The sequence below is a fragment of the Gorilla gorilla genome, chromosome 13 (assembly GCF_029281585.2).
Source record: "Gorilla gorilla gorilla isolate KB3781 chromosome 13, NHGRI_mGorGor1-v2.1_pri, whole genome shotgun sequence".
In the NCBI taxonomy this organism is placed as follows: domain Eukaryota; kingdom Metazoa; phylum Chordata; class Mammalia; order Primates; family Hominidae; genus Gorilla; species Gorilla gorilla.
Window position 1 is genome coordinate 76200009 of NC_073237.2, and position 72089 is coordinate 76272097.

At 36.3% G+C, this 72089-nt stretch overlaps 1 long non-coding RNA gene across 1 annotated transcript; it reads left to right on the top strand.

Moving 5' to 3' along the window:
• The first annotated feature begins 2229 nt into the window (after positions 1-2229).
• On the top strand, positions 2230-50853 carry LOC129524679 (uncharacterized). The gene is made up of 3 exons (XR_008668539.2): positions 2230-2322; positions 46972-47157; positions 50713-50853. It is a non-coding gene; the product is annotated as an uncharacterized lncRNA (long non-coding RNA).
• Positions 50854-72089: the final 21236 nt, after the last annotated feature.

Genomic DNA, 72089 nt, shown 5'->3' on the forward strand with positions numbered 1-72089 from the left:
TCTTTATTCTTTTGGGTTGTTTTATTTGAGCCTCTTTTTATCTGCTTATCAGATAGACATGGATAGACACCTGTAAATCAGTTAGCTTCATCTATATTAGACTTTTTTTGCATGTAAATGATCACATTAAGGTGAATGCAAATGTATCTCACCACACCTTTTCAGAAGCATAAATTTAATTTTTAAAAATTTTATGTACATGTGGGTTTAGGAATACCTCTGCTCTTCTTCTTGTTTTTGCCTGTCAGAAGATCAATGATGTATCAAAAGTCACAACAAGTGTTTATAAAGAAAACAGATAGGATCCATTAGGTTTTATGCCACTGCTTTTTAAAAGTATAGTTTCTAAATATCAATTTAAATTGGACTTTGATTTAATAACTCATTGAGGGTTGGATACAATTTCAATTGAGTAATGCTAATATGGATAGAAGTTGGAGCCAGGCCAACATAATTTGAGTGCCAAGGGACCACACCTAATTATTGTTACCCAGCCTGAGATGTGACGCCTTGTCTTCTGAAACCAGCTGAAGTGAGGGGAAGCATGCCAGGGAGAGGACATGCCAGTTTGCCCTTACATGCCCTAAATTTGCTGCCTAGGTTGATTAGCGGAAAGAACATGGGCTTTGTCTACAAACCTCAGATTGAATTCTGGCTGTTGCACTTGTAACCTTGAGGCCTTGAGCATATTACTTAACCTTTCTGAGTCTCAGTTTCCTTTCCCATAAAACAAGGATTATACCTCCCCTGCAGTGCTGTTTGTAAAGATGAAATGAAATACAATAACTCATGTCTGATCACTAGGCCAGCACACAGTGGCTGCTCCTATTCGTTCCTTTGCTTCTTTTTCTTTCTGAGTAGATCGGATTAATGCAGAGCGTTGTTTTTGGCAAGTTGTTGAAAACAGCTACTTCTATATAATGGTGCTGAGATTCACTAGGTCTTTAATACTGTGAACAGGGATACTCATGAAAGTTATAGAGAGGCTATATGAATTAGAGCAGGATTGTTTCTTAAAATATTCTTCTCATTTTTCTTCCTCTTAGACAAGAAAAGGAAAATGACCCAATAGAATAAAAATGTATTCTGATTTCCCTACCTCTCCTTTAATTTTATTTATTTGTTCATTTCTTTCATGTCAGATTATGTATTTATTTATTTTCGGCAGACTAGAGAACTTGAATCAGAGCTTTAGAGAACACAGCAAATTGCTGTCTTCATTCTCCATCCTGGGCCAGTCTGATAGTTTCCTCGAGGCAGATCTCCTTTGTGATGGTCTCCTGTAAATCAAGCACAGGGATGCAGTTGCATGGGTCAGCATGTAAAATAACATGCTGTCCGCATAGAACGCGATGTGCAAAGTACCAGTGTAACTTGACATCCATGCCCCTTTAACACCTGTTTCCATAGCTACACTGTAATCCAGACATTTGAGAGGCAGGCTTGCCTCTGCCAGGCCTGTCATTTCAGGGAAATAAATTAAGAAAGCTGATGACAAGGCCTGGATTATACAATTTCTTTAAAGTACAAAGCAGACCTGAAATCTAACCAGGAAGGAACAGAGTTCAGATAAAATGGATAAAATCCATTTCCGGTAACCTTTGTAAGAAAATTTGAATGCAGCCTCCTTTATACATTTTGTTCCCCGACTCTCAGAAGCAGCATCATATGTTACACCTGGCAGCCGTATTTGTGGCACCATATTTTTCTTATTTTTAAGCGGTGCTACCATATTTTTTAAAACGAAAGTTTGGAAAAAATAAACAGATGGGAAGATACTGGTGGAGGGGGGACATGGTGCAAAGAGAAAAAGAGAGAAAGATGGAGTTAGGCAAGTGCTAAAGGGCAGAGCGTCAGTATCAGACACTGAGATATTTGCATATTCACAATATGTTTCTGGCCCAGAGCACGTTTTTCTGGCGTTCTGTATGTATTTCTAGGTCTCTATATTTATCCATGTCTCTGGCTACATATGTAAGACTAACTTTAGAGGTGGTGTGTTTGCTGGATGCTTTGCAGTGGTACTTGAAGAATTTCATGTTAAATATGCACTGGCAGCAGGAATGAGCTGCTCTCACATAGGAAGAGAAATAGGAGGGAGGTGGGGACCCCAGCCATGGTTCTGCAGCGTGCTGGCCAGCTGAAGACAGGGCCTTTCAACACTATTTTCATCAAGTGGTTCTGAGCCAGTTCATTTATTTTTGGATTCTCCTTAATTCCAAATCAAAGCAGGTGATACTAAAATCAGACTATGCTGCATGAGAACAACTACCCTCCTCCAAAAGACCCTCACCACGCTATTTTTCACCTCGTGGAATCCAGGTAATGCTTGCTTGCTTGAGTGCATTTATCTCCTTATTTAGTATGCAGGGGAGAAGGCTGTTTTGGAAGCAAAGAAGGTAAAGAGAGACTGAGTTTGAAGAAGGGGTTATTACAAGGATATGTGCTCTCCCAGGGACATGGCACTCGCCATTACGGGAATGTTCTCATCACTAGTTGCTTTATTTTAATGTCCTTTTCTTCATGCTCATGGCCATCCCAGGTAAAACTGATGACTCAGCCTGATTATTATTTTTGGATCGTCGGTAAAATTTACTTTTGACTCAATATATTAAAAACTTGTCGGATCACGTACAATATTAAACAGAGCCTTTTAGTGATGTTCTAAATTTAGTATTTTATTTAAAATTGCTTTACAAGAGAAAATTTGCCAGTGGGTTTGCTCTGATTAGGTGAATCTCTTTTCTATATTGAAAAACAGAAGATAAAATTTATGAAGTAAAATTATTAGGCTGGTGCAAAAGCAATTGTGTGTTTTTGACATTAAAAGTAATGGCAAAACCTCAATTAGTTCTGCAAACTAACACGTGAAAACTGAAGAAAACCATATATTATTAACTTGAGGTGATGTGTGTGTGTATGCATATACATATATGTACATATATACATATATATACATATATGTACATATATACATATATACACATATATGTACATATATACATATATACACATATATGTACATATATACATATATATACATATATGTACATATATACATATATATACATATATGTACATATATACATATATATACATATATGTACATATATACATATATATACATATATGTACATATATACATATATATACATATATGTACATATATATACATATATGTACATATATATACATATATGTACATATATATACATATATGTACATATATATACACACATACATATATAGTATATGCACACACATTTAGTTTTTTTGTTCATACTAAAGTTTTATTTACCTTAATATGAACAAAAGCAATGAACTTTAAGTTAATATAATGGAGGTAATATTTTGAAACGTTTTATTGTGCCTTAGTCCTTTACTTTTGCAGTTGTAAGCTCTCTTAATTCATTCCACCCAAAGCATCCGTCTGCACAGGGACTGTGGATAGAACATGACGGATGATATTCAATGTGCAACCTACGACTATGCAGTGAGAAAAAAACCTGTAAGACAGGCTATTGACCTGAAAGAAGACTTTCTATTCCAGTCTAGAGAAGCTACTTCTTTAGCCCCTGATGTCATTGACAGGCTTACCTGCCTTAGGGAGTAAATTTTGATATAGTGGCAGTGTAAATCATGTGATCCCCCTTCCAGACTCAGGCAATGGTAGGAAGGAGAAGAAAGAAGTGAAGATAAGTGAGTACTGAGTTTCATCTTTTCTGGCTTTCCTCCAATCTTATCTTGTAGGCTCTACCATACATTCTGAATCTGAGATGCCACCATATCAAAGTCTCATGGTGGCAGAGAATGTGCTGAGGGTCCCCAAGACCACTTCCAGGTTCAGGGATTTGCTAGGAGGACTCACAGGGCTCAGCTTGTGGTTGTACTCACGGTTATGGTTTATTACAGTGAAAGGATACAAAGTAAAATCAGCAAAGAAAAAAAGGGCCTGGAACAAAGTTTGGTGGAACCAGATCCAAGCTTCCAAGAATCTCTCTTGGTGGACTCTCATTGGATGTACTTGATTCTCATGGCAACGAGGTGTGACAACACGTGTAAAATGTTGTTTACCAGGAAGCTCATTAGAAACCCAGTGCCCAGAGTTTTTACTGGGAGCTGATCATGAAGGTATCCTCTTCCTGGCAGTTGCCAAATTCCAGGCTCCCAGAAGGAAAACAGGTCTTCAGCAAAAACCACATCGTTTGCACAATAGTTGAGAGACAGTGATCCATTCTTATTAGTTAATATGGTGGAAATCCTCCCAAAATCCAAGTCCTAGACACTAGCCATGGGATAACCTTGTAAGCTGGCCTAAGGCTAGCAGTCTCAGGCTTGCTGTGACTCTTTTCTGCATAGACGGTAATCAGGCAGAGAGGCTCTGGGATAGGCTTTCCTGGCAGCCTTCAGTTGTCAAGTGGTATAAGTGCTGTATTAAATGATCATGGGATTGCTGTGGAGTCTGCTGTGCAATGAGATTGATTGTGCAAGACAGGCTGGGATGGGTGGGGATCACTGGTCCAGGTGGACAACACAGCAGTTAGGATCTGTAGCCAGCAGGAGTAAGGGGGGGACCAAGTTGTCCAGGGAATACCATCTAGAACCTTTCCCAAGGAAAGGCTGAACATTACCTAGCAGACAGTTTAGGTTACAGATCATTGCTTTAAGCCAAAATGCATACTCAATATATTTTTTCTCCTACTCACCAGTGTATAGTCATTTGGGGCAACAAATCCAGGTTAGAGACTGAATAAAGAAATCACATTTCCCCCCACATCTGCATTGTAATGTGACTTAAATTCTGTGCCTTTACTGTACTAGTAATTTTTATTTAATTTGTGAGAAAGGGTACTAAAGATATTTTCCATTTCACTATCGTAAAGCCCTCTTCCCCTTTTAGATATCTGCCAAAACTAAGGACATTTTGCCACTAGGTGATGGTACTTTCCAATGTGCTTTAAATTCAAAGTCCAAGATACATCCAAATACAAAGCTCTTTTAAAGCCACTACGTGATAGTCTTCAAAAATGGCTGCCCACAATCCTATACCTCCCTTACCCCCACTAAGGTAAGGAGTCCTGATTCATCTAGTTCTCCTTCTGTGAAAACTGGGTAGGCCCTTGTGATTTGCTTTGATCGATACAATGCAGCAGGAATCCATAGTGTAACAGTCCTGAGCTGTCTGTTAGAAGCCTGACAGCTTCCTCTTTTTCTCTTGGGAATTCTGCTGCCGTGTAAGAAATCCAACCATCCCTGAGACCACCGGGCTGTGACTATGTCCAGTTATATATTTGGCAAGGCCATGGGGAGGAGTACTTAAAGCCCTGCCAACAGGAAGAAGCAACGCCCCAGACCTGTGACCCCAGCGGAGCTGTCCACCAGGTTCCCAGCCATCTGCGTCATCCCAGCTAAGACTCCAGCTTTCGTGGAGCAGAGACACTCTTGCTATGCAAATTCCTGCTCTACGGATTCACAAGCAAATGAAATGGCTGTTATTTTAAATCATTAAGTTTGGGGGTAGTTTGTTATGCAGCAATAGATAACTGAAACACAGAAATTTGCATTTTATTTGCCGATAAAACTAAAAAGGTAATCTTCTAAAAAAACACAAATGTTCTTTATCACCTATATGAAAAAGCTTTAACTTATGCTTTTGGAGCCAAATTATCCTTTAAGTAGCCTAAGTTTACCAAATCTTTAAGTCCTTTTCACATTAAAACGTCTTAGGGCTTTTGACAGTACAGAGCAAGGAATGTTAAAATTTAGTGTCTGTTTTTGGAAGTAGGCAGTAGAAAATTTAGCATTAATTCTGTTACTCAGAAATCATTAACTATGTTAACTGCTTTGGTTAATTGGTTACTGACTTTTGCCTAAGAAAACATTTTTTACTTTTCATTATACAATTTTTCAAAAATATACAAGATAGGAAATTAGTATAAGGAACCCCCCCGCCACGAACCCTTCAGTCGACATCAATGATCAACATTCTGTCATTCTTCTGAGAAATCAATCTTATGATCATCCTTTTCATGTAGATTTCCTCCTAGGCACTTTTGTCTGAACCACGTGGCACAAATTGGCAGAGAACAAGGAAAAGAAGAACAGAGGAAGGAGAAAAGGAGAAAAGTCATTCTGCTGAAAACTTAAGAATCTCTTTCTTCATTCTCTTTAATCAGATGACTTATTTCTCCGCTTAGCACTCTAGTTAGTGAATCAAGGAATATTGACTCCAAAACTGAAATAAAGTGATTAGCCTCACTAAATCCCTAGCAATAACTGCAGTTCAGACTTTAATAAGTGCCTCTGATATAAACCCTTCCAGAAATTATTTCTCAAAGGGCATCCTCTTGCAGAAAGGTTTAAACAAAATTTAAACAAGATTTTGAACATAGATTTACAATAGTTTCATGACAAAAGCTATGGTTTAAAATGTTTTAGAGTTGCTGTGGGTTTTCGACTGAGGACATAGTGTGTTATACATTAGCTGTTTAATGTGTTCAGTTGTTGAATCCAAAATTGCTTGGAAGGTTTAAACATTGGCAGCCTTGAAAACAAACACTAGTCCGTGTTCCCAGCGACTAAATGAAATCAAAGCAAACCTAATCATTTTCTTTCATATGACTAATAAAGATGTGAAAAAACAAGCTTCAGTTTTACATTTGAGCAGTAATCTTCTTAATTACATCTGGGTTACAAAATGCAAGGCTATGGTTCTTCTCCATAGTTGTAAAATGAAAGCTGAACGTTTATGTATTCCTTCTTCTGCATCATGTGACCAGGGTGGGCCTCATAAGAAGAAGGCAATGGGCCAACAGGAAATTTAATAGAGACCCTGTTTCTCTTTCTTTATTTGTTGAGGGTGGGCGGGGGGAGGTGGAAATCTTTGTCAGAGTTGTATTTATCTTGGGGTCAGAGTGTTCTCTCTCAGTTTATGAATATGTGGTGGGACAAAATGAAAATGTAGATTAGATAAATATAAGTAGGTAAAAATAGGAATTTGCTGATAGAAGGCTGCTGAGCATTTTGGCAGGCCTAATGGTTTTGGAAAGCTTTTTGTAAGGCCGAGCTGATTTTGTTTGCTTCTAAAACAATGATAGGCCCTGAGTGTTGAGCTGTAAGATACCTGCTTTTATAGGTATTTCCCATTGAGGTAAATTAATTGTATATTTCTTTTTGAAGATTCTTAAAAAATTAAATTCTTTTGGACACACAGAGAGCACCATGAAATATCAGCACACTTAGATGTCATAAGTTTCTTAATTATGGTTTGCAAAGAACGTCACACTAAAAGAGGAATATCTGAATGAAAGTTTTGATTAACTTTTCTCTAGTGAGTCTTGTTGCTATATTGCTACATATGCTTAGATTTTTTATGCAATGGTCAATGTCTTAGTTGTTTTATATGTGAAATAGAGCTAATAAAACCTGTACTATCTACCTGATATTGTTCAAAAAAATTAAATGACATTAACCAGTGGCTTGAAAACAGGTTGAAAAAGTTCAAGTAGAGGATGAAAACCTGATTGTGAACATTGGTGTTACTTATAGAGTGCTATGTCATGCAGAATAGAGGTTAGGAAGGGGAGTTTCAAAGAAACATGGCAGATGTTACTATTAATATAAACAAGATTGTAATTCTTAAGTAAGTAATTTGTTTCCAAGACTAGGAAAATAGATAAAAATGAAATAAATACATGGATTTTATCATTATTCTTTCCTTGCTATTAACATTCATTGGCAGATCAGTAGGTATTTGGTCTTTATTCAAAGAATATATATGCATTGTGTGCAAACTTACACATACACATTGATTTTCTAGCAACTGGTAGAGTCTGATAACACCAAGTACAACAATCTAAATGGACATCATTGATGTAAAAAGTTAGAAAAAGAGTTCTATAAAGGACTGAGCTCTACTAGGGGAAATATATCACTACAAGAACTTGCTTAACCTTCTGTTTCTGTTTTCTATTGCTGCATAATGAACCACCCCAAAATTTAGTAGCCTAAAACAATAACTATTTTATTGCTATAATTCTGAGTGAGGAATCATGGCTGGGAGCAGTGGGGGCTGGCTCATTTCTGCCTCACATGGTGTGAACCAAAGCAGCTCAGCCGGGCTTGAGGATCCAAGGTGGCCTCACTCACATGTCTGGGATTCAGTGCTGGCTGCTGGCTGGGGCTCTTCAGTCCTTCTCTGCCTGGCTTCTCTCTCATCCTCCAGGGGACTCTCTTCACATGGCCTCTCCTCCAGCAGGTCTTTACATGATGGCCAGGGTCCAAAGGGCAAAATGGAAGCTGCAAGATCTCTGCAGACCTGGATCCAGAACTGAGAACAGCAAGTACCTATCTCTTGGCCTCCTGTGATGTGAAAAAAACAAACTCCTAAATATTCAAACTATTCTGGCGGGGTATTCTGTTAGGTGGAGTTATGTTATCATTCCTGTCTGCTCCAACACCAAAGGCTGGCTTGTCTGGAGACTGAGCCTTTCTTCCTCTGCCCTCTGTGTTGTTTATTGTCAAACACCAAGGCTTTCCTCAGGTAGCCAGTACTATCACTGTGTGGATTATTGTTTTAAATAAGAATGGTGAGCATTTCACCATTTTATTTGCTTTGTTTTGGGTTAAACCCTTGTTAATAAGAACATTTAATTAAACAGAACATTTATGTTGCCCTGAGAAATACAGTTTTTCTAGGTGAATTTGGTGAGAGGCGACTGCCTTGTGAATTTCAAAAAGGATGCTGCAGAGAAGGAAATGGTACAGGAAGAAGAATTAAGTGGTAACAACAAGCATTAATATTCATGACAGCCCGCCAAAGAACCTTAAAGAAAAGGGAGACAGCCAAAGCTAATGGATTATTTTCATAAACCTTTACCTCAATAAATAGTTGTAGAGAATTAATCCAGCATCAGTATGATCATAAGATTCCAATCATACACTCTTCCTCAAATGTCATAGCTGAGAACAGAAGTAAACCATACCTTATGCTTGAATACTTGTTAGTTAAATCACATCTTAGCTGGACTGCATGAAATCTGATAGATTGCAAAGTAGCAGATGTGTGGACTGAAAATCAGAAGACAGAAATTAGCTACTTCACTATAGCCTGCCCTTTCCAAGGCTTCTGAACTTTGAAAGGGATGCTAATTAGTTATTAGAAAATTGATTCAAGGACACGAGAACTTAAAAACGCAACAACAGATCACATGAAAATGGCTATTATCTTTGTGACAGAAAGGGTCCTTTCCATGGCTTACTGTGTCTGAAGGTAATCTGCAGAAGGGAAGCTACAGAGTAAGGCATAGGAGGGGAAAAGCCAGATGTCATTAAAAAGGTCAGTCCAGCGAGGCCTTCTAACCTTGAGCTTCATCCTTTCTCCCTTTCTTTCTCTCCCTTCTCCTCCCCTTCATGGGGATCGGACACTCTTGGTGTTTTTCCTCAAGTGAACATAAAAATGGGTCCAAATCATCTAGTCTTGTTAGACTGGTCCATAGATTTCTAGCCATGAGGGCCTCTTTATTCCAGAGCTGTGTAATAAGCTGAAATCCTAGATCATTTACTCCACAGAGGACCTAGGGGACTGCATTCAAAAGACAAAAACTCATGTTGTGAACACCGCTGAAGAGAAACACCCTCTCTGTTGACTGGTCACACTTTCCATTCGTGATCACGGATGGGCACACAGTGCTATTTTTTTCTTAGCCTTCGGTGTTGGTTTCTCCTCACCTTCCTGACTGCTCAAATGTTTTGGTGCTCTAGGACTTCGGAGGAGCCCTCTTGCCTTCGCGCTTTCCTTGGGTGAATACTTATAGATCTGTAACTTTAAATATCTGTCTATATGATAATAACTTCCAAATTCGTATCTCCAAACCAGATTTCTCTCATAAATTCTGGGCTCCTAGATCTACATGCTACTTGACATCTTCTTTTAAATGTTGATAGGCATCTTAAACTCAACATATTTTTAAAAGTCTTGATAAATGGCCCATCTCCATCAACACACAAACACACGCGCGCACGCACGCGCGCGCACACACACACACACACATCCCTTCCTTTTCTAGGACTTCCTGTATCAGTAAAGGTGCCCTCCCACCTGCACTTACTCAATTGTTCAAGCCAAATAGCTAGAAGCACGTTTCTTATTTTTCTCTTTTACTTTCCCCAAAATTGATTCTATCAGCATGTCAAGGCAATTCAATCTCTAAAACGTATCTGGAATCTATCTTATTCTCCCGCAATTTTACTATTAACACCTTAGTCTAAGTCTGTAAGCCACCACTGCAAATGGATTAAGCCACTCTCTTGCTAACTGTTTTCCTTCCTTCTTTTTCTGACTACTATTCATTCCCCAAACAGGAGCGGAAGCAGTCTTCTTAAGAATGTAAATCTGATCATGCCACTCCTCTGCATAAAACCATCCAATACCTTCTCAGACACATAGAATAAAATCTCATTGCTTAAAGCCCTGCATGATCTGGTCCTGCCTGTCTCACCCCCTGATCCTATAGCCCCTCTTGCCTCCTGAGCGTGTTTCCAACCCATAGCCCTTTATCTCTCCCTCAAGCACATCAAGTTCGCTCCTGCCTTAGATCTTTTGCATCTGCCATCCTTTTTTGCCTGCAATATCTTTCCTTCAGAAGCTTTTATGGATGGATTTTTCTTGTCATCTAGTTGTCATTTCAGATGCTGTCTCTTCAGACTGTCCCTTTCCAACCACCAATTGCATCACTCTTTTTTATTTTCTTCATGGCACTTCCATTGTGTGATATTGTTTATGGAATATCTCTCCTGGTAAATTGTGAGCTTCTGAAACAGGGACTATACTTGTTTACTTCTCTACTGAATCTCCCATACCTAGAATAATGTTTGGCACATACTGCTTTTTCAGTAAATATCTCTTCAATGTAAGATTTCAGACTGGGCACCTAGATGTTCAAAGCCTAATCCTCAGGTGAGTGAACATACGAGTGATGCATGACATTTGATGATACCGCTCCTAGAAAGGACTCTTCTCCTCCATACCCCAAATCCACCCCACTCAATTTGGATGAGTTTGTCTGTCTTGGGATTTTATATGCCAAAATATATATCTATTTGGGCCTAGTAAGATTCCAAAGCAAGGAAGGGGTATTTTCTTTTTTTTTTTTTTCTAAATCAAATATTTGTCCAAACATATTTCAATAGGTATTGGTTTTTTACTTTATTGGAGAGAATTATTTTTAGGACAGAAAATGTTCTTTCTACATTTATTTCAGGCATAGGATTCTATAAGTCTATTTTTCTTACATTGTATTTTCTTTACTTAAATATGGAGGAGTTACCAACATTGTTCACATAAACTGTCTTCTATACTTAGTGGAGTCAAAGGCTAAGCGGGTGTCTTGACTTGACTTGTCTTCCAGATTTCTGCAGACATACAAGAGCAGAAGTCATTTTTATGGTCAAATTTGTTTCCATTTCTTTTGAACTATGCGACATGTTTTTCCTATTTGTTAATGGTGACCTTTAAGCATTTTGCCATTGCAAAAACAATGCGTAGTTTTATTTATTTATTTAATTCCTGGTGATAAGCCATCATAACTCCATTTAAAAAAACATTCCTATTTGGAAAATTTAATGCAAATTCGAATTTAGACTAGCAAGATACATCAAATCACATATCACTGTTGAACTGAAAAGTTGACTAGTCTGATATTTTGTCTCCAAAGAATAATTTTAAAAATGTAAATTAATTGATTTATTCTGCACAGCACAATAAAAATGATAAATCTGTGTGAGATTAGAGTCTACCACAGATTCTGATTTGCTTATATAATGGAAACTATTTTAATTGACATATTTATTTAAAAATCAAGAATTCGTATCTATTTAAAAACTAAAAATGGGGCAGTTTATAAACACCATGTGTAAGTACATATATATACACACATATAAAATATTACTCAGACTTATTTTTATGTTTTTTCCCAATGTTATAAATAATTTGCCAGAAATCTTTAAGACTTTTTAATTGAGTAGCAATTTTTGCTTTTTCAGGTAACAGTACTGGCACTAGGAATGGGTCAAAATTTTTAAAATACTGTCTAAATATGATTGTTGTTACCAAGTAATTTTTGTTCTTGGGTGTTGTCCTTGTATCTAAAGTAGCATAAAATATGGGAAAGCAGTACAGATTGGTGTCAGAATACGTGATGTCATGGAAAGAGAAAGAAAGAGAGGTTCTAAGTGTTCTAGGTTCTGGTTCTAGGACTCACTAATCATCTGTATTTATAGATAAGCTATACTCTTTTGGGTCTCAGAATTTCCAAACATGTTTTTCAGTAAACTCGTCTGAAGGATATTCATATGCATTTCACTAAGAAATATTTCAATAATCAAAACATTGCGGGGTGTAGTCTTGAAAATTCATTAGGCCTATTATCATATTAAAGCATTAAAAATACAAGAAAAACAAGTCTGATGTTAAAAACTTGGCATTTCCCGAATATTGTTACTCACAGAACTTTCATTTCTTTTTTTTTCTTCTCAAATCTTTAAAAATTTTTCTCAGAACACCTATCAAATCTTGCAAATCAAGTGTGCTGTAGTAACCCAGCTTAGGTGAGGTCATACTACAAGATTCTTAAGGTTCTTTCAAACCCCAACCGTCTATGTTTTTATATATCAAAATGATAAAACTAATAGCAAGAGACCAAACTTTCAGAATTACCCTGTATTTATTCTCATAATGTAATATAATCAGTCAATAAAATGTAGAACTTTCTCTTATCACCCATGTCAACCAAAAATCTAAAGGCCTAGAATTTACATCTACTTAAGGCTTGTTTAAAAAATCTGATTACATAAAACATGCAGAAAGACCTAAGTAAGTGATAAGCCTGAGAATATTTACTATGTTTCCTGCTTGTTAGATTTGATGTCCTCCTTTGGTGCCTCAAATAATGTTTTTGCTATCACGATGCTTTGGAGAGGAAAGAGAAGAAGAATGATCACTTAAAATCAAACCTTGGGGACAGTTTCATTGGAAAAAAAGGGCCATGAGAAAGAAGCACCAGCTTTCTGCTTGTATTATAGTAGAATTGCCATGGATCCATTTGAATTGACAATGCCCAAGCGATGCAATCATTTGTGGTGCCATAGTGTTTACCTTCTCGGCTTAGTTCCCTTGAAGAAATTAATGAGCCATCTTTATGTTTCAGGCCCTAGGCCAGGCACTGGAAATATGCATGAGTAAAACATCGTCCCAACACCCCATGATAAATGTTCTGATGGGTAAATGTGCAGGATATTAGAAAAATCCAAATGCAGTGTGAGTATGCATAATCTAGGAAGAGAAAATACAAGAGAAATACAGTACAACAAGAACACCAAAGTAAATGAAGGAAAACCTCTAAGGTGGAAGCTGAGAAAAATTATTGGTCCTAGAAGGAAATGGGGCCAGAAGACATGGGACATGGTTGCTGCTATGGTTTGGATATTTATCCCCCCAAAACCTCATGTTGAAATTTGATCCCCAGTGTTAGAGGTGGAGCCTAATGGGAGGTGTTTGGGCCACAAGGACAGATCCTTCATGAATTGCTTGGTGCTGTCCTGCTGTCCTGGTGGTAAAGAGTTCTTGCTCTATTAGTTTCTGTGAGAGCTGATTATGAAAAAGAGCCTGGCACCTCTCCCATCTCTCGTTCTCTCTCTGGCCATGTGATCTCTGCACATGCTGGCTTTCCCTTCACCATCTGCCATGAGTGGAAGCAGCCTGAGGCTTTCACCAGATGGCCAATCATCCAGCAAGCAGAATTATGAGCCAAATAAATCTTTTTTCTTTGTAAAAACCAGTCTCAGGTATTTCTTTATAGCAATACACATGGACTAAGATAGTTGCCACAGAAAAAAGAGCCAGGAAGAGCAAGTCTCAGTAGTTAATGGATCTCATTTCAAAGAAATTTATCAGAGGATTCTAGACTTTAAGAGAAAGGGGGTCCTTGAAGCTTATTAACTTGCTCATAGCACAAATGAGTACACAAAATCCAAGATCACAAAGCAGGTTTGTGGCAGAAACAAGACTGGAAGCTAGAAAGTCTGACCTTAAGCTCATGTTTCACTGTTTTATTATTTAAATTATTTAGGGATCCTGTGATTTTTTTTTTAACGATCACACATAGTTTGAAGTAAGTAGACCATTGTTTATGTGATGTAAGATAGATTTTAATGATGTTTATTTTAATGAGACTTAAGCCATGAACCATTAAACAATTTTAGGAAAGCTATGAACCTTTAAACAATTTTAAGAAAGTCCATATTAGAGGAACAGAAGTTCAGCTTGTACACAGAGAAAATGGCAAATAGAAGATTCAAGGCACATGAGGAAGAAAGAATTGACCTGGTCTCCGATGATATATGGAGGTGGATAGAAAGGAAGGAAGATGTCAAAACTAATTCATATTTCATTTTCAAGTGACTGGAAGAATGTTGATACCATTGCCAGCTGGAAGTAGCCTGTAGGGTAGGAAAGCAATGTTGATGTCTCCAAAGGGGAGAACACAGAGGCTGGGATGAGAAATTGTCTGTAGAGTAGAGAGGGAGAACTGGAAAAGACAAAGTCTCTGCAGGGTGAATCAATGGCACCTGACTATGGACTGTACATAATGAATGAGGCCAAACGAATTTAAAAATCATGGTGATGGAAGGGCATGCAGCCTGAGGCCTGCTATAGGGTTGGAGTCAGGAAAGACCTCTGGAACAAACATTAATATTTTCTGTACATGAAAAACTGCTATAAATAATCATAAAATTTTAGGTCTAGGAAAACTATAGCAGGTAATCGAGTTTTTTTCTGCCTCTAAAAAATTACTCCTTAGGCTTTAACAATGGGTAATGCAGAGTTTGTGGTTTGTCCTATTTTTAATAACTTCCCTTGATAAAATATTTGAATACCTATCAGTCATTTTATTACTAAATCATTCCACATGTATAACTGTGGGCCCTCATTTCTATTTGGTCCATTTCCTTGAATTTAAATCAAGAATAGATAAATCACTAAGGCATTACCTCCATTCCGCTCCCTAAAGGTATTTGAGAGACAACCTTCGTAGTCTTCTATTCTTAGAACTACATTTTCTAGTTTTGTGAAGTTTTCCTCATGGACATTGTACATCAGCTTCAGTGATATGGTTCTATTTGTCCAGCTTCAATTTGCCTATAAATTATTATAGTTGAAGAGACAAGAAGCAGAAACAGTTGTCTTGTAAACAAAACAAAACAAAAACAAAACAAAGCAACATTCAGATAATGGATGAACATATTGTATTTCCTGCAAGTTCTAGTTTTATTTATGTAGCCAGAAAGAACCCTTTTGAACTTCTTAAAATAGTGCTATGTATTTTATATGAGATAGGTTTGATATGTAACATATAAAGCCTCCCATTAATCCCTCCAGAATACATAAAAATAATTTTGCCCTCCTTTGCCAGACATTGGCAATTGCTTTGGAAAATATGTAAATAACTTGTTGAAATACTTTCCCAAGCTCCTTCTCCAGCATTCTTGTTTTCTTTTCAATTGAAAGACTTAACTCCAGTACCACAATTTAATACAACAAAGGAACATATTTTCCCAGGTAGTGCAGAAATAATAAATGGAAAAGATTCCCACAGCTTCCAGAGCCTGCTACTTAACATTACTTTTTTGAATCTACAGAAAATAAATTGATCCATTGATAATTTTAATAGATGTCTGAGAAAATAAAAACAGTGTATCAATTCTTGTCGGTGGCAATATTCATCTCTTTCCTTCTGTGTAGCAGCAACTCTTTGGGATCGCTCATCATAGAGACATTATAGATATTTGCAGAGGGAAATGAGAGGGCATAAGTTATTTTATTTATAGGCAATTCAAATTCTTCCTGCAAAGAATTTATAGCAACACATAAAAAAGCTAAAATACTGGCATTCTCACTTCCAATCCTGCCCATCCTTTTAAGTCACTGTCCCTAAAATCCTCATTTCCTCTCCCAAATTTTCCAAAGTGTTTCCTTCACGTTTTCAAATATATCCTTGTAAGCTCAGCTCTTTTCTGTTTGTATAAAAGTAAGGTAACTATACTGGTCTCTCTAACTGTCGATAACTTGCATTTTTCACTTTGACCTTATTTAAAGTGTGCAAATATTTAGCCCTTGAATAATATCAATTATGTAAATATGTATTTGCACATTCTATTTTCTTGAAAAGATACCATGTGATAAGCATATTCACTATTTTTTTTCTAAAATGGTACCAAAATGTTATAAATATTGGTATAAAAAAGGAGACAACTAATGGATTGGTGAAAATTTGTGGGAGCTAGATTAAGTTGATAACTAGTCATGGGGTTGACAAATTTTATTGCGTTGCTGGTGCCATGTAGAAAAGGGTCTTTTTAGACAAGGCCATTGATTTGATGTATTTATAGCAGAATTTTCTAAAGTGTTGTCAGACGGCCACCTTTACAGAATCAACTCGCCTTTTAAAAACTGCAGATATTTGTGTCCCATCTGTGTCTGACTGAATGAAAGTTTCTAAATGGAGAGGGCCTTAGAATCCACATTTTAAGCAAGCAATTCAGGTTATTCTCCTCACGTCAAAACACCTGGGCATCATTTGTTGATAACATGTTACTAAAACAACATTTGTGTTTTAACCCAGATCTCCGTCTTGAAATTCAGAATCTGTTTCTAGAAGGAGCTATTAGTTTACTTTCTTGAGTGCTCTGTGGGTATCTCATATTCACTGCATGCTTCATCCCAGTAAACCTGCCCTTCCTTTTTTACTTGTCTTGCCAATCAAACGCCTAAGAGTCACCCTAGACTCTGTCCATACCTTCATCCTCAGTACCCAAATCACCAATAAGAGCGTTCGTGTCTAGCTTTTACGATTCTTGTGTCTTATCACCTCCTCTCAAACCTCACCTTTTCTAACATGCCAACTTATAAAGATTTTCATCTCTAAAGTGATGAGGCCCAGCAGAGCAGCACATCACTGGCTTTTATGAGCCTCCACAATTGGCACAACAAGGAGGAACAGTGGGAGTGATCTGTCACCTGTGCAGGCTAGAAGTCTTGTTTTTGTTAGTTTGTGAAAAATTTTTAAAAATAATAAAACTGTTGGCTTGCTTTAATCACCACCATTAAGTATTGTTAGTAATAAAATACTCCTTGCCACCAAACTGTTCCCACCCCTTCCCTTGACACATGGTTGGCCCACACTATATACTTTCTACATATTTCTATTATCTTCCTACATGCCATTTTATGTTATAATGAGCTGTTTACATGTTTGTCCATCTCCCTACACTGTGAGTTCTTTTTTTCTGAGTTCTTTCTATATTTTATATTTCCTACTAACCAGCAAAAAACTCTCTATGCATTATACACACTTAATAAATATGAGTCTTGCATATTGGAATAAATTTATTATTATAACATTATATACAAGAAATGGATTAAACTGTAAGACTAGGTACATGTATCTGCATACTCATTTTCAAAAACATCTCTAGAAATTGTGAAGCAGGGGTATTTTAGAATTACAATAACATGTGGGTATGGGAAACAGAGAAGTGTCATCAGTGGATTAGGTAATTTAAAGAATAATGAAGTGACAAAGTCAAGTAGGTATGACTATTTGAATAAATCACTCCCCTAACACTGGCTGAAGAATACATTAAAACACAAAGATACACACACACACACACACACACACACCTATCAACAGGTGAACATGCAATATCAGGTTGAAAATTAGCAAAGACCCCCATGTGCACACACACATTCACACCACTCATATTTAAGGAAAATGAATACCATAAAATAGAAAGTAGTATAGTAAACTTAAAATAAATATAACTCATATACATAGATAAAAATAAAGCATATTTCATCAGGAGGAAAGAATAGTTTTTCATGAAAAAGGAAAAACTAGAATGTAAAAAATATAATTATGGGTATAAACAGAAACTCAATTCTCAGTAGCAGAATGGAGGCAGCAGAAGAGTAAATTGTTGAACAGAAATATTGAGTCAGAGAATTGTCCAACATTTATCACCAAAGAGCCAAAGAGCAAAAGAATAAGTACTTTGAAAACATAGTTAAGAGGTAGGAATCATAGATATAGAATTTAAAATATTCTTTTCATAAGAATTACAAAAGGAGAGAACAGTAACTGGAAGACAGGAAATAAACACATAATATTGAAAAAACTTGATAAAGTAAAACATGGAACTTTGGGATAAAAGTGCTTCCCAAGTGCCTACCAAAATCAATGAAAACAAAGAAAAAAAATCTGCATCTAGGTATACCTTGTGGTAAAATTTCAGACTTTCAAAGATAAAGACACTATGCTAACAGCTTCTGAAGACAAACCATGACACAAACAAGTTGCCTGTAAAACATAATGAATAAATAAAAAGATCACGGCTTATTATTTTTCTTCTGCCTTGCTTGTCAGCATCCTTCATGATTGAGCAGACTTTGGAACTGTCAGTCTCCAAGGTTGACTTTGTTTACCAGTATTTTCTATAGTTTATTCATCTTTAAAACTGTTTAAAAACAGCTTTCCATTCTATTGATCAACTCCTATGGGTAAACCAAGGAATGTGATTGCTGAGTCATATGGTAAAAGTATGTTCAGTTTTGTAGGAGACTGCCAAACTAGCTTTCAAAGCAGCTTACCACTTTGCATTCCCGCCAGCAATTAATGACAGTTCCCATTGTTCCATATCCTTGCTAGCATTTGGTGTTGTCAGTGTTTTAAGTTTTGGCCATCGTAATAAGTGTGTAGTAGTATCTTATTGTTGTTTTAATTTGAAGTTCCCTAATGACATAACACTGAGCATCTTTTCATATGCTTATTTGCTATCTGTTTATCATCTTCAATGAGTTGTGCAGGTCTTTTGCCCATTTTAAAATTGGGGTGATTATTTTCTTATTGCTGAGTTATAAGAGTTCATTGTATATTTTGGATAACAGTCCTTTATTAGATATGTCTTTTGCAAATATTTTTTCCCAGCCTTCTTGTTTTCTTGATACAGTTTTTTTTTCTAATTCCAGCATTTTGAAAACATTGTTTCACAATATTCTGGCTTCCATTGCTTCTAATGAGAAATTAGCAGTTCTTCATTTTGTTCTATGTACAGAATGTGTTTTTTTCCTATGGCTGCTTTCAAGATTTGTTTTCTTTGATTTTTTTTTTTTTTTTTTTTTTTTTTTTTGTTGAGATGGAGTCTCCCTGTTGCCCAGGCTGGAGTGCAGTGGTGCGATCTCGGCTCACTGCAAGCTCCGCCTCCTGAGTTCACGCCATTCTCCTGGCTCAGCCTCCCAAGTAGCTGGGACTATAGGTGCCCGCTACCTCACCCGGCTAATTTTTTGTATTTTTAGTAGAGACGGGGTTTCACCATGTTAGCCAGGATGGTCTTGATCTCGTGACCTCGTGATCTGCCCACCTTGGCCTCCCAAAGTGCTGGGATTACAGGTGTGAGCCACCGTGCCTGGCCGATTTTTTTTTTTTTTTTTTTTAAACAGAGTCTCACCCTGTCACCCAGGCTGGAGTGCAATGGCGTGATCTTGGCTCACTGCAACCTCCACCTCCCAGGCTCAAGCGATTCTCCTGTTTCAGCCTCCCAAGTAGCTGGGATTACAGGCGTGCACCACCATGCCTGGCTCTGGCTAATTTTTTGTATCTTTAGTAGAGACGGGGTTTCAGCATGTTTGCCAGGCTGGTCTTGAACTCCTGACCTCGTGATCCACCCACCTCATCCTCCCAAAGTGGTGGGATTACAGGCGTGAGCCACTACGCCAGGACTTTTCTTGGATTTTTATCGGTTTGACTTTGCTGTGCTTGGTTATGATTTTCTTTGTTTTATCCTACTTTGGGATGTCTGAGATTGTTAAATCTTTTTGTTTGTATTTTTGGAACAAAATTTGACATTTTTAAAGCAATGTTTTCTTCCAATTTTTTTTCTTGTTTTCTCTCTTCTCTCCTTTTGGGACTTCAATTACACATGTATTATACTACTTAATACTAGCTCATAAGTCATTAAACTATGTTTATTTTATTTAATTCATCTTTCTTCTTTCCTTTGGCTAGGATAATTTTTACTGTTTTGCCTTTAAGTTCACTGACCCATTCTTCTGTTTTGAATGTGCTTTGCTTATCCAATAAGTTTTTCATTTTAAGATTACACTTTTTAGTTCCAGATTGCATTTAGTTGTTTTTAACAGTATTTAATTCTCTGCTGATATCTTCCATCTTTTCATTTGTTAAGATCACTTTTCCAGTTCTTAAACATACTTATAACTTTTAAATGTTCTTTGTCTATTATTCAATATTAGGAGTCACCTTCATGTTGTAAAAACAGTTGAAAGCATTACTATTTTCAGATAATCTATATTTGTCTAGAGAATTGACCTTAAAACTATTAAAACTAGTAAGAAAAAATTAGCGAGCTGTGTATATAATGCACTATACAATAATCAATATGCTTCATGTATAAATAAACTCAAAATATGTATGACTTGTTTTAAAATATAATTTTTATTGACACAAATTAAGATGGAAAATTGTTTTGAATAAGATGCCTCAATATTGTAAAGATGAATGTTCTTCCCAAATGGATCAAATTTATGATCATTCTAATTGAAGTATGGATATGATTTTTTTTCTGTGTTTGAAATTGCTTGGTGAACTCCTAAGTTCATCCGAAAGAAAAAAGCATCAACAGAAATCTAGAAAGAATTTAAAGTAAGAATAGAGAGCAGATATTATAATGTACTAAAAAAGCTGCAGTCATTAAAGTATATAAATATTGGTTTTGGCACTTTCAGTGCAAGCACTTTATTCCAAACTACCATCATATTTTCCCTCTATTAGTCATTACTTTTTAAACTGGTATTTCTGCTTCCACTATTTCCTCTGTCATTTATTCTCAGCCCAGCTGCTAGAATAATCCTGTTAAAATATAAATCAGATGATGTCACTTCTATACACAGACTGCCAATGGCTTCCCATCTCACTCAAAATAAAAGCTGAAATTCATACTATAACTACAAAGTCATACAAGATCTGGCTCTTATTTGTTTCTTTTGTCATCTCTTATTGTCCCCCTTTACTGCTTGTCCTTCATGTTCAGCAAGCACACTGGGTATGCCCGTGCCTTGGGAAGAAGCAACTGGATGGGGTGGAAAGGAGACTGAGTTTCCTACAGCAGGTAGCAGGGCCTCTGCAGTGAAGCTACTCAGTGACTAGAAGAGCAGCCACACTCTCTGGATCCTGAATTAGAGGCTTGGCAAGTCAGCACTGTTCACAATTGTGGAGCTGGTCTCTGGAGGTCATGTGCACGTGTCATGTCTGGAGTTGACTAGTCACTGTCATAGGTAGCTTCTTCTAGCAGATGTAGAACATTCAGGTTGCAGCAATGATCAGGAAGAAGGCCATTGGGATCATGTTTCTCAACACACGCAATTTACTTAGTGGCTTCATTTTGACGTTCTCATTCCTTTCCACTGGACATTTGTTCAGCTTTGACAATCCTACCCTATCTCCTTCACTCTACATCCTAGAGAGAAGAGAGATTTGCTGAATATAACTGTCTTCTGTCCTGGAAGCACCACTGAGTTCCTTCAACATCTTTTTCCCTTCCTCAGATGTCATCATTTCACAATGCATGCTTTTGTTTGCTAATTCAAACTAATGTTGCTCCTCTCCAGGCCAGGGGCTGTTCTGCTCACCTGTGTCAAATGGTGCTACTTATGATATGCATTAAGGCAGCATTCTATTTCTGTCTACACAAAGAGCTGCTGGAAGATGTTTTCACTGTGGGGAAAAAAGGCTGTACGATGGGGCATCTGACTCCAAAAGCGTAAATGTGCTCTTTCTGAGGTATAAATGCCTAATTTCAGATCATTTTCAAGAGCACATGGAGACAGAGAAGAGGAAAGAATACTGGCTATTTGGAGTAAAAGCTATCATGTTACAGGAAAGGAGTAGTGTGGAGAAGAAGTTTGCTTTGCCCATTTAACACATTTTATTTGATACTTATTTTAAATATTAGCAAGTAGAATGTCAGATGTGAGGCAGAAGCCTTTTATAATATGGCAATGTTCCACCTGAAGAGAAAGGATCACACTCAGCATTTTGAAGTTTGTTTTATTTTACCTGAACAAATTTCAGCACCTTTTTCTTTCTTTAATACTCATTTTAACTAGGAAGCACTATTGATTGCAAAGTGTAAAACTTTTCTGATCAACTTTGCAGTGCTGTGGCCAAGGCTTTTTAAGGAAACATTTAACCTTAGAATCCATAGTTTAAGTCTCCTTCTGCATCAACCAATTTTCATTTTGTCTCTGGCTAGTCAATAATCTCCATAATTTCTTTAACTTGTTCTTCCAAGCTGGTGATGCATTTAGTTGCTGTCACTGACAAGCACAGACTAAATAATAACACAAATAAACAAAGTGATTTAGGTGACAGCTTGTTGGCTTTGTCACAATAGACAGAAGACCTAGTTAGTAGAGAGTTGCTAGCAGGGTGATTTTAGATAAATGGTGAGAATAAATTTTATGTTTTATTGTTAAGGTAATTTTCAAAGTTAATTGTAACTTGTAATATGTAAAGCTCTGTAAAGAGGAATAAAAGTCACTGAAATTAAAGCTGTATGACTTGGGGATGAATCTTGAGCCAATACCTTTGTGAGTTTCTGTTTTCTCATTGGCATAAAGCATCCAGACTGATTTCTTCACAGAACTGGGATAAAAATGTAAATGATAGTATGTGAATATAACTAGCACAGTGCCTGGCAAATTACAGTACTTTTCAATTGGGATTTGAAGATATTTTGGGGAAACATCAGCAACTTTATATTGGATTCTTACTCATAATTTTTAAGCCACCAAATTAAAAAAATATATCTATTGAAGAATAACCTATGTGTAGAAAGATGCATAACTCTTAAATGTATGGATTGATGAATATAACTTTATAAAGTGAGTATAACTTTATAAATATGACTCAGATTAAAAATATTATCAGCACCCCAGCAGCCCCCTCTTGCACCATCCCAGCCACTATACCTGCAAAGGTAACCACAGTCCTAATGTCTATCTACATCAGTGTTTCCTGTTTATGAACTTTATGTAATCAAATTCTCTATTCCAATTTTTGTGTCTGGCTTCTTACTGTCTCTATTATGTTCATAAAAAATATTCATGTTATGTTCTTTAGCACGAATTCATCCATTCCCATTGCCATAAAATATTTCATTATAACAATTTATTTATTCATTCTATCGGTGAATGTCAGGGACTTTTACATTTTTGACTATTAAAATATTACTACTATGAATATTGTACATGCATTTTTTGGTGTACATGTATATGGAGTTTTAAAATTTTTCCTCAATCTTTTATTTGGGAAAGAATAAAAGTTAAAAAATATGTTGAGAAATAGTACTATGCCCTGTGTGTAGTGTATAGCCCTATGCCATTCATCTACTTTTACCAATTATTAACATTTTATCACATTTTCTCTTTGTTTCTATTTCTTTCACCTCTGAGTACTTTATTGAGTTATCTCTTAAAAACAAGGCCATTTTTTTCTATGTAAGTACAATTAGCACACTCAGGAAATGTAACTTTGATAGAATACTATTATTTAATAAGATACCATCAATATTGAGACTTCTCTGTTTATACTAATAATGTGTTTTATGGCTGCCATTTTAAAAACAATGGTTATTATTTTAAAATCTAGAATTAAGAATCTTGCATTCAGGTGCCAGGTTATTTTAATCTCCTCTAATCAAAAGAAATTCCTTAACCTTTTCTTGTCTTTTTTGACTTTAATATTTTTGAAGAGTTCCGGGTATTTACTTAGCATAGTGTTCCTCACTTTGGACTGGTCTGATTATTTTATATGTATACATTTCTGTTCACAATACCTCTAAGTAGTGGAATTTTTGCATCAGAAGTCTGCACAGATTCAGCTCTATTAGCTATTGCCAAAGGGTTTTCCAAAGAAAAATGTTCAATTTATAATCCCTCCAGCATTATATCAGTGTTCTAGTTATCATGAAGTAATCATAGGACTTGGCCAGAATTTTGACTTGACAGTGTTTTTAACATTTTAACTATTATGATGGGTATGTAGTAATATCTTGCATTTCTCTAGTTATTTTGAGAAATTTATCATAGTTAGTATCCATTTGCCTATTCCCTTTTACGAAGTGAATTTTTAGACCTTTTTGTGAAGATGATCTTAAATCATTTAACTTATTTTTCATATATGCATATAAAGCTATTACAGCTTTAATAGAATCTCACAAGTTTTTAAAAACAGCTTTATTGAGATACAATTCACATACCATACAAATCCCCCATTTATATTATATACAACTCAGGGGCTTTTAGTGAATTGACACATCTTTGCATCCATCATCACTATAAATGTTAGAGTTATTTTTTTATTACCATGGAAAGAAGCCCCACAAAACTTTAGATGTCACTTCCAAATCTTCTCATAGTCTCCAGCCCTAGAAAACCAGAAATCTACTCTCTGTATAGATTTGTCTCTTCTAGATGTTTCATATTAAAGGAGTCATACAATAAGTGGTCCTATGTGGCTGGCTCTTTCACTTAGCATAATGTTTTTAAGATTCACCCATGTTGTAGCAAGTATCAGTACTTCACTTCTTATGGCCCTCCTAGTGCTGTGAAGTGGTATCTCTTTGTGACTTTGATTTGCATTCCCTAAAGACTAATAATGTTCAGAGTATTTCTATCTCCATTTTGCCCATTCGTATATCTTCTTTGGTGAGGTGTCTGTGCAGGTCTTTTGCCCATTTTTAAATTAGGTTATTTTCTTATTGTTGAGTTGTGAGAGTTCTTTAAATATTCTGACTACTAGTCTTATTGGACATATAATTTGCAATTTCTTTTTCCATTCTGTTCATTGTCTTATCACACTTTTGATAGTGCCCTTTGATGCAAACATTTGGTAGAGTTCACCAGTGAAGCCATCTGAACCTCAGATTTTTTTTGTGGGAAGTTTTTTGATTACTAACTAAATATCTTTATTTGTTATAGGCCTATGCATTAGTAAGGGTTTTCTGCAGTAGCAGAAACACGATGGATATATATATATACATATCCATCGTATGTGTGTGTGTGTGTGTGTGTGTGTGTGTGTGTGTGATTTATTATAAGAAATTGGCTCACATGATTATGGAGGCTGGCAGGTCCAAAATCTGCAGAGCAGACGTCCCAGTTCATGTCCAAAGGCTGGAAGCTGCTGTAGAACCAGGAAAAGCTGATATACTACCTTAAAGGCCATCAGGCAGGAGAATTCTTTCTTACTCAGGAGAGGGTTAGTATTTTGTTCTCTTCAGGCCTTCAACTTATTGGATGAGGGCCATTTACATTAGGAAGGGTAGTCTGCTTTACTCAGTCTACAATTTAATTATTAATCTCATCCAAGGCTATCCTCACAGAAACACTCGGAATAATGTTTGACCAAATATCTAGGTACCCCGTGGCCCAGTCGAGTTGACACATAAAACTAAATATCACTGTCTATTCAGATTTTCTGTCCTTTTGAATCAGCTTCAATAATTTGTTTTCTATGAGTTTGTCTGTTTCCTCTAGGTTATCTAATTTGTTGGCATATCATTGTTCACAGTATTTCTCTATAACCCTTTGAAATATGTTCTGTAAGCTTGATAGTATTGCCTCCTCTTTCATTTCTGATTTTAGTAATTTTAATTTCCTCTCTTCCCCATACCCTTTTTGGTTGGTCTAGCTAAAATTTTGTCAATTTTTTCTATGTTTTCAATAACCAACTTTGGTTATATTTGTTTTTTTTCTGTTGTCTTTGTATTCTCTACTTCATTTATTTCCCTCAAATCTTTATTTTCATCCTTCTGCTTGTTTTGAGTTTAATTTACTCTTCTTTTTCTAGTTTATTAAGATGGATGTATACATACATATTGATTTAAAATTATTCTCCTTTTTAATGTAGGTGTTCATAGACATACATTTCTCTCTTTGCACTCTTAACACTGCATCCTATAAATTTGGTATGTTGTACTTTCGCTTCCATTCATCTCAAAGTTTTCTCTAATTTTCTTTATAATAGCTTCTTTCACTCATTGGCTGTTTAGGAGTGTGTCATTGAAAATACATGTATTTATGTATTTCCTAAATTTCCTTCTGTTATTACTTTCTAATTTCACTCCATTGTGGTTATGAAATATATTTTAGGAAATATATTTTGTATCATTTCAATTAAAAATATTGATATTGTTTTAATATATATTGGGACCATATAACATATGATCTATTCTAGAGAATGTTCCATGTGCACTTAAAAGGAATGCATATTCTGCTCTTATTGGGTAGAATGTTCTATAGACGTTTGTTAGTCCAAATTAGTTTATGATGTTGTTCAAGTCCTATGTTTCCTTACTGATCATCTGTGTGGTTGTTCTATCCATTATTGAAAATGAAGTATTGAAGTCTTCATCTATCTCTCTCTTCAGTTCTGTCATGTTTTGCTACATGTATTTTGGAACTCTGTTGTTAATCCCAAATGGCAAGTAAGTCCCATACATACTTATACTTGTTATAGCTTCTTGACGGAATGACTCTTTTATCATTGTAATATATCCATCCTCGTCCCTAGTAACATCTTTTTCCTTATAGTCTATTTTGTTTTATATTACTATAGCCATTTCAACTCTGTTTTTGCTACTGTTTGCATGGCATACCCTTTTCCATCCTTTAATTTCAGTCTATTTGTGCTTTTGAAATTAAGGTGTATCTCCTGTAGACAGCATATAAAGGTATCATGTCATTCTTTTATCTTTTTTTCTAATATCTTCCTTGTTCTTGAAGTATTCACTTCATTTATATTTAAAGTAAATATTGATAAGTAGAATTTACATCTGCCATTTTGCTATTTGTTTTCCACATTCTTTATACTTACTTTGGTTCTCAATCTCTCCATTATTGCCATCTATTTTGTCAATAGATACTTTGTAGTGTATAATTTTGATTTTCTTGGGTTTTCTACTGCATTTTTGAAATATATTTTTAATAGTCACACTGTGGTTTCCAATTATCAACTTACACAAATCTAGTGTGAAATATTATCAACTTAATTCCAATATTATTTAGTTTTTGTTCCTCTATAGGTAGCTCCCTTGTTTCTCATTTTCTTTATGGTGTTATAATACTAACTAAATTTTTGTATATGCCCATTCACACAGATTTATTACTATTTTTCTTTATGTAGTTGTCTTTTAAATCAAAGGGGACCAAAATATTGACAAATAAAAAAAAGATGTATTCTGTCTTTTACATTGACCAATACAGTTACCTTTACGAGTCCTCTTAATTCTTCATGTGTATTTGAGTTTTTCTCCAGTATTTTCTCATTTCAGCCTCAAATTCTCTCTTTAGCATTTCTTGTAGGATGGGCATCCCAATGAAGAATACCTCAGTTTTTGTTTATGCAAGACTCTCTTAATGTCTCTGTCATTTTTAAAAAGTATTTTTCTGGATGTAGAGTTCTTGATTAAGAGCTGACTTATTTCAGCACTTTGAATTTGCCTTGCTGTTGACTGCTGATCTTCATGGTTTCTCATGAAAAATCAGCTGTAAATCATTATGAAGTTACCTGTACATGATGTGTCACTTCTCTTTTGCTGCTCAAGATTCTCTATTTGTCTTTTTCTTTTGACAGCTCGAATGATATGTCCAGGGGTGAATGTCTTTGAATTTATCCTACTTGAAATTTGTTGAATTTCTTAGATATGATGATTTGTGTCTTATAAGAAATTTGAGAAGTTTTTGGATACTGTTTCTTCAAACACTTTTCTGCCCCCTTTCTCTCTGCCCACTTATTGGGACTCCCATTTTGTGTATGTTGATATCCTTAGTGATATCCCACAGGTCCCTGAGGCTCTGTTCATTTTCCTTTTTTCCTTTTCTTTTTGTTCTTCGAACTGGATAATTTCAATTGGTTTGTTTTTGTGTATGCTCATTCTTTCTTCTGCCAGCTCAAATTTGCTATTGAGCCCATCTAGTAAAATTTTTATTTTGGTTATTATTCTTTTTAACTCCAGAATTTCTATTCTGTTCTATTTTTGTAATTTCTCCTTATTTACTAATATTCTCTTTGGTGAGAAATTATTTTAATACTCTTCTTTAGTCCATAAAATGGTCTTATTTAATTCTTTTAACATGTTTAAAGTAGCTGAATTAAAGTATTTGCCTAGTAAGTCTAATGTTTGCTCTTCCTCAGGGACAGTTTCTATTGATTAAATTTTCCTTCTCTGTATAAGCCATACTTTCTTACTTTCTTGCTTTTGTATCTCTCTTAATTTTGTCAAAAATTGCTCATTCTAATTACTATAATTCTATTAATATATTCATATTAACATAAGTTAATATAACTCTGAAAATAAAATTTTTCCTCCATCTCTGGAGTTCATTACTATTGTTTATTTTTGTTTCTGCTGCTTTTTTCTTCAGTAATTTTCCTAAACTAATTCTGTTAAGTCTGTATCGTCAGTCATGTGTGGCCACTGATATCTCTGTTGAGTTAGCTTAATAATCAGCTAATGACTGGACAGAAATATCCTTAAATGCCTGAAACCAAAATGTCTCCCAGTCTTCGCTGATGGGCTCTATATCTACGTTGGGGCATAACTTCACACTCAACTAGGCAATTTACAATTCTTCCTTAGCCTTCACTTCCTGTTTGTGTAGAACCTCAAGATTAGCTACACATGAGAACTTAGGGTCTTCACTGGCATTTCCTGTACACATGCATAGCTCTGTGTATACACACAGCCCTAAGTATGTACATAGCCTTCTCAATTACCAGGAATATGTCAGATCTTTTTAAAGTTCTCTATGGACATATTTACCCCAGATTTTTCTTTTCTTTTTTTTTAAGGTTTTTTTTTTGCTTGTTGTTTGCCCAATTGTTACAGCTACAGGCAGCTGCCACTGATTGTTTTTAACAAGTGTTTAGGTTGTGGGTACAGAGGGTGTGGGGGTGTGTTTACACTAAGTAAGCTCTTAATTAGGTTAAAGACAAGCCTTGCAAGTAAAGTTTTCCATAGGATTGCCATACATGCCAAATAATGACAATTCCCTGAGAACAGGGCAGTGAAAGAGCTTCTACCCCATTCCAACCCCTCCATTGGCTGCTAGAATGTTGGTTTTCACAGTAATTGCCAGCTGTTGATTTTCAAGGCTATCACAGAAGTGGACAGTTGAGAATAGGTCAAATTAAATACCAAAAAGTAGTTATTCTTACTAACATTCAGCTTTGTTTTTTGAGTAAATGTTCCTCAATTTTTGTAAGTCTGAAGTTAATTTCTAGAGTTCTGAAAAAGTTGATTTTGACTTTTTTTTTTTTTTTTTTTTTTTGCCAGTGTTCTTGTTGGTTTTATGGCGGAAAGCATTTTTGGAGGTCCTTTACTTACTTCACATGCCAAATGTCCTTCTGGTCTGTACTTTTGAATGACATTTCACTAGATGGATGTGAAATTTGGGGTTGGTAGTTATTTTCATTTAGCACATTAAAGATATCATTCCTTTTTCTTCTGAGTTCTACTGTTTGAATAGAAAATTTAGCTCCTTTTTTGCTATTGTTGTTGTTGTTGTACTTTTGCTCCTTTGATGGTGATATATTTTTTTTTCTTCTGGGTGCCTTTGAGATTTTTGTATGTGTCCAGTTTTCAGGAGCTTCAGTATGCCCAGGTGTGATTTTCTTGGTGATTAATATTTTATAGAACTTTTAGAATCTGGGGTTTGATGTTTTCTGCCTGTTTGGAAATTTTCAGCCACCACCACTTGAGCTACTTCTAATTTGTTGTCTTTCTCTTTCCCTTCTGGATCTCCAAGTTCCTTCATATTCACCCTTTGCATAAGGTTCTGTACATCTCTAATGCTATTTTCTGTACTTTCCATATATTTTGTTTGCATGCTTCAGTCTAGATATTTTCTACTGACTTTCTTCAGCTCACTAAGTCTCTCTTTAACTCTGATCAATTTCCTTTTATAACCATGTACAGTCATCCCTAAGTATCCACAGGAAATTGCTTACAGGACCTCCTGTGGATACCAAAATCCACAGATGTTTAAGTCCCTTATGTAAAATGGCACAGTATTTGCACATAAACTATGCACATCCTCTTGCATACTTTAAATTATCCCTCAATTACTTATAATACCTAATAAAATGTAAATGCCATGTAAATAGTTGATATGCTGCATATTTTATTTGGATTATGTTTGTTGTTGTATTGTTATTTTTTTTTTGTTTTCAAATATTTTTGATCTGTGGTTGGTTGAATTCATGATGCAGAATCCATGGATAGGGTGGGCCAACCGTATTGAGTTCCTATTTGCTTTTACCATATTTTTCATTTCTTTAACATCCATTAAACTCTTTTTCTTATATTTAAGTTCTTTTCTGAGGTATTTCACATTCTCTATTTTCTGAAATGTGTAACTTACTTATTTAAAAAATACGTTTCTGATTATATCAATATCTAGGTCTCTTTGGATTTGTTTGTGTTGTTTCTATTTTCTCTTCTTATTTCTTGGTATGCTGGTAATTCTGACTAAATATTGAACATTACGATGAAAAATTGTAGAGGCTTTGAATAATGTCATCTTCCTCCAGAGTGGATTCATTCTTTATTCTGGCAGACAGCAGAAAGTCAGATCAACTCAATCTAAGTTTCAGACTGTCCTGACTCAAAGCTGGTTTGCAGTCTTTGTAAGGATCATTCTACTTCTCGTTTTCTTCCACTCATCCACCTTCAGTGGATTCAACTCACAGCCTGGAGCTTCCTAAGCCCTTTCCAACTTTGCATGTCATGAACTTTAATTTTTCCTCCCTAGCAAAAAGGGATAATGTTTTCTTATGCTTTTCAGCCATCTTAATCTTAACATTTTAGCCTTTTGTCTTTCTTAGATTAAGCAAGTGACTCAAGAAGAAAATGAGTTCCAAATATTAGTATATTAGTCTTAGGTCTCTGTACCTCAATTCTATCCTTTTTTTTTTTTTTTTTTTTTTTTTTTGAGACAGAGTCTTGCTCTGTTACCCAGGCTGGAGTGCAGTGGTGCTATCTTGGCTTACTGCAACCTCTGTCTCACAGGTTCAAGCAATTTTCGTGCCTCAGCCTCCCATGCAGCTGGGATTATAGGCTTGTGCCACCACACCTGGCTAATTTTTGTATTTTTAGCAGAGACAGGGATTTGCCGTGTTGCCCAGGCTGGGCTCAAACTCCTGGTCTTGAGTGATCTGCCCACCTCGGACTACCAAAGTGCTGGGATTACAGGCATGAGCCTCCATGCTCAGCCTCTCTGTCCTACGTTTCAGATCCTTAATATCTGGCTGCTTTGGCAGCCTTGAACTTCAAGTTTTGTCTTCCCATGCTCATGAGACTGCCTAAAGCACTACCATGTCTTAGCAACTAAATTTTGCCTTCCTTCCTAGGCCATCATCCCATGCCAGGGCTCAACAAGTGCTGTAGGATATATCAGCAGGCAGAATTTGAGCTCATTTCAATGAGCTTTCCTTTGGTGTATAATCTGGGTCCTTCAGTCCTTTTTGTCACAGTGGCATGCTGATGTCTACAAACAGATGTTTTGTATTTTGAGGGCTTTAAAAGTTTTTCTCAGTGGGAAAACTGGTATGCTATGAGCTACAGCATCAAGAAGCAGCAGAATTCTCCTTGTCAACCTTTTAACATACAATTCTTATCAAAGGTTGCTTTCTTTCAAATATGATTATGACTAAAGTGTACCCATTTAAGTTGTTTCAAAAAAGAAAACTTGTACTTTCAAACATGTCATAACTTCATAATTTTAGAATTTGTTTTTCCTGGAGGAAATTCTCCATTTTAAATTTTGGGCTAAGGGAGATATTTTAGAACACAAAATTTATGTCAATTTAGCCTGCTGTTTTTTATATATTCCATGGTTTGTAAATATGATGAATGTGTATGTATGCACACATATATAGAGAAAGCTGAGATATCAATACAGAATAAAACTTTTCAAATAAAAATAACGCAGAAGCAGCTGCTGTTCTCTAAATAAAAGAAACAATAAGCTTGATTTTAATTTTTAATTTATTTTCATGTAATTTTATGGCTTTCAACACTTCCTTATTCTGTCGTTAAATTCTCAGTTTTTATAGTTTAATGGTATATTCTCTGTAGTGCAGGCATTATATAGCTCTTTTTCTGTAGCTATTCATCTATATTCATAATACTTATAATTAGGAAATTGTTAGAAGACGTTTTCAGTATGAAGGGAATCAAGTTGAAAATTATGTAGGAATAAGAAGGGAGAGACCAAAAATTGGATGAAATGAGTCACTTATCAAGAAGAGTAAAACAGTGTTTCCAAACTATAATGTGATCAGAAAGAACCATAATCTTTGGAAACTATGAAATTAATATTGTTAAAGAAATTTTTGATCCTCCAAATTTTAACATGTCCAGGAAAACAGATACTGTGATGAAAAACATAATAAGGTCATTAAGTTTGGGTTAATTGGTGTCTTAGCTACTGACATGATTAATTCAAGGGATTCTGAAAGTCATACAAAATTATACAATATAGAAGAAAGCAATTTATTTTACAGAGAATCTTTTTATTCAATAGTTTTTAATTCTCCACTGAAATTCTCTTTACTTTGCTATTCTTGAACATATTAAGCACAGCTATTTTAAAGTTTGTGTCTGTTTTCTCTATCTGATTAGAATCCTTGTAGGTCTGCTCCTCTGGGATCTTTTTCTCTGGATTTTCAATCACACTGTCTTGTCTTCTCATACACTGAGTAGTTTTGATTGAATGCTGGACATTGTATATAAAAAATTGAAGAGATAAATTGACTTTCGTTAAAGCCATCTTCCTTTTGAAAAGAATTACATTTGCATCTGGAAATAAAAAAATATATATACTGTTTGACAGAGGAACTAGCCATCCCAGGTCACATTAGTCCAACCAAAAACTGAGATGATGCCAAGATAAGTTTTAGACTTTGCTAGGATTGTTTTATTTCTGGCTTACCTTGCCTCTAGGGAGTATGTGGCCCTTCAGAATCCTAACTGAAAACTTGGAGAGTTTTCCAGGGACCCATTACCTACATTGCCAAGGCCCAAATTCTAATTTTTATCTCTGTAGACCTGTGAGAGTTTGGTTATGCAGGTCAACAAGTTGGCTTCTTAACTATCTTATTAGAAACTGGAAGAAACCCAGAAGAAAAGCAACCCGAAATGCTGGGTTCAACTTTCTAGATTTTCTTCTTTTCTTGGATTGTGGCATTGTAATTCTTCATGGAAAGGTTACTTCTCCATTGCCTTCAAAGAGATTTTTAATCTTGTTCATACTTTCAATGGGAGATTTGGTATAAAATGCCTAGGGTATCATTACTGCCATAGAACACCCTAGAATTATTTAAGTGGGAATATCAGTTATTATTTCCTGCCACCTGAGAATGTGAAATTAGTTTACCCATGTCAATCATTGTAGAGAACAACCTGGATTCTATTCTACTCATTTTATTACATTGGATTTTTAAAATTAGATAAGAAAAATATATATCTACTCTACTATACTAAGTAATATAAATATATTAATAAAAGCAATAATTTCTCTCCTCATTTCCTCACATCCTTGACTAACCTCTGCTCCTTAAAATAGCAAATCTTCAGTATGTATAACTCTGTATTTACCTTTACATATACATACACAAGCTTATATACATATATGTATTTTTTATAAAAGGATTATAGCATAACCATTGTGCTAATTTATTTTAATAACTTTCTATGTAAATTATTCAATCTGCATTTAAAAATTGGATACAGAGTTTCATCAATTTTTGGTAGACACAGTAATTCCATAAAATAAGAACAAAATTAGATTTGTTTTCATTTTAGGGGAAAAATGCATTTTGTGTTCATTCATCTTTCATTGTTTTCTTTTATTGGTTCTAAGGGGATAAAGTTTTTATAAGACCCTGATTTGAGTGGCTTCTAGGCTCTTTGTACATCCCATTTCAGAGACAGATGCATCTGTGAATGAGTAGGTATGCAGTCCTCTTTAAAGACTGCATCATCTTAGGCAAAATATGTTTGGTGGTTTAAGGCCAGCAGAGGAAACTACACATACAAACACTCACCATATATATATGTATATGTATTATGTATAGACACATATATGTATATACATTTAAATCTAATATAAAATATGCATTATATAAGAAATCATATGATATACATTTATAATCAATTTTAATTCTACATTATTCTTATATATACACATAGATACACATAAACACACACTATATGAAGACAAACGTTATCTTTATATGTAAAATAAGTACATTGTATTGTGTGAGTCTGCTATATTTTTAGAATACAGAAATAACTCTTCATCTACTTGGGAAAAGTTTTCATAACTGAAAAGAGGATTTTAGCAGCACAACATATAAGTAGCTACTAGTACTATGTTAAATGGTTTTTTAAATTGTTAATGATAGCATTTCTTCAATATCATATATATGCCATGTATTTTCTTATGCAACTTGAGTGTAGTATTTTATTTAATACTTAAAATATCTTTATAGATTAGGTAATTTTTTTCATTTGCTATTTAACAGAAGAGGAAAGCAAGACAGAGAAGGTAATTTATTTGTCCAAAATCACAGCCAGGATATTTGATACTCAAACTGTCCTTCAATTCTGAGCTCACTCCTGTCTACTCAATTATACTGTACTTCAGTTTGTTCAATTGCATTGTGTTCACATTTTCTTTTTGATCTTGCAACTTCTCAGAATTTTGTTACTTGTTTCATTTTGTACTTTTGTACAAAGTTCCATTCTGCATTGTGTTGTAAAAAGGCAGGGTGAAGCAACTTCTGTTTTTTCCTTTAAGTGGAACAAATTCACTTGAGTGACATAAATTGTCTTATATCTCAAGGGTTTCTTGAATTTCTATCATTTTAGGCTGATAGTTTAAAAGGGTACATGATTATTCTGTAGCAGTCCTCTTATTGAAAATGATTTCCCTAAGTGTTTGGCCAGTTAAGCAGAAATTTCAATTAAAGCAGGGAATCATACAATATGATTCATACAGTAATACATACACATATATACACAATATCATGCAATGTATTCCTATATCTTACACATTTTATTTTAATGTGAACTATATACTTGTAGAGTTTTTTCCAATCAATCAATACACTTTGAGTTCTTATGTGGCATCAGTCAAACCTCTTTTATTGCACTGATTGGAATTTGGCATCATCAGTTAGGATATTATATTTGTTGTGTAGATAAAGCCCATAAGCCATTACATACATTTTCCAGATTTGGCTTATTTAAAGATTAATGACAATTTAAACACACTTGCAGAACAATTTAAAACAGGATACCTTATAATTTTCTTCCTCAAACTTAATGTTACAGCATTTTTAGTACTCATTTTTACTGAGATTTTACTAAGTATTCAACTTAGTTTTCAGAGAAATGACGATTTTTCTGAAATTCTTTTATTTTCCTCATATTTCATCCCCTTAAAAGTAGCTTTAATAGGTTTAGGAAAAAACACTACCCCTCTTGTTAAGCATGTAGCTGCATAGGTGGTAGGAGACATGAGGAGTAGATGTGTCAGAGCTAGCCTCTGGTCTCTAGCAACCAGTATATCCTACAGTGCATGTTACTCAAGGAGTAGAGTTTCCTTGTAAATGAATGGAGAGTCAGTTAAATGGAGTTTCATTTTACTACATTGCCTACCTTCTTTCCATCCATTACATTTCCAAAAGTAGGACTGCGAGAGATATCCAGGGTTATAAAAATGCATTCTCCTGTTGGCCCTATGTGATGGAATGCTATTTTAATCAAGGAATGCTACAAAATATTTTCTGGATCTTACCTAAATAATTTTTATAAATATTTTCATTTAGTTTACTTCTCTAGTAATTGCTGAAATTGTTGATGCTGTTCCTGGAGATTGCTATCTATTTTACATTTTCTGTTTCAAAACTGTGTCTGCATTGTAGGCAATTCTCTGGCTAGCCAAGAAATTTAATATTTTATTATATCACAATTTTTTTATTAGATATTTTGTATTTCAAAGGTCAGGTCTAACAAAATGATCTTTCTGACCGAACTGGCTAGCTAAATTTAGCAACGAATTGATGGCTTTTCTTTTTTACAATGTCTTGTCTGATAATTGAAGTTTCTGAGTCAACCAGTTGTTTTGCCCTCACCTAGACATTGCCTAAGCAGGTTTATTTCACAGTCTGGTTACAAGGGTGCCTCGCTCACATAAACACATCTGGAGTTCACTTCAAATTCTTAAACTAAATACTAAAGTATGCATTTGATCAGTGAAGTCTTATCAACCCATAAATCTCCCCCTTTACTGTAATCAGCGCTAGAGTTCTTTAAAACCATTGTCATACAAGCGTGAACCTGAATCCTTTCTCCTGGCCCATTTTGTATCTGTAGGAAAAAATATAAATACATTAAAACACATTTCCCCAAACTTTTCTTGCTTCTTTAGGTTCCAGAAGTATCAAAAGAGTGGGGTGTAATTGAAATGAGCCCCGAGTGATTTGTTGCTAATGTCTTTTTAAGAAACCCATGGAAATCACAGTGACTTAAAATGAAACTCATGAATCTATTTTAAAGTTCACATAAATCTGAGATTTGAAGTTGAAGGTCACACAAAACATAAGAACTGGAAACCCTGGTGTTTCTTAGTGTGGTAGCTATTCTGATTCTGTCATTTCTGTGTGATCAGGCTGACTTCTTTTGGAGCATTGCATTATGAAAGGACACCTAGTCTGTCAGTCAACTTCTGCATACTTTAGTAACATCTTAAAAATTCTTTAAGAAGTGATGGGTGAACATTTTGTGGCTTTTCATCCCTGATATACAACTTTTTCTTTTTTGATTTCTAAATACTGACTATTATGCATTCAGGGTTTGAAAGCATATTTTCATTAAGCAGAGACTTCTTCACTCTGGCACAGGATATTGCCTTGTTCTACCATGAACATTACCTTTCCTAGCACTCCAGTCTTCCATCAGGTCCTTCTGCTGGGCACCCTCTTGGTATCATGCTCTCTTGTGGAGCATCCTGGCTCCTGGGAACCTGCCAGGGAACTACGGGCTGCACTAAATGTGATCACAAATACTCTTCCACTAGGAGCCTCCAAACTGATTCCTTGGAGTCCTGGTGATGATAAACCTACATGGCCACCCATGGCAAAGTGAAATAAAACATTTCTCCCCTGTTGGTTACAGTGTTTGGAAAATATCACATAGTATGGCTGCAGCCAGATATATGCTAGGGTTTCAAAAGAAATTATTATTTCAGTTTTCATCCCTCTCACTACTCCGCTTGTTGGGTCAGGAGACACTGTGAATGGCAGACATCATTCAGAAGTCTAAGTGTTGTGAGTGGGCCAACTCATAACCCTTTGTTCTGTTGCTGCTTAAGGTCACTTTCCCCCTAGGAGCCTCTTATTAATGATTGATGCTACAAATAGATTTTTGTGGCTCACATCTCATTCATTTATTCCATAAATGGAGGTTTTGTTCTATTATATTTATTTATTTTTGTTGCTCTTGTACTGTTTTCATTGGTTCCAATTTCACTTAACATGAGTCTTTTATTCCCAATAAATAATCTTGGCCTTTTATTTATTTATTTATTTTTTGAGATAGTCTCACTCTGTTGCCTAGGCAGGAGTACAGTGGCATGATCACTGCAGCCTCAACCCCTTCCCGGTTCAAGCAATCCTCCCACCTCAGCCTCCTGAGTAGCACACCACCACACTCAGCTAATTTGTGTGTGTGTGTGTGTATTTTTTTTGTAAAGACAGAGTTTTGCCCTGTTGCCCAGGCTGGTCTCAAACTTCTGGGCTCAAGTGATCTGCTCGCTTCAGCCTCTCAAAGTGCTGAGATTACAGGTGTGTGTCACTGTGCCCAGCCTATTCTTGGCTTTGATTGTACAAAACTCAATAGCTTACAAGACATGTCCATGTATATCAGTTCAGTGGTGAACTGAGCTTGGGTTCTCTCATGGACAACTCCTCAGCCTCTACTTCAATGTGTTTATGGAAGTCTGGGCCAACTATCTGCTAGAAATGATGAGTTATATACAAATCCCACTAAGACACAAATCTGGACACTTCCCCACTTTGCCACATTAATACTAGGTGTAAAGGTTATGAATTATTACCTGATTTTTACACTTGAGTACACTTGGCCTTAAAGAGTTTACAGAAGTTGCTCAGGGCCTCACATCCAGTGAGAGGTAGTACAGATTCCAAAGCCAGACCATATCTACTGCATCTTGTTATTCCATTAAATCTGTGATATGGCATAAAAATCTAGCATTTCCTGGAGAAAACTCTTCTAGAAAGAGGTAGGAGAAATGATCTCCATCTTCTTTGTTTACTCTCTCATTCATCAGGAAGTGATTATGTGATATTTTATAGGTTTTTGTTCATGGTTCCTGGCTTATGACTCCTACAGCCCTGGTTATAACGCTGTGGTCCTTTAGCCTTCAGAAGCAGGTCTCAGGAAACAGCATCTCTTTCTCTGACCTTCTTCTGCCCTCCTTTCACCTGCCCAAGGCAAGGCAGGACTCTATCTGACTGTCATCATTACATCTGAATCTATCATTCCAAAGAGAATCCTGCCCCATACCCCAGAGAAAGGCATGCTGCACAGAGAGGCCAAGAAGAATCTGAACACACAGGCCTCACTGGGTTTAGATCACACCCTTTTAGTCCAATCACATTTCTACATGGTTGTCAATTATGGAAAACAAATAAAATCTTCATGAAAGGCCTAAAGGACAGGGTTCAGAGAGCTTCTGGAGAGCTGAGTACATGGAGGTTCCTAGACGGTGGCACACCCAGATATGGTTTGCCTGTGTCCCCGCCCAAATCTCATGTTGAACTGTAGCTCCCATAATCCCCACATGTCATGGGAGGGACCAGCTGGAAGGTAATTGAATGACGGGGGTGGGTTTTTCACATGTTGTTCTCATGATAGTAAGTAAGTCTCACGAGATCTGATGGCTTTATAAAGGGCAGTTCACCTACATACACTTTCTTGCCTGCCACCATGTAAGACACGACTTTGCTCCTCCTTTGCCTTCCATTATGATTGTGAGGCCTCCCCAGCCACATGAAACTGTGAGTCCATTAAAACTCTTTTTCTTTAAACAAATTACATAGTCTCAGGTATGTCTTTATTAGCAGTGTGAGAACAGGCCCAGGAAGGACATAAAAGCTCTGTACCCCTTCCTCAATACCTTACCTTATGCATTTCTTCATCTGGATCCTTTGTGATAGCCTTTATAATAAAGCAATAAACATAAAGCAAGTGTTACCTTGAGTTTTGTGAGTTGCTCTAGCAAATTAGTTGAACCCAAAGAAGGGTCACAGGAACCCCAACTTATAGCGAGTGAGAAGTTCTGGAGGCCCAAACTTGTGACTGAAGTGTCTGAAGGCAGGAGGCAGTTTTGGGGACTGAGCCCTCAACCTGTGGGATCTGACACTCTCTCTAGGCAGGTAGGGTCAGAACTGAATTGGAAGAAACCCAGCTGGTATCTACTGCAGAACTGATTGCTTTCTTGCTGATAGGGAGAAATCACGACATGTTTTGTGGTCACAGATGTCTGTGTTGATGGTTGTTGTTCTTTTGGTAAGAGAGCAGAGGAAAATTGGTTTGGGAGTTTTTTCCAACAGAGTCACATTCAAATTCTCCGGATTGAAGAATCACTGGGGAACTAGACTTCTTTGCTTTTCTTCCAGATTCTCACAGAGAAGTTTGTTTCTTTGTTTTACTGTTAAGAAAATAGCTGTTTTCACATTACTTTTTAGTTTGTTTGAAACCTGTTGGCACCTCATTTTAAAGTGCCATCTAACATTGTTCAGTCATAATGACAGAGAAACTTTTCTTAGACTTATAGAATGTGGAGTCTAAGAAACACATACTCTACTTCCACATTTGATGCTTCCATCTCACCAACCAGGAGACTGGCATGCTTTCCTATAGACACAACAGACCACTCTCCATAGCCTAAACACAAGCTACTCTATCTTCACAGCATTTCCTATTGTGCCAAACTTGTTCTCTTGTTGAGCACAAAGCTTCTGATCCTACCCATGCCTTCCAAGAGGATATGAAAATGTCTCCTGTTTCTTCCACATAGAGAGCTTTCAGAAATCCTCACGACTCTTCCAATACAATAAAAATAACCCTTATTTCTTTCTTATTTTTAATTTTATGGACCACTTAAAAATCTTGTTTGAAATGCCCTCTGATGTAAGGGAAATTAATTGTTTACAGGCAAGGAAAATGAGGTTCAGCTAAAATAAAGGAGTCAAAACCAAGATTCTTCTGGCCCATTTGTTGGGACTCTTTTCTCCAAGCCTCCCTCCGTTTCTAAGTGAACTGTTCCCATTTTTTGCCAGTTGTTCCTCCTATAAGCCTGTGCCAATGTCCACTCAGCATCTCAGGCCCTGTCCCAGCTTATGATAATGTTCACAGTGCTCGGGACTGAAATTAGGGACCACAGCTATTTTTGATCAGTACAGATGGATTATGCTCTCCAAGAAAGATTGTGCTGATAAACTTATGATTGCTCAAGTAAGATCAGTGCAGAAACCATGTAAGGTGAAAAAAAAACCTCAGCAGAACACTGTAGGGGGCTACATTAAAGGAATTTTCTAAGGATGAAATTGTTACATAATAAAAAATAATTATTTCAACTGTTTTCTTTTGCATGCATTATTTTCCATCTTACCTTACAAAGGTATTCACCCCCATTATATTTCCATTTCCAAAAGTTCCCAAACCGTTCAGAAGATAGAATTGTAGGAGTCTCTCCTGTGCATCCCCATCTCCATTGCCATCACCCTAACTGGGTCCTTGATGCTTATCCTGGCTGTTTGAAATATCCTCCTTATTGTTCATAATCACTCTCATTACTCCCTCTTGCAGATTCATAATCCACATTGCTTCCAGGGTTATCCTTTCTAAACCTAAAGGGACTATGTTAGTCAGGGTTCTCCAGAGGGACAGAATGAATAGGAAAAATGTATATATAAAGGGGAGTTTATTAGGGAGTTTTAACTCACATGATCACAAGGTCCTGCAATAGGCTGTCTGCAAGCTAAGGAGCAAGGAAGGCAGTCAGAGTCCAAAGCTGAAAACTTGGAATCCAGTGTTTAAGGGTAGGAAGCATCCAGCATGGGAGAAAGATGTAGGCTGGGAGGCTAAGTCAATCTGGTTATTTCACATCCTTCGGCCTGCTTTATTCTGGCCACACTGGCAGCTGATTAGATTGTTCCCACCCAGGTTGAAGTGAGTCTGCCTTTTCCAGTCCAGTGACTTAAATGTTAATCTCCTTTGGCAACCTCTTCACAGACACACCCAAGAACAATACTTTGCATCATTCAATCCAATCAAGTTGACACTCAGTATTAACCATCACAGGAACTAAGTTTATTTCCTACTCAAAACTTTCCAATAGTCTCCCCTTATGTGAAAAATAACATACAGCTTCTCAGGCTTCTAACCCAACTTTTACAATTTTCCCCAAACTCCCCAAAGACCTTCACTAAAACATTCTTAATTCTAAGAGACTAGAAATTGTATTTGCAGTTCTCCAACGGCAGCTTGTATATTTCCTGCTTCTGTGTCCTAAAGCACACTGGTCTTCCCTTCTTTCTAGGATTCTAATTGCTTCTTAGCTACCTTCCAGAATCTTCCAATTTTTCAAAGGCTCATTAAAATCTAACCTCCTCTGAAAAGCCTTCCTGTGGTCTTCATTTTTCTCAACTTCTTTTCAACTCTATTATGTATTTATCAGAGTCTGCTACTATTAATTATTTATGTATTTGGCTTGCCTGAAACACTGCAATTCCTGGAGAAGAACATTCACTGCACATCATAGGCACTTAAAAGGTTTTATGGATTGAATTGAATTCCAACTGATGTTAGCATATTCACATATTTATTTATTCATCATGCATTTCCTTAGCATATGTTTATTGAATGACTACTACATGCCAACTGAGAGAATGCCAAGCCTAGTAGGCAAGATCGGCACAAACACTTCAAGTAGAATTCAATGTAGAAGAATGACACAATCGAGATACAGCAAAGAGTTGGTGATCTGCCATACCTTAGTTTTATGTTGTGCTTCCTCAGTGCCCTTTTTATTCTTTCTGCTTCTATTTCTCTTGATCGTGAGGCTTTCGTCTCTTGTAGGCTCTATCTGAACTGTTATTGGAAAGCCATGTAAAACATGATGTCATCCAGTACTGTTTCGTTCTTGTCATAGTATTCTAGTCCTAGTTTTCTTTTCCTTTTTTTCTATAATAACAATTATGAATTCCTTCAGCATTTTCTGCCTTTTTTTGCTTGCTTCAGAGTTAAAGAAAGTCTGGTAGTTTTCTTCCTCCTAAAGATCAACAAACAAAGCATTCAAATTTTAAGTTTTTTTTCTGTTATTAATAATAAGTGAGGTCAGAGAGAAAAAGTGTTAATACAAGAAGAAAACACAAAGATCCAGTGACTCTTACAAATGTCAGTAAATCTTAGCCTTTTACTCATAGTTCAAGGATTTCTTCTGGGAGAATATTTAATTGCATAATTATGCTTTTGCTCTAATGGATATTTATTTTTATTATGGTAAAATACACAGAACTTTTCAGTGCATGGCTTTGTGGCATTAAGTACATTTACATTGTTGTGAACCCTCACCACCATCCCTTTCTAGAATTTTATCTTTCCCAAATGAAGTTCTGTACCCACTAAACACTAACTCCGCATTCCTCCCTTCCCATCCACACTTTCCAACACCTAGAAACCACCATTCTACTTTCTGTCTCTGAATTTGACTAGTCTAGTTATTTTGTACAAGTAGAATCATGCAGTATTTGTCTTTTTGTGTGACTGGCTTATTTCCCATAAAATAATGTCCTTAAGATTCTCCCAGGTTGTAGTGTATGTCAAGTTTTTTTCTTTTTCAGGCTGAATAATATTCCGTATATTTATATACCACATTTTGCTTACCCGTTCATCTATTAATGGACATTTAGCTTGCTTCTACTTTTTAGCTATTGTGAATTATGCTACTGTAAACACCAGTGCATAAATATCTGAGTCCTTGCTTTCAGTTCTTTTGGGCATATATCCAGAAATAGAATTCCTGGATTGTATGGTAATTATAGGTTTAATGTTTTTAAGGTATCACCATCCCTTTTTTCAAGTGCGTACATCATTTATATTTTCATCAGCAATGCACATGAATTCAAATTCTTCCACACCTTCGCCAACACTTATTGTTTTCTTTCTCTTTCTTTCTTTTTTTTTTTTTTTGAGACGGAGTCTTGCTCTGTCACCCAGGCTGGACTGCAGTGGCGCGATCTCGGCTCACTGCAAGCTCCGCCTCCTGGGTTCACGCCATTCTCCTGCCTCAGCCTCCCGAGTAGCTGGGACTACAGGCGCCCGCCACTACGCCCGGCTTTTTGTATTTTTAGTAGAGACGGGGTTTCACCTTGGTCTCGATCTCCTGACCTCGTGATCCGCCCGCCTCGGCCTCCCAAAGTGCTGGGATTACAGGCGTGAGCCACCGCGCCCGGCCCTCTTTGTCTTTCTTTTTAAGATAACCAACCTAACCAATGTAGAGCGTTCTCTCATTGTGTCACCATGGATATTTCTGATGGTGACACTCACCAAATCTTACTCCTTCTTCAGACTTTTATTTTTTATGGAAGAGTATGTTAACACTTTCCTCTATGAAGTCTTATTTTCCCAGAATGTCATTGTAAATGGTCATGTAAGGAAAAATAGTAGATACCTTTTATGGAAAGAAATTTATTTAGATTTGTGAAAGCTCCATACTGATGATACCATCACGGTAGGCCCCTTTCCCTTCAGCAAGGTCTCCATAGTAAATTTCCTCATACCTCTATCATCACATTTGTCATCAGCTCAGACATGGACCTACCCAGCAGCAATAATCCATCTATTTTCATCCAATCATTCATCAGTTCATCCCTCTATGCATTCATTCAACAATTAATTATTGTACACCTATGCTCTGCTTAAACCTAGCAATTCCTTTTAGTCTTTTTATTATTTATGATAACTAAGGAAATATATTAATGAAATACTTTGGCTATTTTCTTCTGATTGAGTATCCAGGCTGGTTCTCCGGACATATTTTCTGGGCAAGATAAAGAGACAAAGCACAATGCTTTTTAGAAATGAAACGTTCACCTCATCTATGGCTCACATAGGCATTTCATAGTGGGACCTAATGCTTTTAGAAACTATATTTACACAGCATAAAATAGGAACATGTATTCCACTTAGAGTGAAAACTATTCATGCCTTTCTTATATGGTAAATAACATATTGTGAGTTAAGGATGTTTAATAGACACTAAATCATGTAATACATGAGAAAGGAAACTATGATTGGCAAGCCCAGTTACCTCGGTCTTACAATATATTTTTTTAAATTGAACTTTCTATCATTACAGTAGTGATTTTTGTTTTTTTTCTGTCTTCTCTTTTTTTCTTTTTGAACAAGAAAAAACAAGATTGACAATGAGAATTGTCACATGCAGCATGTTGTTAGATTTCATGGTTATAACAAAATAAAAATTGAAGTAATTTCACATCAAATGTTGCCCAGATAAACCCAGGGATTTCCACCACACTTTGTTCTTAGGAAATCTTCACCATATCTCGTTGTAGAAGTATTTCCATGTGTAATTAATTTAAATATAACATAAAAGAAACAGACTCAAGCTGAAACAGACAATAATCTTTTACTCAAACATATTCGACCACAAACCAAAGTCATATTTTGGATCGTGTCCTCATTTTGATGATCACAGGATTTATCTTATTTGTGGTTTACTTGGGCTATTTTCAATGCCTGGAGAGACATGATGTACGTTGTAGAATAATGCAATAAAGTAATTGAGCATATTTTCCTCATCTCTGGGCATATTTATGCTTGTACACACAGTTACATTAAAAGGGCCAGAATGCAGCAAGCTCAGCTGTAAGTTATTACCATGATGGTGCTGGCGTGCTAGGGCTGCTCTCACACTGAGATGCAGCCTGGGTGTTCCAGTGGGATGGATTATCCTAGAGTCCGCTAAGAAGTCAATGCATCTCATGGAGAGAAAAATCTGTTGGGCTTAAAAGAAAAATGCCTGTGGAACAACACAAACTAACATCTAATCCTTTGCCAGCAGAAGTTTTTAAGGGAAGTGAAAAATTATTGACAGACAGAAATGTTCTTCTGAGTCTAGAATCAGAACAAATCCAGCTGTGGTCATTCTACTGGATCTCAGCAAAACAAACTTGGTTGCTTACATTTGTTCTGACCTCTTACATGAGAAAAGATTCAGAACTGGGTAATTTCAACTGAGAAAACTTGGTTAAACGAAATGAAATAGGTTTAGATACAGGATGTTGAGGCAAGTACAATATGATTTGAGAGTCAGAGTTTGGAATTAGGAGCCTCAAATCAGACCAGATGATTTTTAAGACAACACTAGAAACTTGAAAATGCAAATAATGAATAGGACCCCATAGACTTTTAGGGGGAGGCAAGAAATTTTCAATGCACTGGTTTCTGTTCAAGTTATAAATTGATCCTGACACTAAATAGGAGTGTTTTGTGCTATATTTGCCTTATGGCAAACAGGCTTGAGCTGATTTTGCTCTCTATGAGAAGTGGCTATGAGTTTTGATCAAGAGTGCAAAGGAAAAAGTTAGTTTGAGGGAAAGAATCAAAAGACCAAGGTCTGAATTCTAGAACATTGGTCTGATCCAGAGTCAGAAGACCAAGGTCTGATTTCTAGTTTCTTCACTTACCAGGGTTATTTTGGAAATGTCATTTCATCTCCTCTTAGTTTTTTTTTTCCTGAGAAAATGAGAATGTTTTCTGTCGTCTTTATCTGAGGACAATGTGCAAATGTTTTGTAAACTCTTGTCAAGGATTATCATTATTTTAAAACTGAATTCCTTTCTCAGTGATAAGTAAACTATGAGAAAAATAATTCTTAATATGAGAACTATGTAAAACTTTTTTTGTGTGCAGTTGAGTTGGAAGTGTGTTTTGGAGAACTCAATGTCTGGAAGCTGTAACTGGTTTGTTTCCAACATACAATACATTCCTATTGCAGGTTTATGTATTAGGGTATTGCTAGCAACCATACCAAATAAAGCTAAAACTGCAATTCTTTAATACAATCGGAGTATATTTCTTGCACATATAAAATAGGTATTCTTGATTGGTGGGCTGTTCTTCAAGTGGCGATTCAAGAACTTGGTGGTTTGTTTTGTTTTGTTTTTGCTTTATTATCTTTAACACACAGCTTCCTACATAGCTATGTATGCAAGCCACTGGATAGAGAAACAACACAGTGGATATGGTGTGGAAGGCTGTTTATGAGCCAGCTCTGGAAGTGGCACACATTCCTTCTGTTTAATTCCATTGGCTAGAACTCAGGCTCACAGTCATGTCTCTTTGAAAGGAAGGCTAGAGAATACAGATGATTTTTGTTCCTGAGAAGATGAAATGGGATTGGTAAGCAGCTAGCTAGTATCTGCTAAAATTTTGGATCAGAACAACAACTCATGCAGTATCTGGACTGCAATACAGGTAAGTTGATCATTTTAATTGAAGTATCAGTTGATGAGAATAAAAAGACCAGGCTTTTCATGAATCCCCAGAGGACATTCAGAAATGCCGTGTTCAGCAGTAGTGGATACGTGTATGCTTGTGTGAAGCATCGGCAGAGGGTAATCCCAATTCAGGTGTAATGTTTCCCCTTTTGTCTTCTCATAGGAGCTGACTGAGTTGGCTTGGCTGTACATAGGAGGAAGACCCTGATCCCTGGTGCTCAACACAAAAATGCTTCAATGATCCCCTGAGATTGTTTTACCTTGCAACACTCTCTGGAAAATTGCTGCTCCAGGAATGCGATGAAAAGATCTGTAAGAGAGCACAGCCCCTGTTGATTGACTTGTCTTGGTAAGCTTTCCTAGTTCTCTCGGGAAAAAAAAAGTGAGCCATAAAACCACTTATATGTGGACAGCACTCTCCTGGTCTAACTTTCAAGCAGAAGGTATTTCATGGTCAAGGGCTAGCCTCAGAAAATAAGCCTTGTTAATGAATACATAATTCTATGGTTCCTGAAGGTATGTGCATACAAGAACTCTGATGTGAAAGGACCATGAACTGAGGGAAACTGACCCATTGGGTTGGTGATGGGCACAAGAATGAAAGGCATTCAGCCATTGAATTACAAGCACCTCCAAGTACCACATAATTACATTTCTACCAGGATTTTTATAAACAAATATAACAATGTTGACTTTGGATTTGTTAGCTTCAGGCTCCCACACATTTTTATTCCTCATGACTATTTTATTTTATTTTCAAAAGAAAAGAAACCCCCATGTATGTGGTCAGAGAATAATTCTGTGCACTGGGAACTTTTCAAATAAATTTACTACTCACGCTCAGTGAATGACCTTCACTAAGCAGCAGTATGTAAACCTTGGAAAAAATTAAAGCCAACATAAAATTATCCGAAAATTCCAGAGTTCTAGTTCCATGGCCCCTATAAGAAATTCTGAATCAATAAGTATGAGATCTGGGAATGTGAATTTTAATACAAACCTCATACAAAATAATTCCAATGTAGCTAGTCCTTCTACTTTGGGAAATACAGATTTGGTGATTTAATATGATTTGCTCAGGTTTGTGTACAAGTATACACAAAGAGTTTTCTGTATCCCTTAACATGACAAACTATCACATGATTATCATTGTCAAGTGAATATTTGCTCCTTTTTTATCTTAGGAAGTCAGCAAGGGTACAATAGATTTGGATCAAATGGGTAATATAATTTGTGGGCATTGTAAGAGATATGTTGACATCACTCCAACTATTTAGCACCTACTATTTTCCACTAAAATACACTGCACCAGACACTTTATATTCATGTCTAAATCTCAAAATAACAAAGAGAGGTGGCTATCATTGACTCAATCTTATAGTTGAGAAAACTGCAATGCAAAGGGGTTAAATTGTATTTGTCCATTTGCATTGCAATAAAGGAATACCTGAGACTGGGTAATTAATAAAGAAAAAAGGTTTAATTGGCTCAGGGTCCTGCAGGGTGTACAGGAAGTGTGATGCCAGCATCTGCTTCTGATGAGGACTCAGGAAGCTTATAATCATTGCAGAGGGCAAAGGGGAGCAGGCACATCACATGTTGAGAGTAGGAGACAGAGAATGAGAGGGGTGAGGTCCCAAACCTTTAAGCAACTAGATCTCACTTGAACTTAACGAGCAATAACTCACTCATCACAAAAGGAATGGGGCTAGGACATTCATGAGTGATCCACTCCCAAGATCCAACCACCTCCCGCCAGGCCCCACCTGTAACACTGGGAATCACATTTCATTCCCTCCCTGGCCCCCCAAATTTCATGTCCTTCTCACATTTCAAAATACAATCATGCCTTCACAAAAGTCCCCTGAGATCTTAACTCATTCCAGCATTAATTCAGAAGTCCCAATTCCCTAGTTCCAATTCCAATGTCTCACCTGGAGATAAGTTCCTTCCACATATGAGCCTATGAGATAAAAAACGAGTTATTTATTCCCAAGAGACAATGGTGGTACTGGCATTGGGTGTACATTTCCATTCTAAAAGGGAGAAATTGGCCAGAAGAAAGGGGCTACAGGCCCCATGCAAGTCTGAACCCATTAGGGCAGTCATTAAATCTTAAAGCTCCAAAATAATCCCCTTAGACTACATCTCCCATATCTTGGGCACACTGGTGCAAGGGCTGGGCTCCCAAGGCATTGGGAGCTTCACCCCTGTGGCCTTGCAGGGTACACCCTCTGCACCTGGTCTCATGGGCTAGAGTTGGGTGCCTGCAGATTTTCTAGGCTCAGGATGCAAGCTGCCAGCGAATCTACCATTTTGGGGTCTGGAGGGCAGTAGCCCCCTTCCCAGAGCTCCACTAGGCAGTGCCCTTGTGGGAACTCTGTGTGGGGGCACTAACTCATTTCCCCTTGACATTGCCTTAGTGTTTCTCTGTGCAGGCCTGCCCCTGTTGCAGACTTCTGCCTGGGCACCCAGGCTTTTCCATACATCCTATGAAATCTAGGGAGAATCTGCCAAGCCTCCTTCACACTTACATTCTGTGTGCCCACAGACTTAACATCACGTGGAAACCACCAAGGCTTGTGGTGGTTTGCACTCTCCAAAGCGGAAGCTTGAGCTGTACGTGGGGGCACTTTGAGCCAGGCTGGAGCCAGAGCAGCCCGGATGCTGGGAGCAGTGTCCTGTCTTCACGGGCAACAGAGCCCTGTGTTTGAGCCCTGAAATCATTCTTTCCTTCTAGACCTCTGGCCCTGGGATGGGAGGGGCTGTCTCCAAGATCTCTGCAGTGCTTCTAAGCATTGCCTTGTCTATTAGCATTTTGTTCCCTTTTAGTCATGCTAATCTCTCTAGCAAGTCGTTGCGCTACACCTTACTTGAATTTCTCTTCTAAAATGCTTTTTTTGTTCTCTGCCACGTGGCCAGGTTGTGAATTTTCCAAACTTTTATGCTCTGCTTTCCTTTTAAATATAAACTCCAACTTTAAGTCATTTTTTTTTGCTTCATTGTCTAATCATAGACTGTTAGAAGCAGCCATGCCACATCTTCAAAGATTTGTTGCTTAGAAATTTCTTCTGCCAGATACCCCAGGTCATTACTCCTAAGTTCAAACTTCCACAGATCCCTAGGTCACACATACAATGCAGCCAAGTTTTTTGCTAAGGTACAGCATAGGTAAACTTTACAGTGGAGATCATCAGCTTGGCCTTCACTGTCCAAATTTCCATCAGCATTTTGGTCAGAACCACTTAACAAGTCTCTAGGAAGTGACAAACTTTCTCTCATCTTCCTGTCTTCTTTTAAGCCCTTCAAACTCTTCCAACTTTGTCTCATTACCCAGTTCAAAATCTGCTTCCACATTTTCTGGTATCTTTATAGCAATATCCCACCTCTTGGAACCAATTTTCTGTATTAGTCTGTGTGTGCTACTGCAAAGGAGTACTTGAAACTGGGTAATTTATAAAGAAGTTTAATTGGCTCAGGGTTCTGCAGAGCACACAGGAAACATGGTGCCAGCATGCTTCTGGTGAGAGGCTCAGGAAGCTTACAATCATGGCAGAAAGCGAACGGGGAGCAGATGCATCACATGGTGAGAGCAGGAGCAAGAAAGTGAGGAATGCGGAGGTCCCAGGCTTTTAAACAATCAGCTCTCATGTGAACTAACTGAGCAAAAACTCACTTATTACCAAGGGGATGGTGCTAAATGATTTATGAGTGATCTGCCCTCATAACCCAATCACCTCCCATTGGGACCTCCTTCCAGCATTGGGAATCACATTTCAACATGAGATTTGGAAGGGGCAAACCTCCAAACTATATCACTTGCTAAATTTTGATGGTAAGTGGCAGAGTCTAGATTTGTATCCTATTGTTTCATTCCGGTTCTCTGCTTTTTCATTTGCTCTAGATCAAACCAGAGCTTCTGGCTGGGATACTGGTATCTTGAGTGAGTCACAGCAGGAGATACGTGCTGGAGCTGAGGAGGTTGGAGAGGCAGCAGAAAAGGTAGGAGACAGCAAGAGAAGGAGAGCAGCCTACAGATGAGAAGGCAAGTAATTTACCCTAAAGTTCTAGGACTGCTGTTGGTCAAAGGAAAAATCCTTCTGAGAGATTTCGATTTTAGGTTTTGATTCTACTTCTGTTTCTATGAATGCTAGAGAGAAGAAGAAGCCTATGAAGTATACATTTTCATAGTATTTTATAGATAAGAATCAGTGTATTTAAGCTATTAACTGAGTCACCTAATTAGTTAATGAAAGAGTTGGGATTACAACCCAAGTGTGTTTGATCTCAGGGACCACACTTTCTAATTCACAAATAATCTTTCCCTAGTAGAATCCACACCAGTGTTTTCCAAACTGGTTTTTTCTGTGAGATTAACAAAAGTAAATTTAGAGTATAATCTGCAATAAAAGTCGTTGTTGGTGGTGAATTAGAGGCAAGAGTCAGAAAGACCATGTAATTGAATATGTGAAGCAACAGGGGTTTTCGCTAATGGGCTGTGTTCTTGAAAAGGTAAGGAAAGAGAAAATAATGAGGACAAAGAAATGAATAAGGCAAGGAAAAGACAATAATAGAAGCCGAAACGAAGTGAAAGGAAAAACAGACCATTTGCTATATTTTGCTTTATTACCACCACCATTCTTAGACATCAGAAGATTTAAAAAAAATCATGGCAGTAACTTCTTGAAGTAATATTGATAAAACTTGCTTCCAAATATTTATATTTTTTGTAAATAAAAGCATAATCAGAATTCAATGATCCCTTTTTAATGCCACAAGTAGTGCAATGTTAACAAGCTAGACTGCATGATATCCTGTTTAAGTGTGTGTCTGTGCGTGAGTGGGGCAGGGAGGGGGTCTTTGTGATGTCCTGTCTACCTATCAGTATGAATGTAGGAAGTAAATTCTGAATCGAGAAAATCGTCATATTGCAACTATATCTAATTTATGTGAATTAATAATAAGGGCATCAATCTTGCTGCTTATTCTAGTTCATAAGGAGCTGGTGAAGAAGTCCTTTATAATGAAATAATTACTTTTTCAAGGCAAGAAGATAGTAGTAATTTGATAGGTGAATGATTTCCCAATATATAAAAATCAAATCCAAGGGAATTTCTAAAGCCAAATATATATTATTTTTGGCTTTTGTACCACTTCAGATAATTTGTATCCATAGCCTTTAATTAGAATTTAAAAAATCAAAAGTTGATTTTAAGAAGATCTCCACAGATAGGATTTAATGCGATTTTTGTCTGCACATTGTTATTTTCTGATTGTTCTACAATTAATGCAGGTTAGTAAACAAATTAAAGGAGATAATTGTTGATAAACAGATAAAGCCAATTCTCAAATTCTGAATAAGCTTAATTCATTGGCAAATATGTTGATTGTAGATAAGACCACATTTTTAGATAAAGATGACAATTTAAATTCTATTTTGATTTGAGGTCAGCTCACAAAGACCTCTGAAACTTTCATTTAGTTCAGCTTCAGCACTGATAAGAGAAACTGAAATTTACTGTCTTCTCTTATTATGTGATGCCTAAGACAGGAAAAAGAAAGAGCTCCTTTAACTCTTCTTGGACTTTTTTTTTAAAAAAAAATAGCTTCACTGAACTTTAATTGACATACAGTAAACTGCACAAGCTTAAAATGTGCAATTTAACAAGTTTGACTTATCTTGTAATAAGTTCTAACGAAAAATTTGAATTAAGCCAAAGCTATCCTCTTATTCTATTTCCTTATACTGTCCCCTCTACCATGCGCATTGCAAAATATGTTTGTTAGAATGTGGGTAAAATACTGTGGAGACTAGTCTCAAAAACGACAATTACTGGTGATGTAGTGTCTATGAAAAAAATATATTCTAAATTCTTAGATATTGATTTACAAAATTATTTTTAACATATCTTACTTGTGAAATGAAGACTAGCCAGCATTTACCAGTGTTGATAATCATCCTAACTGGTACATGTGGTCTTCTCACTTATTCTGAATATCACATATATTCTCATATCTTTCTATATCAAATGTCCAATAAAGCCCAATTATCTGATGTCATATGAAAGCAGCTTGTGGAAGGTGGGACTATTGGAGATGCTGTACCCCTGCTAGGAAGTGGCTCTGGAAAATGTTTCATTTAATATCCAATGAGATTGAGTTGGAGCTAATGTCTGAGTGGTAGATATAAACTAAAGCTGAGCTTTCTATGTTCTGCTCAGCCCTTTGATCTTTTGAGCTTTGCTACCTCTTCTTTACCTCCCTACTACCGCCTGCTGCCTGGAGGCCTCCTCTTTTTTTCTAACCCAGAATATAAAATTCTCCTTAATAGTGCATTTTTCAAGGCAGTTAACAGTACAGCTTTCCTCCTTGAAGTCTACTCTGCATTATTGCTATTAGAAGAAGGAGGAACCTGCAGGGATGTGCAAAAGTTAGACCGAGAAATAAAACACATTGGTGGTCTTCCACCAGATCATGAGTACACCCATATCCATCTTACAGCCCTGGTTTTGCTTTTATGCAGTGGAACTATCACCCACTGCTTCTATATGAAACTTCTAAGATTTTCAACCTACAAGTCTTTTCATGCTAAGAAATGGCATTTCTGAAAAGAAAAAAGAAATAAAAGAATGTCTGGAAATTAGTTCTACAATGAGGTTACAAATGAGAGAATTGATAATTCAGTCTTATGCTGCTTCTTGAAATATGACGGTTTCTTTTTTGATAGAAGATGTCTTTCATATGTAAGCAGCACAAAAAAACTTATAATTTTATATTTTATTCTTAAAATTCTTATAATTTTAATCCCATTAGAATATACTATATAACTGACTACAGTCATTATTATGTTGATAAAATTTTATTCTCAATCATTATTAAATGTGATTGTGAGATTAGAATTGATGCATTTGATAGTTTGGTCTCTTTATTGTGAATTTCTGTGTCCCTTTTGCCCCTGCAAGATTTTGGTGAAAGATGAGACTTGAACGCCAAACCTCGTGTTACAGATACTTTATACATATTTCCACCTTTGATCTTTGCAGCAACTTTGTGAACTAAGTATCATGATTTTAAGTTTACAGATTAGAAAACTGACACCCAAGGAGTTAGAGAATTTGTTTAACTCCACATGGGGGAGTCTGAGATTTGGTTACACCTAGGTCTGCTGGGCACCCTTCACTATCTTAGGACAAAGTGCCACAATTTAGGTAAGGGCCAGGACTTTATTCTAGGTGCATTACTCACATTGCTATCTCAGCTAAGGCTCCTTGCTCTTCATTCACATCGTCTCTGGGGTATAAACCATCAAATGAAAGATGACCCTTTCTGTCTCTCTCAATTAAAAAAGCATAATCCTGAGTTTTAAATGAATGTTTCTTTCCCATTTCATGGTCACTGTTATCTTTTTGCCCTCCTGTTCTCAGTTTTACTTTTAGGCCTGAAGCATTTGGTAGGTTCATTGCTGAATGTGGGAAGTTTCACTATTTTTCTATTCAATAAGGAAAACCAAGAAGTCTGTGTTCTTTTATTTTATTATTTTATGTTTTTGAGACAGGATCTCGCCTTGTTGCCCAGGCTGGAGTGCAGTGGGGTGATCGCAGTTCACTACAGCCTTGATCTCCTGGGCTCAGGCAATCATCCCACCTCAGAATCCTGAGTAGCTGGGACTGCAGGTGTGTACCACCATGCCAGGCTAATTTTTTTTTTTTTTTTTTTTTTTTTGAGATGGAGTCTAGCCCTGTCGCCCAGGCTGGAGCGCAGTGGTGCGATCTCGGCTCACTGCAAGCTCTGCTTCAGGGGTTCATGCCATTCTCCTGCCTCAGCCTCCCGAGTAGCTGGGAATACAGGCCCCCGCCACCATGCCCAGCTAATTTTTTGTATTTTTAGTAGAGACGGGGTTTCACCGTGTTAGCCAGGATGGTCTCCATCTCCTTACCTCGTGATCTGCCCACCTTGGCCTCCCAAAGTGCCGGGATTACAGGCGTAAGCCACCGAGCCCAGCCCCCTAATATTTTTTTAATTAATTTTTTGTAGAGATGGAGTCTCAAACTATGTTGCCCAGGCTTGTGTTCTTTTAGTATCAGGCTTTATTCCATTTGCTTCCACAGCTCAGCAAGTTAGAGATGAATGAAAGAACATATGAGGAAAGGGCTGAAATCAGCGTCCAAATCCTCATCTGGCAGAGGGGCATGATACATCTATTTAACTTACTTGACTTCAACCGTACACGTCAGCAAAGAAATAGTAAGAAAGTTAGGGGAATGGAATAATTCCAATGATGCTGGCGGGTGATGGTGTGCCCCAGAGGGAGGGTGCTCTATGGAATGTAAATCCCCTGACCTTTCAAAATGGCCTCACTTCCTGTTACCTCTCATGATGTGAGCATCCCCACATTTGGACAGGGATTCTGGGGTTTGCAGATATGTTTCCTATTCAACATGGTACCTAAATGCCAACCAACAACATTACGGAATTCTCTGCCAAGGAGGCAGAAGTTGATTCCAGCGGTAAGAGAAACAAATTGCAGAGGCAACAACATCCAAGACAACACCAGCCAAATAACTGGTGCGCAGTGCATCCGTGCATTCTATTTTATGGATGATATAAAAGAAATTTTTCAATGGTAATTTTAATTATTTATAATTTTTGCCATACATGCTAACTTCAGGACATAAACTCTTTTAAGTTGAAATGTAGTTTTTTTTTTAGAAAGCAAGTTTATTAAGAAGGGAAAGGAATTAAGAATGGCTACTCAATAGGCAAAGCAGCCAAAATGTAGTCTTTATTATTATTATATATTTTTTGAGACAGAGTCTCACTCTGTCACCCAGGCTGGAGGGCAATGGTGTGATTTTAGCTCACTGCAACCTCAGCCTCCCAGGTTCAAGCAATTCTCCTGCCTTAGCCTCCTGAGTAGCTGGGATTACAGGCATGCGCCACTACGCCCAGCTAATTTTTATATTTTTAGTAGAGATGGGGTTTCACCACGTTGGCCAGGCTGGTCTCAAACTCCTGACCTCCAATGATCCGCCTGCCTCACCATCCCAAAGTGCTGGGATTACAGACGTGAGCCACCGCACCCAGACAGAATGTAGTTGTATTTCTCCATTTATTAGAGGACTTTGGTCACATCACTTTAGATCTTTGAGCTACACTTTATTTGAAATCTTCAGTTAGCAGTAATGCCCAAATGTCTGTGTCTTTCAGAGTTTTTGAATATTTAATAAGAAAAAATATATGTGCATTATTTTTAAGTACTTAAACATTCAAGTTATATAATAATAATTTCTAAAAGAGGGTAAAGCATCGGTATCCTTTTGAAATTCCCTGATCCCATGATGAGCTAAAAAGCTTTGTAAGGTTGTAAATAAATTTTAAAAAACATTTTCAGTCTTTGTAAGGTGTGTATGTGTATACCTATATCTATATCCCTATATATTTGAATTTTGGAAAAGGTTAAAAAATGACTTCAAACATATGAATTAAGGTTTGGGTTAATTTTATTTTGCCTGATTAAGTTTACTTATCCCCATGGCAAATCGGCATCTGAATTGTCATCTGGCAGGTGTATTCCACACTTCTCGCTTGTCTGTGTGTGTATGAGCGCACAGACCTTCAAGAGCACTCACAAGTCTAACTGCAAGTTTGCCTCTGAGTGCATAGACCTGAAATCTTAATATGCTACTTTTTTTCCTCCATAAACAATACAAAGAAGTTGACAGGTCTGAAAGGGGCTTATGTGAAAAGATAATTAAGAGCTTTAGAGAGTGTCAAGAGTCAATAGCTCAGCACTGTCAGCACTCCGGAGAGTTACAGGCTATAATTAGATGGCATGGAGGTGTAAGGCATGCTTGGCAGTTGATTCCTGCATGATCTCCAAGGGAAAAACAAAGAGCAGCCTCCATGAGATCTCAGGCAAAGTGGAAAACAGACGTGCTGGAGTCAAACCTCTCACGCGTCTGCTGTTTTCCCAGGTTGCAGCGTTTGGTGAAGAGCTTTTTTGCCTTTTGATTGGCATCTGCATGGGCCTACTGGCCTGTGTTCATCATTCCCACAATCCCCTTGGTTTTGGGGAGCAGACCTTCCTTCAGCTTTGTGAATTAGAGGTCATTTCTGTGGAGTCTGTGAGTACAGCCTGCCCCATGTTCCTATATTCACTTTGGACTCTGAAAAGTTCATGTTTATGTGAAACAGAGCTAGTTGATCCCTGATAAAAAAAACCATTTTTCAAAGAGATCTGGAAAAGTCCAGAAGAATCTCTCCCCATGTAAAGTTGAAGAGACAGAAAGCATGTGCAGAAGTAGATTAAGATGCCCAAAATACTGAAAAGATTATGGAAAACAACCAATCATATGATGTTAACTTTTAAAAAATCAAAATAGTAAAATATGTATAAATAAGTCAAACAGTGTTCTAATTTTTTCCAAATATGTATGTGTATGTGTGTATATATGTGGGCCTTCAAAATGTACGTGGAAAATGCATATTATGAAAAAATCTTTGCATAAATTCCAATTTTTTGCACCAAAGTAACTCATACTAACTTGTTACAACATGTCTGACCAGAATCTAGTTTGAGACGCTAAGAAGGATAAAACATCAGTTTAAAAAGACCCCCTGTCAGAGCAACATGAATTCTGCCAAAATTAAAGCAAGAACAAACATCAAATGTATGGTAAAGCTTGGGTGGAAGAATCTGAAATCACTGATGTTTTTTGAAGTTTTGGAGACAAAGCCTTAATAAAATCAATAGTTCACAAATGGATAACTTGTTTTAAGAAGGGACAAGATGATGTTGAAGATGACATCCACATCAGTTTGCCAGAAAAAAATTAATCTTGTGTTCCTATTTTTTTTTTTTTTTTTTTTGAGATCAGGTCTTACTTAGTCACCCAGGCTGAAGGGCAGTGGCATGATCATGGCTCACTTCAGCCTCAACCTCCTTGCCTCAAGAGATCCTCCCACCTAAGTCTCCCAAGTTGCTGGGACTACAATTGCATATCACTACAACCAGCTAATTTTTCAAAAAAAAATTTCATAGAGACAAGGTGTTGCTATGTTGCCCAGGCTGGTTTTGAACTCCCGGGCTTAAGCAATCCTTCTGCCATGGCCTCCCAAAGTGCTGAGATTACAGGCATGAGCCACTGTGCCCCACCCTTGTTTGTGAACTAGTTGAACAAGATGGGCGACTAACAGCAGAAACAACAGTCAACACCAAAAACATCTCAGTTAGTTCGGCTTACACATTTCTGACAGAAAAATTAAAGTTGAGGAAGCTTTCGACTCAATTGTGCCCAGATCAGCTGCAGATAAAAGCAGAATTTTCAGTGGAAATTTTAAACAAGTGGAATCAAGATCTTGAAGCATTTCTTTGAACAATTGTAATGAGATGAAATGTGGCTTTACCAGTATGATTGTGAAGACAAAACAGAATCAAAACAATGGCTACCAAGAGGTGGAAAGTGGTCCAGTCAAAGCAAAAGCAGACCAGTCAACGACAAAGGTCATGGCAAAAGTTTTGTGGAATGCTTAAGCCATTTTGCTTGTTGACCTTATGGAAAGCCAAAGAATGATAAGATCTGCTTATTATGAGAGTGCTTTGGGAAAGTTAACCAAAGCTTTAGCAGAAAAATGACCAGGAAAGCTTCACTAGGGAATCTTCCACCATGAAAATGCTCCTTCTCATTCTTCTTATAAACAGGGGCAATTTTGTGAGAGTTTCAACAGGAAAGCTTTAGGCTTTAGTCTCCTATAAGTCTATGAGATTTGGCTCCTTCTGGTTTTATTGTTGCTGTTGTTTCTTATTCTTAAAAAACTTTTTTAAAGGGCACCTATTTTTCTTCCATTAATAATGTAAAAAAGGTTGCACTGACATGATTAAATTCCCAAGACCCTCAGATCTTTAGGGATGAACTAAACAGCTGATATCATTGCATACCAAAATGTCTTGAACTTGACAGAGTTTATGTTGAGAAATAAGGTTTATATTTTTTATTTTTACCTTTTAATTCATTTTTTCCACAAACTTTTGATGTCCCCTCATATGTATCATATTCCCCATTCCCCTACACGTACACACACACACACAGCATACATGTAAACATATATATGTATATGTGTGTATACATATATAAAGTTTTATATATATATAAAGTTTTATATATATATAAAGTTTTATATATATATACAAAGTTTTATATATATATAAAGTTTTATATATATATACATATAAAATTTTTTCAAAGATGTTAGTGCTTTAGTGATTTTATTTGGCCTGTGCTTTAGACATACTCAGCCTTTTCATTTGCTCTCCTAGCTCTGGCATGTGTTTTTTCAGTTAGAGCAAAATATACCTTGATTTTACTGGTGAACCATCACCTCCATAGATTCCAAAGCACTGTCCATATTATTGAGTCAAAATGCAAGTTTCTAGGTAAATACTGCTGGTCAAAATTTGACCTTAAAAGTTTCTCATTATATAGAAGCTTTAATTGAAAAACAGCATTTAATTGAAAAAATTGCTATTTAATCAGTAATATTTAAGTAAAATGTGCGAACATAATGTCACAAACTGTATAAATACAAAGAAAATATATATGTGACAAAAATTAGCTTGAAGTAAACCTGTATGCCCTTAAAACATAACTATTTTTAAAATGATTGAAAATGTATTTCTTGCCTCCAAGAAATCTGACTGATCAAAGAATAATCCCACACAGATCTGCTAATTTTTAACATTTCCTTCAAATCTTTTTAGAATAAAAAGTTATAAAATATTACAGATGAAGTTGAAGTCCTCAATAGTTTCATTACCATCTCTCATTCCAAAGGCAATTACTTTAATAAATTTTAAATAATTTACATATATTTTAATCTGTATGTCTGGACAATAATATTGTTATTGTGTCTTCAAAGTTATTTATAAATGGTGTCAAATAAAATATGCCATTCTGTAATTTGTCTTATTTTAGTTAATACTATGCTTTTTGAGATTTAGCCATATTTATATATATCTGTTTCATTTCTTTTAGCTACTATATATTATTCCATTGTTTCTTTGTTATCCTGTTGATTAAAAAGTAGGTAGTTCCTAATTTTTCTCTTTAACAAATAGAGTTTGTATGGACATTCAAACATGTCTGTATATGGGGGTGAATTTCCTCATGTAGTTGTAGAATTTAAATTACACCCATTTTGGCAAATTTTTCATGTTCACGTTAACACTTTGGGTTTTGGCTCCCAAAGAAAAGTAGATAAGTAAAAATGATCTGATAATGTGAATAGATGTGATTAATACACAATACCTGAATTCAAATCTGTTGAAGTTAAATATTGTATTGCTTAAATAGTTTTCCGTATTTTATCATTCCACTGGGTTACTTTTTGGAGTGATGCATTTAATTAATGAATCTCCGCCATCTTTATCATATTTCTAGAACTCAGATACCACTTAAACCTGTAGATATTTAAGATCACAGCGTCTGCAAGTCCAGGTGCCAGGGTCCTTTAAACTAATCCTACAATCCAGTGACCCTGGATCATGTGGCTTTCACCTCGACAGGCAAGAACATCCAGGAAACTTTTTTTAAGCTTGGTGTTTTTTTAGAAAAGGAAAGGCAGTGAAGATGAACTCAGGCCCATCTAGAAAGGAAGCAAACATATTAAAAATGGATAGCATTTATTAGCTTTTGTGACCCTCTTCTCCTGCTCCCACTCAGACTTGAAAAAAAAAAGTACATTAAGCTTTGCACCTGTCTCTAAGAGCTGTTTGTCATCACTTACTCGTTCCTCATTTTCTTTCATTGAAAACTAACAATAAGTGTGATAAGACAGCTGAACTCAAGTGTAAGCATTAGGTAGGCTGTGATTAGAGCAAGATGAGTTGCTTTAGGCCAAGATCTTCTAACCCCCCTTCTAGAAGAAGCCTATAGAAGCCATCTCTTTCTCCATAACCCTGGACAGCAAGTGACCTCAGGCCCTCATTGTATTTTATAAGGCTATTATATTACACTCTGAATTGTAGTTTTAACCTGTAGTCCCACAAAACTCCCCTCCGAATCTACTTTCCATACTCTCCCCACACTCATTCTTCTGATACTCAGATCGAATCACGCCCTTTAATGCTTAGAAACATTCTGTGATGCTCCACTTTCTTCACACCAGTCACTCTAGGTGAAGTTTAAAGCCTTTAATAAGGAGATTGAGAGCATCCACAATTCAGTCCGAATTAACTTTCCAGGCTCATTGTCATTGATTCTTATTAACTAGTGTTCTCCCAGGACACTCATTGGGTCTCAAATATGCCCTCATCTTTTGTAGCTCTTTGCCTTTGATATAACTATGACTGAAAATCTTCAAGTGACAAGATCTTCATGAAATCTTACTTATGCAATAGCAGTTTATATCTTCCTTTCTTGAAGATATTCATTTTTATGAATAAAGATTTAATAAAACACAGCCACATAATCTTTTTTTCTTCTTTTATTTATGTTTTTTACTGGTTCTCACTCTGTCACCCAGGCTAGAGTGCAGTGGTGCAATTATGGCTCAATGCAGCCTTGACCTCCCAAGGCTCGGGTGACCTTCTTACCTCAGCACCGCCGAGTAGCTGGGATAACAGGCACACACCACCACACCCAGATAATTTTCATATTTTTAGTAGAGATGAGGTTTTGCCATGTTGCCCAGGCTGGTCTCGAACTCCTGGGCTCAAGTGATCCACCCACCCCAGCCTCCCAAAGTGCTGGAATTACAAGCATGAGCCACCGCACCAGAACAACAGCCACATAGTCCTTTACATATTGCTTATGGATGCTTTCTCTATATGGCAGAGTTGAGTAGTTGTGATAGAGAGTGTATGACACACAAAGCCTAAATATTTACTACACGGCACTTTCCACAGAAAATTTTCTGACCAAATGAATGAAAATGGGCTGTGTGGCAGGGAGAGGCAAGATCAGAGAGCAGCATAAAATGTTTCTAAAAATATTTAGTTATTACTCACATTTGTCATTTCAGGAAACTTTCCCTGTCCTCCATTTCCATTCACATGAAGATAGGAATATATGCAGTTGTTGTCAGCTTTCTTGTCTTTATTGATGGCAAATGATAATAGTGATCAGTTCAAGATAGCTTGAACTGATATTTGGGGTATCTAGCCACCCATCCATCCATCCATCCATCCATCCGTGTACATATATATATATATATATATATATATACACACACACACACACACACACAGAGAGAGACATACATATATGCACATATATATGACATATATCATTTTTAATTTTAGACTCTTTTTGGAAAATGCTCAGAAATAAAGAAAACATGATTATCCCCTAATCACACAATTCAAAATTTTAAAAATCATATGAATAGTTTAACCTGACTGCTTTTCAGAAGTCAGTCAAGAAATTTGAGGTTTGTGTACATATACTCATTACTAGCTGAATATCCAAGAGTGGCCTGCATATAATTGCAAGATAACAATATTATAATTCCATTAGAAACAGTCGTACTTATTACATCCTAACTTGTGTTTGTCCTGAAACTCCACCACCTGATGAATATGCAATTAACCTACTTATTACCACAGAAAACATCTCCTTAGAAATACAACACATTCACATAATTTTTAATCTGATCTTCAAAGGCTTTCTGTGGGAAAAAATAATTTTTCCCAATAAGATATATTATTGGAAACACAAGTCTATGTAGCCGATTTGCTACATCATCTGATTTATTTTAATTAGAGGTTAGCTGCTGAATGTGATTACAGTTATAATTATTACAATAGCAGTCATCCACACTTCCATTAGCATTCCACTTGATAGTTAGCAATAAGCAGAAATAAAATATTAGGACTTTTAAGAGAAGAGATTACCAATTAGTACAATTCTCCACTGGCACAAGATAATTATTAATTATGATCATCACGGTAATTATTCACCAAGCTAAATTTCACAGGGCTACCTGTGTGCAGATTCTCTCTGTACTGCATTCTGACATCAGCAGCCTTCTTATCTGCTGTGGAAATCCTGAAGCAATATTTGTATGAAATACACAGTTGACTGCACACCAAATGGAAGGGCAGCTGCAAAGGTACAGGATGAATCTCCATTTCATTAAAGGATCTCTTCTCTTTGTAGGGCATTGCAAGGGGACTATGTAAAAACATACACCTTCAGAAAAGCATCACTAGTCACATATGTGTTTTCTAATCACATATGATAAAACTGTATCAAAACTAGCCCTCTCATTGTCAGCTCTTGCATTCTCCTGATATTGCCATTCATATCAACACCAACACTATTTATAAATAAAACAACAACAAATAAAATTTAGGGATTATTGATTGCTCAAGGACTAATATTATGTAAATAAGTTAGAAAAATATCTACAGGCATCATGGTTTTCAAATTACATCGACATCACCACTGATGTACTAAAATATAAAGTCATTATTCAGAAGTATGTTAATTCTTATACATAAATACACTTTATATGATACCACTAGGCTGGGCGTGGTGGCTCTCACCTGTAATCCCAGTACTTTGGGAAGCTGATGTGAGAGGATTGCTTGAGCCCAGGAGTCTGAGAACAGCTTGGGAAACACAAGGAGACCTCGTCTCCACAAAAAATGAAAAAATTACCTAGGCTTGGTGGCACTGGCCTGTGGTTCCAGCTACTTGGGAGGCTGAGGCAGGAGGCTCACTTGAGCCCAGCAGGTCGAGGCTGCAGTGAGCTGTGATTGGGCCACTTCACTCCAACCTGGGTGACAGAATGAAACTCAGTCTCAAAAACAAAAAACAAGAAACAAAAAAAATCCACCATATTCTGCTCCAGTTTTTCTGTCTGAAGTGAAAGAAGTTTCCGAAGGTTCAAGGGAAATAAACACCAAATGCAACTGGGAAAGAAAGACAATTTGCTGGAGTGGACAGCACTAGATTGGGAATCAGATGAGTCAGTACTAGTCTTGACTCCGAATTTACATGGTTACTTTCTTGAGGTAAGTTATTAAATTTCTCAGAGCCTCAGGTTCTTTATTTGCACTTGGGGACAATACCTCTTCTGCCTTTCTTGGGAGGCTGTTAGTCGAGTCAGATGAGACTCTATGCAAAATAATTTTTACAAGCTATGAAGTGTTGTTCAAATATAAGGCAACTTTTAATAATTCAAAAAAATCACATTTAACTTAGACTGTTGAATGTTTCTTGAAAAAATAATTTTAGAGTATCATATAGCCCAAGTTTATGTTTTTACTCAGTAGACAGGACGGAAAAGGCTAGAACTGTCAAAAATGGAATTAAGGTAAGATATTAGAGTTTCTTCAATCTCTGGATTAGGAATTGGTGACACAAAGTATGAAGCAAGGTTTCGTTGTCTTGGTTTTTGCATATTTAACAGGAAAAGGCAGATAGCTGATGTTTTGAAAAGGAAGAGCATATGGGCCACCCTACTTCCAGGGGTGGGAGATAGAGGAGAACAACCTCTGGGAAGCCTTTTCAGGGTCAAGATCATCTGCATTAGTCACCCAGATGCACTTCTTTGCTGTGGTGACTGCATCAATCAATGTGCTGCTGATTCTAAGAGAGGAAAAATAAATTTCAAATGACTTTTTTTCACTGCTGTTCATGTTTGCTGCCAATGTTTGCCTCCATGCTTGAAAACATGAGCAAAGATTTGTTATTTGGAAGAGCTCTATTTCTCATGTTCAAATAGCTTCTGCTCTAATGGGGACTGAGAAGAGATGGGGGACATCCACTATTCAGTGGACATATTTGCTCAACAAAACAAAAAATACCTAAGAGTAAAAGCAAAGCAATTTGTAATGTGGTGTTTGTTATTGCCTACCTATACTTCTTGAGTTGGATCAGAAACAAAGGCAGACAGATATGGCTCAAATTGTCTTTGGGCATTTATCATTTTAAGTGTTTGAAAAGCCCAGCTTCTGTAAATACCAGTGCTATTAAAGATTTATAGATGCAACAGTCATTTTCTTGGTAATTTAATTCTGTTACAAGTTAAAAAATACTAACATCTATTATAGGCCACATTTCTGAAATATCTGTCAGGAAGAAAATATATATATGAATTTTTTTGCCTTATGAACTGATTATTTTTAGCAGCTTTTATAAGCATAATAATAGTAATTTAAGCAGTTAATTTACCAAAAATCATTTTATTCCAAAACCTGAAAGCCCCCAAATCAAAGGGTTCTCTTTGTCTAAAAAGTTAAATCAAAATAAATGTTTCTAGTTAGTTTTAAGAGGAGAAATTAGGGTTTCTTAATGCTCAAATATTTAGCAAGCTCTCAAGGAGGTGTAGGGGGAAGCAATCTGCCTGTCATAGGAGAGAAAAAAAAATTAAAGAGCAGAATTTTAAAATTGTACCTCTTGACACGAATAAATAACAAGAGAGAGCTAGTACCATTCTTTAACAGGCATGCATACAATACAATAAGCAAATCTGACTCATCTGCCAGCTTGATTGCTTTGTTTAGAATTCCACTGTCAGAGGTAAGGTGGGGGTGAGGGGATTTATGTAAATTAGGCCCTTCCAAGCTGGAAGAAAGTTGGATTATTTAAAAAAAAAAAACTTTTCCAAGTTTAGAAAGTTAGAAGTGTTTTTGTTCCCACACTCTTCTGAATAGCAGTGACTTGAAGTTCTCAGAATCAGGTTAAAAATATTATCTGGAAACCATGGCTATGAATTTCCACAGATTTCTCAAAGCTTTGAAGGCAACTGTGATCCATATCTTCCTGCCTTTCTGGTATTACCATGTGTGAGTGCTGGGAAGGGAGGGTGGATTTTTGGATGTGATATTTAGTTTCCTGTTTCTAAAATGGGATGAGTGTAATCAATCAGATTAATCTAAGAAATAAACAGTCATTTGTCTGAAGGTTTCGTAAGGTGATGAAACTGCAATTTGTTTATATTCAGTTGGAATTCATAGGAAGGTGCTCCTGGAAATCACTGTCTAGTACTCTAACATTGTGGGCACTTTTGTTTCATTTTGTTTTACAGAATATCAGGGGGCTGGAGTCTAATTCTTAGACTCTGATTCCTTACCCTGATGATCCCCAGGGATCTGCACTAGAGAGATGAATTTAATTCACTTAAAGCATTCTGTAGATGCAAGCTACATAATACATGTGCAGGGTGGGAATGTTGCAGAAATGACACAAATATAGGACAGCATAAGTTCAAATCCACACCAATTGTTGGGGTATTTGAGAGCACACTCTTCTTGAGGGGAGTTTGGTTTCAGGGCAATGGCTGGAGGGTGACTGTGGGGCTCCAGTAGGTTGTCCATTTATGCATCACTGCGATGATCCTCCCTTCTAAGCTTCAGTCTGATCAACAGCCATTCATGAGCTGATTGTGAGAATCCTCCAGCTCCCCTAGTGAGTGTCTTAGAGGAAAAGAAGAAGAAAGAGAGCAGACCTCCAAGACTCCATTCCCCTCTGGAAAAGCAGTAAGCCTAAAGGCTAGCAGCAGAGATGTGGGCCTGTGGTTCTCAGGTGTTATGGAGAGGAAGGGCAGCTTTGACCCCTTTTGGTTTGGAGAATATCCGCTGATATCCCTCATCCCAGAGAAGTTAAGGGACAGGGGACTCACTTTCCCTCTCTGTCTGAGGTGGAGCACATGAACATTTGCCACTAAGGAGACCAATCTTTGCTGCTTCCTGCGGTCTTCTTGACTTACCAGCTGGAACTTTGTAAGCCTACAAGGATATAAATGTCTCCCAGAACCCACACATGTTCCAGTATTTAAAGTACTAGCAGCCTGAGTGAATTTATATAATAATAAAATACCAAATTGTTATATATTTTCTTCATTATATTTTAACTCAATTTATTATCATTTTATTATTTTTAAAATGCGGGAGTGAAGTGTAGCATGGCTATGCATAGAATCCCCTGTTAGATGGTTACTGTAACATTAATTAATATTGTTCATTGGGAGCTTTGCATGATATAGCTTTAAGCAGAGAATTGGAGAGAAGAATTCATCAACTGTTAATATTTTGCCATATTTGCTTATGTATATGTTTATCTGTATATATACATGTCTATCTAGGTACATTTTTTTCCTGCACCACATGAAAGTAAGTGATAAACATAACATTACACTACATATTTCAACATATGCATATATGCTAAGGATAAAAACATTTATTTACCAAAACACAATTTTTCCACATATTAAAAATTATTAATTCACTAATATCATTTAATACACAGTCTTGCATAATTTTCATTTGCCTGAAGAAAAAATGTTAAGTATAGCCACTTATTTTAAGCTCAGAAACTAATCAATATTTACTCTTTGGGTTGGTTATATTTGCCTTTAGTCTGTTTTAATCTAGAAATATTATTCACTGAACTTTTAATTTGTTTGTTTTTAATAACATTAACTTTTTAAAAATAGTCCAAGTAGATTGCATTGTAGAGCATCCCACATGCTGTATTTGTGTTTCCTCATGCTTAGATTTATGCAAAAGATTTTGGTAAGAACAATCTTCAGTTCTTATAAGTGCTTTGTACTGCTTTACAACCAGGGACTTTTAATGTCAGGTTGTTCCACTATTGATGTTGCCACACATTATCACTTGACTAAGGTGGTGACTCTCATATCTCCTTATTATAATGGTACATGATTAACTTTGTAATAGTAACTAATCAAATGGATGAAAAGATCATTCTTTGAGAAAGCTTTTTTGGAAAAACCTTCTCTGTATTTTGATAAAATAAGCTGTAGAATCCTGCAAATTATAAAAAGTGTAATGGTTGTGTGAGATGAGGAATAGGGACAAGTCCTGATGTCATGTACTCCATTTGTGTTCTGGGTTGTTTGACCATTTTATTATCTTAATAATCTTTAGGGGAGACTAATGTCAGAAAGATGGCTGAATAAAAGTTTCCAGCACTTGCCTTCTCACAGAAGCATTAATTTGAACAATCATCCTTGCAAAAAACTACCTTCAGAATAATTAAAGGATCCATGTGAGAGATCACTGCACCTGGAAGTGCACAAATAATAAAAGGCACATTGAAGAGAGTAGAAAGAAGAGTTTTACATTACTCACGAGATTCCTCCCTCAAGCTCACACAGTGCAGTATTGAGAGACATATCATCTGCATAAGGAAAGGAGAATGAAGTGAGAACCTGACTTTACCATGGACCCCAGTGCCAGGCCTGCCTCAGTGAACCCCAGAGTCAGACTGGTCCTTGCAGACCCAGTTTCCAGGCCAGGCTCTGTGGGCCTAGGTGCCAGGCCCATCAGCCCATTGACTGAGGAACCAGGCCATCCTACTCTCAGACTCCAGCAACAAGACCATCATAGATCCTCCCAGCCAGTCTGCTCATAATCTGTGGGAGACGACTAGTGAAGGGCTTTCCCTGTAAAGACTGAAAAAGGTGTCTACTTCTTTACATGCACAGACACCAATGCAAGACCACAAGGATCATCAATAATCAAGGAAACATGACACAATCAAAAGAACAAAATAAAGCACAATTAACTGACCTTAAAAACAAACTGCCTAAGAATTAAAAATAATGATTTTTAAGAAGCTCATGAACTACAAGAAAATACAAATAGACAATTAAATGTAATTTGAAAAATAATATGTAAATAAAATTAGAAGTTCAAAAAAGAGAAACCATAAAAAAGAACCAAACAGAAATTCTGGAGCTGAATAACCAATGGTTGAACTAAACTTTCCAGAAGTTCAACCTCAGACTCAAGAAGAAGAGAATCAGTGAGCTCGAAGGCAGTCCATTTAAAATTACCTAGTCAGAGGGGAAAAAAGAATAAGAAAGAGTGAAGAAAGTCTATGGGACTTATAGGACACCATCAAGCAAATCAACATAGACACTATGGAATTTTCAAAAGAGCAGAAAAAAAAAGAGGACAGAAAGCTTATTTTAAAACATAATGACAGAAATCTACCCAGGATTACAGAACAAAATGAACACTCAAGTTTATGAAGCAAAAAGAACCTCAAGTAAATGTATCATAAACAGATTTTCAATGGGAAACATTATAATCAAACTCTCAAAAATCAAAGACAAAGTGAGAATTTCAAAAGCATCAAGAGAACAGCAGCTCATCACACACAAAGGAACCTCTATAATACTATAAGTGAATTTCTCAGCAGAAACTGCAGGACAGGAGAGAATAGGATGGGCTATTCAAAGTGCTAAAGGAAAAAGAAATCGTCAACCGAGAATACTCTACCCAGCAAAATTTTCCTTCAGATATAAAGGAGAAATAAGGGCTTTCCAAGATAAAAAAAAGCTGAGGGAGTTCATTACCATTTGAACAATCTTATAAAAAAGACTAAATGGAGTTCTTTATATTGAAAGGAAAGAATGCTAACTAACAACATAAAAACATTAAAAGTACAAAACTCACTGTAAAAGTAAGGATGTAGTAAAATTTAGAATGATCCGATATTGTAATGATGGTATATAAATCACTTTAATTGTAGCATAAAAGTTGAAAAAACAAAAGAATAAAAAATAACTATAGCCACAATAGTTTCTGAATGGATACACAATATAAAAAGATATAACTTGTGACATCAATCACATAAAATGAGAAGGGAGGAAAAGTTAACATGTAGAGTTTTGTTTTTTTTTTTTTAATGTGGTTGAAGTTCAGTTGTTGTCAGCTTAAAATAGACTGCTGTAACTATAAGGTGTTTTTGTAAGCCTCATGGTAACCACAAGGAAAAAGCCTGTATTAGACACATCAAAGATGGAAAAAGGATTCAAAGCATACCACTACAAAAATACATCAAATCACAAAAGAAGACAGCAAGAGGGGAAGAAAGAAACAAAGGAATGACAAAACAGTAAGAAAATTTTAACAAAGTTGTGATAGTACTTACATCTCTATAATTACTTTAAACAGGAAATGAATTAAATTCTCCAATCAAAAGACAGTGGCTGAATCAATAAAAAGCAAGATCTAACTATACTTTGCCTATAAAACCTACCTTACCTTTAAGAACATATTGTCCAAAAAAGATATTCCATGCAAATGACAACCAAAAAAGAGTGGTGGTAGCTTTTCTAATATCAGAAAAAAATAACTTTAAGTCAAAATTGTCAAAAGAGACAAATAAGGTGATATATAATGATAGAAGGATAGGTCCATCAAGAAGATACAACAATTGTAAATATATGATGCACCCAACATCAGAGCACCCAAAGATATAAGAACTGAAGGGAGAATTGAATAGCAATATAGTAATAGTAGAATACTTCAGTACCTTATTTTTAACAATACATAGATCATCTGACAGAAAATCAATAAGGTACAGTAGACTAGAATAATATTATGGGCCACATGTACGTAATGCACATATGTGGGACATTCCACCCAACAGCAGCAGAATGCACATTCTTTTCAAGTGCACATGAAATATTCTCCCAGATAGATTATATCTTAGGTGGCAAGCAAGTCTTAATATATTTAAGAAGATTGAAATTATATCAAATATCTTTTGCAAACACAATGATATGAAACTAAAAACCAATAACAAAAGGAAAATTAGAAAATTTACAAATATGCAAAAATTTAACCTCACACACCTGAACAACCAATGGGTCAAAGAGGAAATTAAAGGAAAAAATTAAAAAATAAGTTCAACAAACAAAAAAAGAAAAACAAAAATAGAAACACACTCTGCCAAATCTTATGGGATGCAGCAAAGTCAGTTTTGAGAGGGAAGTTTATATTGATGATAAACAGTTACATTAAGAAAAAAAAAGATCTCGGATAAACAATCTAACTTTATGCCTCAAAAAACTAAAAACAAAAGGAATAAATTAAGCCCCAGATTACCAGAAGGAAGAAAATAATAGTTAGGGAAAAACACAGAAAAACAATTAAAAAGATTAATAAAACTGAGTTTTCTTTTGAAAAAAGAGAATATTCAAATAAAATATAATGGAAAAGGAGACATTGCAACTAATGCCACAGTAATATAAAAATACAAAGTATTATAAGAGATTACTATGAACAACTATATGCCAACAAATTGTAAAGCCTAGAAGAAATGGATTAATTCCTAGAAGCATACAACCTATACAAATTGAATAATGAAGAAATAGAAAATCTGAACAGACCAATAATGAGTAAAGAGATTGAATCAATAATAAAAATATCTCACAAGAATGAAAAGCCCAGGACCTGATGCCTTCACTGGTGAATCTAGAAAACATTTAAAGAAGAATAAATGCCAATTTTTCCCAAACTCTTCCAAAAAATTCAAGAGAAAGGAATACTTCCAAACTCATTTTATGAGGCAGCATTACCCTGAAACCAAAGGCAGACAAGAACACCACAAGAGAAAAAACTTACAGGCCAGTATCCCTGATGAGCATAGATGCAAAACTCCTCAACAAAATATAAGCAAACAAAATTTAAAGGACTATATAACATGATCAAGTGAAATTTAACCTTAGGATGCAAGGATGATTACACATATGCAAACCAATAAATGTAACACACCACATTAGCAGAATAAAGTATAAAAATCATATGATTATCTCAATAAATACAGAAAGGGAACTTGACAAAACCCAACATTATTTCATAATTAAAAAAAATCTCAACAAACTTGCTGTACAAGACATAACCTCAACATAATAAAGACTTTGCGTGACAAACCCACAGTTAACATACTCATTGGTGAAAGTTGAAAGCTTTGCTTCTGAGATTAGGAACAAGACAAGGAAGCCCACTTTTGTCATTTCTAGTCAATATAGTACTGGAAGTCTTAGAATAGTTAGGTAAGAAAAAGACAAGAGTCATTCAAATAGGAAAGAAAGAAGTAAAATAGTCTCTTTTGCAAACAACATAATTTTATATATAGAAACCCTAAGGACACCACCAAAAATCTGTTAGAACGAATAAGTGAATTCAGTAAGATTATAGGATACAAAACCAACATATGAAAATTAGTTAGCTGTGTTTTCATACATGAAAAACAAACTATCCAAAAAATAAAGAAAACAATTCCATTTACAGTAGCATAAAAATACTTAGGGACAAGTTTAACCAAGGAAGTGAAAAATCTGTACAATAAAAATCAGAAAACATTGATGAAAAAGTTGAAGAAGACATAAATAAATGTAAAGATATCCTGTATTCAAGAATTGGAAGAATTAATATGGTTAAAATGCCCATACAATCCAAAGCAATCTACAGATTCAATGGAATCCATATCAAAATTTCAATGACATTTTCCAAAGAAA